The sequence below is a fragment of the Heptranchias perlo genome, unplaced genomic scaffold (genome assembly GCF_035084215.1).
Source record: "Heptranchias perlo isolate sHepPer1 unplaced genomic scaffold, sHepPer1.hap1 HAP1_SCAFFOLD_66, whole genome shotgun sequence".
Classification (NCBI taxonomy): Eukaryota; Metazoa; Chordata; class Chondrichthyes; order Hexanchiformes; family Hexanchidae; genus Heptranchias; species Heptranchias perlo.
In genome coordinates, this window is record NW_027139688.1 from 3,378,343 (window position 1) to 3,450,431 (window position 72,089).

The window sequence follows — 72,089 nt, forward strand, 5'->3', positions numbered from 1 at the left end:
GAATCCTTTCCCTGGTGATTGTAAATGTTTTAAGTTCCTCCCTCCGTGTCATCTCTTGATTCACAATTATTTCTGCCATGTTATTTGTATCCTCGACAGGTAAGACGGACGCAAAATATCTGTTCAATTCATCTGCCATTTCCTTATTCTCCATGATTAATTCCCAGACTCAGTCTCTAGTGGACCAACGCTTACTTTAGTTACTCTTTTCCTTTTTAACTACCTGTCTAAACTCTTACTGTCTGTTTTTATATGTCTAGCTAGCTTTCTCTCGTACTCTAATTTCTCCCTCCTTATTATTCTTTTTGTCATTATTTGCTGTTTTTTTTTTATATTCTGTCCAATCTTCTGACCTGCCACTTATCTTCGTTGAATTGTATGCTTTTTCTGTCAATTTGATGCTATATATAACTTCCTTAGATATCCACGGATGGTACTTCCTTTCCCTAGAGTCTTTCTTTCTCACTAGAATGTATCTTTGCTGCGTGTTATGAAATATCTCATTAAAAGTCTGCCACTGCATCTCTACTGACCTATCCCTTAAACTAATTTCCCAGTTCACTTCAGCCAGCTCTGTCTTCATGGCTTCGTATTTGCCCTGATTTAAGTTTAAAACACTAGTCTCAGACTTACTCTTCTCTCCTTCAAACTGAACCTGAAATTAAATCATATTTTGATCTCTGTTACCTACAATGAGGTTATTAATTAATCCTGTCTCATTACACATTGTCAAATCTCGAATAGCCTGCTCTGCGGTTGGCTCTGGAACGTGCTGCTACAAGAAACAACCCGAAAGCACTCAATGAACTCATATTCCTGGCTACCTTTGCAAATCAGATTCTTCCAATCTATATGCAGATAAAAATCACTCATGATTATCGCTGTTCCTTTCTCACAAGCAAAAAATATTTCTCCCTGTACACCCTGTCCTGCAGAGTGGTTACTGCTAGCGGGGCTATAAACAACACCCACATGTGACTTCTTGCCTTTGCTATTACTTATCTCCACCCAAACTGATTCTACATCTTGGTCTTTAGAACTAAGGTGATTTTTCTCAATTATACTGATGTCATCCCTAATTAACAGAGCTACCGCTCCACCTTTTACTAGCTTCCTGTCAGTCCGAAATGTCTAGTACCCTGGAATATTTAGGTTCCAGCCTTTGACATCTTGCAGTCATTGTCTGATGGTGACCTGACTCTAACATAACTGGTGGTGACACTGCTCTTACATTATTGGTGGTGACCACATTGTACCATTACTGGTGGTGAACCTATTCAAAATGACTAGTGGTGACCCTACTCTAACATTACTAGTGGTGACCCTTTTCTAAGATTACTGGTGGTGATCCTACTCTAACATTACTGGTGGTGACCCTAATCGAACTTTACTGGTGGTGTCTCTGCTCAACATTATTGGTGGTGACCCCATTCTAACATTACTAGTGGTGACCCGACTCTAACATTACTCGTGGTGACCCAACTCTATCATTACTGTTAGTGACCCTACTCTAACATTACTGGTGGTGACCCAAGTCTATCATTACTGTTAGTGACCCTACACTAACATTACTGGTGGTGAACCTACACTAATATTACTGGTGGTGATCCGACTGTAATATTACTGGTGGTGACCCTACTCTAACATTATTGGTGGAAACCGTACTCTAACATTACTGGTGGTGGACCAACTCTACCATTATTGGTGGTGACCCAATTCAAAATTAATTGTGGTGACTCAGCGCTAACATTACAGTTGGTGAACCTACTCTAAAAATGCGGCTCGCGACATGATTCAAATATTATCATCACAGGATGCTTTTCGGCCCATCCTGCATATGCTGCCTCGTTGAAAATGCTGCCCAACGAATACAACTCCTCAGCCCTTTCCCCTAAGCGGTGTAACTATTTTCCGTTCACTACGAGTACTGTTACTTTTCCTAAACATACTGTACGATTAGTGGTGATAAACCGTCAATAACTTTGTTGATGGTGACCCGACTCTCACATTACTGATGGTGACCATATTCTCACATTGCTGGTGGTGACCCGAGTGTAACATTAATGGTGGTGACCCTACTCTAACGTTACTGATGGTGAGCCTACACTAACATTATTGATGGTGACCTTACTCTAACATTACTGGTGGTGTCCCGACTCTAACATTAAAAATGATGAACCTAATCTAATATTACTGATGGTAAACCTACTATATCATTACTGGTGGTGATCCTACTCTAATATTACTGGTGGTGATCCTATTCTAACATTACTGGTGGTGATCCTACTCTAATATTATTGGTGGTGACCCAATTCAAAATTAATGGTGGTGACTCAGCGCTAACATTACTGTTGGTGACCCGACTCTAAAAATGCGGCTCTTGACATGATTCCAACATTATCATCACAGGATGCCTTACGGCCAATGCTGCAAAAGCTGCACCTTTGAAAATGCCGCCCAACGAATCCAACTCCACAGCCCATTCCCCTAAGCGGTGTAAATATTTTCCGTTCACTACGAGTAATGTTACTTTTCGGTGATGAACCGACAATAACTTTACTGGCGATGACCCTATTCTCACATTACTGGTAGTCACCCTACTCTCACATTACTGATGGTGACCCTATTCTCACATTACTAGTGGTGACCCTACTCTAATATGACTGGTGGTGATCCCATTCTCACATTACTGGTGGTGATCCTACTCTAAGATGACTGGTGGTGATCCTACTCTAATATTACTGGTGGTGACCCTACTCTAATATTACTGGTGGTGACCCTACTCTAACATTACTGGCGGTGATCCTACTCTAATATTACTGGCGGTGATCCTACTCTAACATTACTGGTGGTGATCCTACTCTAATATTACTGGCGGTGATCCTACTCTAACATTACTGGCGGTGATCCTACTCTAATATTACTGGCGGTGATCCTACTCTAATATTACTGGCGGTGATCCTACTCTAACATTACTGGCGGTGATCCTACTCTAATATTACTGGCGGTGATCCTACTCTAACATTACTGGTGGTGATCCTACTCTAATATTACTGGCGGTGATCCTACTCTAACATTACTGGCGGTGATCCTACTCTAATATTACTGGCGGTGACCCTACTCTAACATGACTGGTGGTGATCCTACTCTAATATTACTGGCGGTGATCCTACTCTAACATTACTGGCGGTGATCCTACTCTAATATTACTGGTGGAAGCCCTATTCTAACATTATTGGTGGTGACCCCATTCCAAACTACTGGTGTTGACTCAGCGCTTACATTTCTTTTGGTGATCCTACTCTAAAAATGCGGCTCGTGACATGATTCCAACATTATCATCACAGGAGGCTTTACGGCCCATCCTGCATATGCTGCCTCTTTGAAAATGCTGCCCAACGATTCCAACTCCACAGCCCTTTCCCCTAAGCGGTGTAAATATTTTCCGTTCACTACGAGTAATGTTACTTTTGCTAAACATAGTGTACGATTAGCGTTGATGAACCGACAATAACATTACTGGAGGTGACCCTATTCTCACATTACTGGTAGTGACGCTACTCTCACATTACCGATGCTGACCCTATTCTCACATGACTGGTGGTGACACTAGTCTAACATTACTGGTAGTGACCCGAGTCTAACATTACTGGTGGTGACCCTACTCTTACATTAATGGTGGATGGCCTATTCTCACATTACTGGTGGGGACCCTACTCTAACATAACTGGCCGTGACCCTACTCTAACATTACTGATGGTGATCCTATTCTCACATTATTGTTGGTGATCGGACTCTATCATTATTGTTGGTGACCCTACTCTAACATTACCGGTGGTGACCCTAGTCTCACATTACTGATGATGACCCTAGTCTCACATTACTGGTGGTGACCCTACTCCAACATTACCGGTGGTGATCCTACTCTAACATTACTGGTATAACCCGACTCTAACATTATTGTTGGTGATTCGATTCCAACATTACTGGTGGTGATCGTATTCTAACATTACTTGTGGTGATCCTAGTCTCACATTACTGGTAGTGATCCGACTCTAACATTACTGATTGTGATCCTATTCTAACATGACTGGTGGCGATCCTACTCTAACATTACTGGTGGTGATCCTACTCTAACATTACTGGTGGTGATCCTACTCTAACATTACTGGTGGTGATCCTACTCAAACATTACTGGTGGTGATCCTACTCTAACATTACTGGTGGTGATCCTACTCAAACATTACTGGTGGTGATCCTACTCTAACATTACTGGTGGTGATCCTACTCAAACATTACTAATGGTGATCCTATTCTAACATTACTGATGGTAAACCTACTACAACATAACTGGTGGTGATCCTAATCTGAAGTTACGGGTGGTGATCCTACTCTAACATTATTGATGGTGACCCTACTCTAACATTAAAAAATGGTGAACCTAATCGAACATTACTGATGGTAAACCTACTATTACATTACTGGTGGTGATCCTACTCTAATATTACTGGTGGTGATCCTACTGGAAAATTAATGGTGCTGATCCTACTCTAATATTACTGGTGGTGATCCTACTCTAACATTACTGGTGGTGATCCTACTCAAACATTACTAATGGTAATCCTATTCTAACATTACTGATGGTAAACCTACTACAACATAACTAGTGGTGATCCTAATCTGAAGTTACTGGTGGTGATCCTACTCTAACATTACTGTTAGTGACCCTACTCTAACATTACTGGTGGTGAACGTACTCTAATATTACTGGTAGTGATCCTATTCGAACATTACTGGTGGTGACCCTGGTCTAACATTGCTGGTGGTGAACCGAGCCCAACATTAATCGGGGTGACCCTACTATAACGTTAATTATGGTGAACCTACACGAACATTATTGATGGTGACCCTACTCTAACATTACAAATGGTGAACCTAATCGAACATTACTGATGGTAAACCTACTATAACATTACTGGTGGTGATCCTACTCTAATATTACTGGTGGTGATCCTACTGGAAAATTAATGGTGCTGATCCTGCTCTAATATTACTGGTGGTCACCCTGCACTAACATTATTGGTGGTGACCCTATTCTAACATTACTGGTGGTGATCCTACTCTAATATTACTGGTGGTGATCTTACTCTAATATTACTGGTGGTGATCTTACTCTAATATGACTGGTGGTGACCCTACTCAAACATTACCGGTGGTCATCCTACTCTAATATTACTGGTGGTGATCCTACTCTAATATTACTGGTGGTGATCCTACTCTAACATTACTGGTGGTGATCCTACTCTAACATTACTGGTGGTGATCCTACTCTAATATGACTGGTGGTGACCCTACTATAACCTTACTGGTGGTGATCCAACTCTAACATAACTGGGGGTGACTCCACTATAACAGTACTGATAGTGATCCTACTCTAACATTACTGGTATTACCCGACTCTAACATTATTGGTGGTGACTCTATTCCAACATTAGTGGTGGTGATCGTAGTCTAACAGTACTGGTGGGGACCCTACTCCAACATTTCTGATGTTGATCCTACTCTAACATTACTGGTGGTGACCCTATACTAACTTCACTAGTGGTGACCTATAATCACTACACTGGTGGTGAGCATATAATCAGTTCACTGGTGGTTTTTTTTTAATTGGATGCGGGCGTCGCTGGCGAGACCAGCATGAATTGCCCATCCCTAATTTTCTTTTAGAAGGTGGTGGTGAGCCGCTTTGTTAAACGGCTGCAGTCCGTTTAGTGAAGTTTCTCCCACAGTGCTGCTCGGTAGTGAGTTACAGGATTTTGACCAAGCGACGAAGAAACGGCGATATATTTCCAAGTCGGGATGGTGTGTGACTTGGAGTGGAACGTGCCCTTGTCCTTCTAGGTGGTGGAGGTCGCGGGTTTGGGAGATGCTGTCGAAGAAGCCTTGGCGAGTTGCTGCAGTGCATCCTGTGGATGGTACACACTGCAGACACATTACGGCGGTGGTGAAGCGAGTGAATGTTTCGGGTGGTCGATTGGGTGCCAATCAAGCCGGCTGCATTGTCTGGGATGGTTTCGAGCTTCTGGGGTGTTGTTGGAGCTGCACTCATCCAGTCAAGTGGACAGTATTCCAGCACACTCGTGACTTGTGCCTTGTAGATGGTGGAAAGGCTTTGCGGAGTAAGGAAGTGAGTCACTCGCCGTAGAATACCCATCCTCTGAACTGCTCATGTAGCCACAGTATTTATATGGCTGGTCCAGTTAAGCTTCCGGTCAATGGTGACCCCCAGAATTATGATGAATCATAGAATCATAGAATCACAGAAGTTTACAACATGGAAACAGGCCCTTCGGCCCAACATGTCCATGTCGCCCAATTTATACCACTAAGCTCGTCCCAATTGCCTGCACTTGGCCCATATCCCTCTATACCCATCTTACCCATGCATCTGATAGAATCATAGAATGGTTTGGGATTCGGCGATGGTAATGCCCTTGAATATCAAGGGGAGGTGGTTAGACTCTCTCTTGTTGGAGATGGTCATTGTCTGCCACTTGTCTGGCGCGAATGGTACTTGCCATTTATCATCCCAAACCTGGTTGTTGTCCAGGTCTTGCTGCATGCGGGCACGGACTGCCTCATTATCTGAGGGGTTTCGAATGGAACTGAACACTGTGAAATCAACAGCGAACATACCCATTTCTGTCCTTATGATGGAGGAAAGGCCATTGAAGAAGCAGCTGAAGATGGTTGGGCCGAGGACACTGCCCTGACGAAGTCCTGCAGCAATCTGTTGGGGGTGAGATGATCGGCCTCCAACGACCACTGCCAACTTCCTTTTTGCTAGGTATGACACCAGCCACTGCAGAGTTTTCCCCCTGATTCACATTGACGTAAATTTTACTCGGGCTCCTTGGTGAAATACTCGGTGAAATGCTGCCTTGATGTCAAGGGCAGTCACTCTCACCTCACCTCTGGAATTCAGCTCTTTTGTCCATGTTTGGACCAAGGCTGTAATGAGGTCTGGAGCCGAGTGGTCATGGCGGAACCCAAACTGAGCATCGGTGAGCAGGTTGTTGGTGAGTAAGTGCCGCTTGATAGCACTGTCGATGACGCCTTCCATCACTTTGCTGATGATTGAGAGTCGACTGCTGGGACGATAATTGGCCGGATTTGATTTGTCTTGCTTTACGTGGACAGGACATACCTGGGCAATTTTCCACATTGTCGAGTAGATGCCAGTGTTGTAGCTGTACTTGAACAGTTTGGCGAGAGGTGCGGCTAGTTCTGGAGCACAAGCCTTCAGCACTACAGCCGGGATGTTGTCGGGGCCCAGAGCCTTTGCTGCATCCAGTGCACTCAGGCGCTTTTAGATCTGAGGTGCAGTTAATTGAATTTGCTGAAGATTGGCTTCTGTGATGGTTGGGACATCGGGAGGAGGCCCAGATGGATCATCCACTCGGCACTTCTGGCTGAAGATGGTTGCAAACGCTTCAGCCTTATCTGTTGCGCTCACGTGCTGGACTCTGCCATCGTTGAGAATTGGGATGTTTACAGAACCTCCTCCTCCCGTTAGTTGTTTAATTGTCCACCACCATTCACGACTGGATGTTGCAGGACTGCAGAGCTTTTATCTGATCCGTTGGTTGTGGAATCGCTTAGCTCTGTCCATAGCATGTTGCTTCCTCTGTTTAGCACCCATGTAGTCCCGAGTTGTAGCTTCACCAGGTTGGCACCTCAATTTAATTACGGCTGTTGCTGCTCCGGGCATGCTCTTCTGCACTCGTCATTGAACCAGGGTTGATCCCCTGGCTTGTTGGTCACCGTAGAGTGAGGAATATGCCGGGCCATGAGGTTACAGATTGTGCTGGAATACAATTCTGCTGCTGCTGATGGCCCACAGCGCCTCGTGTGTGCCCATTTTTAGCTGCGAGAACTGTTCTGCATCTATCCCTTTTCGCACGGTGATAGTGCCACACAACACGTTGGATGGTGTGTGTTCTCTGTGCTAAGATGGAACCTCGTCTCCACGAGGACTGTGCGGTGGTCACTCCTCCCAATACTGTCATGGACAGATGCATCTGAGACAGGTAGATTGGTTAGGATGAGTTCAAGTCGGTTTTTCCCTCGTGCTGGTTCGCTCACCACCTCCCGTAGGCCCAGTCTGGCAGCTATGTCCTTCAGGGCTCGGCCACCTTGGTCAGTAGTGGTGCTACCAAGCAACTTTTAGTGATGGGCATTGAAGTCCCCCACCCAGAATACATTCTGTGCCCTTGCTTCCCGCAGTGCTTCCTCCAAGTGGTGCTCAATCATGGTGGAGGACTGATTCATCAGCTGAGGGAGGCGGTAGGTGGTAATCAGCAGGAGGTTTCCTTGCCCATGTTTGACCTGATGCCATGAGATTTCATGGGTTCCGGACTCAATGTTGAGGACTCCCAGGGCCATTCCCTCCTGACTGTATATCACAGTACCGCCACCTCTGCTCTGTCTGTCCTGCCCGTGCGACATGACATACCAGGGATGGTGATGGAAGATTCTGGGACGTTGGCTGAAATGTGTGATTCTGTGAGTATGGCTATGCCAGGCTGTTGCTTGACTAGTCTGAGGGACAGCTCTCCAAATTTTAGCTCAATTTCCCAGATGTTAGTGAGGGGGACTTTGCAGGGTCGACTGGGCCAGGTTTGCCGTCGTCATGTACCGGTGCCTCGTGGTCCGATGCCAGGTGGTCCGTCCGGTTTTATTCTTATTATGACTTTTCGTAGCGAGATTTTACAACTGATTGGCTTGTTCGGCCATTTCAGAGGGCAATTAAGAATCAATCGCATTGCTGTTGGCTTGGAGTCACATCTCGGCCAGACCGGGTAAGGACGGCAGGTTTCCTTCCCTAAAGGGCATTCGTGAACCAGATGGGTTTTTACGACAATCCGGGAGTTTCATGGCCACCATTACTGATACTAGCATTTGAATTCCAGATTTTATTTTAATTAATTGAATTTTAATTAATTGAATTTAAATTCCCCAGCTGGCGTGGCAGAGATTTGAACTCGTGACTCCGGATTATTAGTCCAGGCTTCAGGATTACTGTTCCAGTAACACAACCACTATGCTACCGTCTGTTGGCCTTCATTCCAAGAGGATTTGAGTACAGGATCAGGGATGTCTGAGTGCAGTTATACAGGGCCTTGTTGAGATCACATCTGGAGTATTGTGTGCAGTTTTCGTCTCCTTATCTGAGGAAGGATGTCCTTGCCATGGATGGAGTGCAACGACAGTTTACCAGATTGTTTCCTGGGATGGCAGGACTGTCGTATGAGGAGAGATTGCGTCGACTCGGCCGATATTCACTCGAGTTTGGAAGAATGAGAGGTAATCTCATCGAAACATATACAATTCGAACAGGACTAGACAGACTGTATGCAGGGAGGATGTTCCCGATGACTGGGAAGTTCAGAACCAGGGGTCACTGCCTCAGGATAGGGGGTATGCCATTTAGAACTGATAAGAGGAAAAATTTCTTCACTCAGAGAGTGGTGAACCTGTGGATTTTTCTACCACAGAAGGCAGTGGAGGCCAAGTCATTAGATGTATTCAAGAAGGAGCTAGATATATTTCTTAATGCTCAAGGGATCAAGTGATATGGGGAAAAAGCGGTCACAGGATACTGATTGAGACGATCAGCCATCGTCATTTTGAATGGCGGAGCAGTCCCGAAGGGCCGAATGGCCGATTCTTTGTCCTATTTTCTCTGTTTCTCGGGAACTATCCCCAACTTCGCACTTACTGATTTGACAGCTGTTTTTATTTCTCACCCAATTTAAATATTCTGGTAAAACACTATTTATTCATTTATTTATTTATTTTTAAATCAGTTACTTCGTTCATCGTTTCCTTCACATTAGACCGAATTGGAGTTTCTGCGACCAGCAGTTTAAAACGAGGTATTGCATCGAGAGCAGTGCGGCCCGGGTATAAAAACGTTCTCTGGTCCGATTTTTTTAAAAGGGCATCCCCATTTTGTTTGTATACGAACCTCAGCAAATCATTAACAAAGTGAATTGGGGCGAGATCGGTCAGTTTTATACTATTGAGGCTGGCAGCTGTCGTCAGTTTTGCAACTACGAGACTGACAAACACCAATTATTACCGAGGCGACCGCACAAACCCAGGATATATCGCCACTGAAGCATTTGAGTTCCGGTCCAAACACATGTTTACCATTGGCAGCTACCAAGAGAAAATTCGGAGAAGAGCTGAAGAAGCTGCTGAAATCACCCTGGACACTGATTCTAAGGTTGGTTAAAAATGAACGAAATGCGAACTAGAGCTCCCTTTGGGACATTAGATTTCACTTTCAGCCCCTATTCCAGTTTAGACTGAGGTTCCCTCTCCTTACCGCTACATAAAGATGGTTCTTGTAAAAACTCACAGGTCGGCGACGATATTTCATGCCCTTTGTGGCATTTAACGCCAACATTGACCGTGGGTTTCGACAGTTTCGAAAGTTCATTGGCCGAGTGACTCCTGACAAATAAGGACATTCCCCCTTAAGTAAGAAACGTGTCAGTGATGAAGTGAACTTTAATATTGGAATAGAATATTTGATCAACGAGTTTAATATCACTGTGCGAGGGCGGGAATTCAATTATACCGTGTAATTGACAGGAAAATCCACCCGTTTTAGGGAAAGATTCGATCGTGTAGGACTCCTGGTCAATTTACTTTTTCCTCGGAGATTTGATGAACACGATGATTATTCTCCAGGGTTTCACCATCTTTGAGTGTTAACTGTCGTTGCGTCGTTTTACCTGCTTTTTCTGATATCTCGTTAATGAGAAATAGCTGCAGGCTGCTCAGCAACTTTAAATCAAGCTGTTCTTTGTTGTCACAGAATGCATCACGGGGAATCTGACTGCTCGTAATCTGAATCAGCGACCGGTAAAACTGGTAAGAATTTATAATAACCTTAATATTCGGGATATTGCTGGCCAGGACCTGCAATCAACACTCTCAGATATTGAGATTGAATAATCCGCTCTGTGTTTTTGTGTACAGACAGTAACATGCAATAACCTCTGCCCTTTTCCCAACTGTTATTTTTACGGGGCATCCGCAGTGCGAGGCTGTGTATCGGAGCTCCGTCTGGTACCACTGGAGACCTGGGTTTGAGAACGTTGCTCGGTGCAAAGGCATCAGGTGAAAACTTGAGATAATTTAATAAAACTTTGTCACCTGCCAGTTGCTGTACCTCGGATCAAATTCGTTCCCAATTTATCCTGCAGTGTATGGTTACAGATTGGAAGATGTTGAGGGGAGGCTGCTCCCGGGACGGGTCAAATCCGCTGTTCACACTGCAGCATGTGTAATATCATCAGATATCTTTGAATGTGTCCACTTTACTCTTCACAACACCGTGTTACACCTAGAATACAGACAGCGTTAAGTCCGCTCGATCTGGACACGCTTTCTGTGATTGATGAGCACCACAGATATTGATTGTTCTGTTGGTTTAAATTTATTCTACATTTATTGGCTTGCAATGAGTTTTATTTTGAACAGCAGGATTGTATTTTTATCGCAGTGCCTTGCATCTATCGGATGTATGTAGGAGTCCAACCAGTAGCTTTAACGGGAAATTGAAAGGTAAGGGCCCGTGAAGAGTAGAGATCCAAGTGTAAATGGATAACCCCTCTGCTGAAAGGTGGCTCATCGAATCATCACTCCAGAGGCTAAAAGCTGCGCCCCAGGGATGGAAGGAGGTTGAATCTATGACGCCGTTGGTAAAGACAAGGTCCTGTAAGCTCTGAATGTAATTATTCACACGTGGTCTTGAGCTTTATAGTAAACGGGTTATTCAAAGTTATTAACTTTAACTATCTTAGGAAGTACTCTTAAACTAATCACACCAATTTATAACCACAGACTCTGGTCGATGTTGTAGTCAATGCTCATCATCCTTTGGTGTTGATTTACTGCGATACATGGAAATGCTTTTTCAACCGTTGCTACTTAACCTTGTTATGTAACTCTGCCCGTAGTTATTTGCTACTCAATTGCTACATAACTCTGATGACATGTGTTTATGTCTATTAATCGTCCATGTGCCCAAATTTTACTGTAAGTTGTGATTTGTGACAGTGAAATAGTGTTTAGTGTATGACTTTGACCTGGCTTCTTCCTTGATGGTTTGGGAAGAAAGAGTTTGAGGATAACCTAATCGAGGGTTAGTAAATTACATTTATTTTGATCCAAACTGGGTTAAACGCAAGACAGTTCGATAACCGAATCAGGCAACATTCACCCTGTGATATTGTTCCCTTGCTCATTAGTATAGTGGACAAGTGCAATAGCTACAATGGTGTGTGTATTTATATCTCTTTATATATAGAGAGAGATAGATATATGGATAGATATAGATATGATTTTGTGTAGTTAAATCCTTTGGTGCTGAATGTTTAAATAGAGCAGGACGGATATCAGGGCAGTAAGCTCTTAAAACCATGAACTTGCAGGAGAGGCAGCCTTAGAATTCGACCTTCTGACCGGATTGTATGAAAAAGCTAAAAGATGAAAGACCAAACAATCTTGACTTAGTTAGGGATGGGACTCTTATCCGATGCTGGGACGTCGGAAAACAATGAAACCTCACAGGCTGGTCCAGGACACCTGGCCTGGAATTTGGAGGAGTCAAAGAAGGTCTGGGGGACCATGGATTCCCAGCTTTGACGCAAAGGCAGGATCAGATAAGATGAGGCAAAACAGTCTTAAGCCCCCGTGTAAGGTGATGTTTGGTTAAGGCCAGAGGTGGGACACAATTTGTTTGTGCAGACCCCTGAAAGGTGGAAGATAGTGGGCAAGCAAATAACTCGAGGCACCATTGGACACCTTGACTTTTATGATAGACTACAATAGGACAAGGGCCCATGGAAATAGCTAACATTGTGTCCACCCCCAAAAAGGGATATAAAAAGAGCACCCTGCCTTGATATCAGATTGTAGAGACTTAGTAGGAGTAACGTAACTTTGACAAACGATCCGGATGAATAGAAGAGGCTCCAGGCGGAGCAGGACTGAAGAAGAGGTATCCAAGAGGTCACCCCAGGCGGGGCAGAAGACGTGTGAATCGACGAAGATACCCCAGGCAGGTTTGGAAAGCGCGCTTTCTTCAAGACTCCTGGGCAGACACGACTCGACGCATTGAGGAATTGGTGACATCGCTTGCTCTGAGTTCTAAACCACTGCGTGTGTTGGTCCTTTCATGAATTTAAATAAAGCACCTTTTTACTAAATTGGAGTCATGTCAATTACCGACAACTGGACATAAAATCTTAGACCTTCCACATTGTCCCATCAAACACTCCCAGGGCAGGTACATGGTTAGATGCAGAGTAAAGCTCCCTCTACACTGTCCCATAAAACACTCCCAGGGCAGGTACACTACGGGTTAGATACAGAGTAAAGCTCCCTCGTCACTGTCCCATCAAACACTCCCAGGGCAGGTACAGGGTTAGATAGAGAGTAAAGCTCCCTCTGCACTTCCACATCCAGCACTCCCAGCTCAGCTACAGCACGTGTCAAATATATTTCAGAGCTCTCTCGACATTCTCCTTACAATGCCTCTCCACATTATAGCTTCCGAATTAAGCACAGTAAGTTTAAATGCAGACTGAAACCAATAACCATTTCGTGCATGAATCCCAATATCTGACCAGCACCCCTTAATATAAAAGTCTAATCTCTCCGTACCCACTGGACACTGAGCGGATCGATACTTCACCAAAAGCGTTTGCGATGAGTGCCTTTGAAACAGAACACAAAGTTAAATTATTTCGCTATTCACCCACGACGTGTTGGGAGCCAAGGTCGGTTAAGGATTTTTTTGCTCTAATCATAAACTGACCTTTGACGGCGAGTCTTGTTTGGAGAGACCAAGGGGCCGATTTTCTTGTTATTGTAAACCAGGCAGTCTGTGCGCTGCGCACACAGAGGAAAATCGGGCGGTGAGAACCACACATTCATTTCAGAGTCCGCCCGATTTTTATCCTGCAGATCATCCAATCCACCCAGTCTTATTAGAAAAAAACCAGCCCGGTTATCACTCCTCCCAGAGCACATCTAAGTAGAAGTTATCGGTGTTTTTATATAAGTTTGTTACAAAGGCACTGATTAAAGTGAACATTTACCTCGCCTACATTGATAAACGTACATCTGCTGAAATAAAGCTGCTGACTAAATCGCTATTCATGTGGTTTCAATAGGAATACGAGCTACACATGTGACCTTGCAATGTAAAATGTCCCTGTTCCCAAAAGCTGGATAACGCAATATCCTCTGCCAGTAAACAGGCTCGTCCCTCATTCCCTTGTCTTCATCGTTATCATTAGGTACAGTACAATCGAACTCCATTGTTAAAGTTCATTGCAAGACCATGGTTTGCTCACTTCATAGATCCCCATTCCATAGACACTATTTACATATAACCCATAAGAATTCAAACTAATCTCACCTCCCTGCTCGCTCCCAAAAGTCCTAGTTCTTTCTCTGCTTCAAATGTTTACCAACTCTTTTCTTAAAATATACAATGGTATTTGCCTCAGATATTTCTTGTGAAACAGCATTCACTGCTTGACATGTTCACAGAGGAGGTCACTTCATAGCAGATACAGCGATGGAGAAGAAGGACTGGACACGGCAGACCTGCTATAAAGGTGGGGGAGGAGCAGCAAAAACGTGCAGGCGCCCGGGGACATTTTCTTAGCAAATCCGTTTTATAAAAGACTACTTGTTCCAAGAATGATGAATCGGACAGGGCAGCCACGAAATACCCTGGCAGGGGGATTACACAAGCTGGGCGAGAGCTATGAGCAAGATATCAGAAGGGGTGGGCGATTTAATAACGAGAAGATTGGACAGACTGATTCAAAACCATGAAAGGCAACCCTTGAATAGTGTGTTTTCTCCCAGGTGTCACTGTGATGGGCAAAATGGACCAAATGCAGAAGGTCTTAGAAAGGAACGGTGTTCATGTCAGAAGTGACATAGGGAGGAATAGTATTCACCTCCTGTAAAATGGGGTCCATAAATTATATCAACACATTGGACCTTAAAGGGAGGAAGTTTCGTAAACCAGCTTTAATTCTGTGATCCATATCTGCATCTTGAAGATGGCAGAACGTTTTTGTGGAGATACCTGTCAGATCCGGGGAAGGAAGCATTTTTGGCAAAGCAGATCAGTTTCAGTTTCTGGACGAGTATCAGAAACTTACCCAGGTAACACTGTGTGAAGATAACACCGAGACTGGAAGGAGCTAAAACTCACGTTAGGCAAAAATGTGAAGTGCAGAAACCGAGGGATCTGGAGTAAGAGAGATAGAAAAGAGCATTCATTGCTTCACATGTCCATAAGCACTTACCGTCATGCGTGCAAAATCGCCAATAATCTGAATATAAGGGATATAGTAACGATTGTGAAAGTGACAATAATAAATTTACTGCAGTACAAAGGGATCTTGGGGTCCTAGTGCCAGAAAATCAAAAAGTTAGTATGCAGGAGCAGCAGGTGATCAAGAAGGCCAACGGAATGTTGGCTTTTATTGCTAGGGGGATAAAATATAATAACAGGGAGGTATTGCTGCAGTTATATAAGGTATTGGTGAGACCGCACCTGGAATACTGCATACAGTTTTGGTGTTCATAATTAAGAGATACTTGCTCTCGAGGCAGTGCAAAAAAGGTTCACTCGGTTAATCCCGGGGATGAGGGGGCGGACGTATGAGGAGAGGTTGAGTAGATTGGGACTCTACTCATTGGAGTTCAGAAGAATGAAAGGCGATCTTATTGAAACATATAAGATTGTGAAGGGGTTTGATCGGGTGGATGCAGTAATGATGTTCCCAAGGATGGGTGAAACTAGAATTGGGGGCATAATCTTAGAATAAGGGGCTGCTCTTTCAAAACTGAGATGAGGAGAAACTTCTTCACTCAGAGGGTAGTTGGTCTGTGGAATTTGCTGCCCCAGGAAGCTGTGGAAGCTACATCATTAAATAAATTTAAAACAGAAATCGACAGTTTCCTAGAAGTAAAGGGAATTAGGGTTTACGGGAAGCGGGCAGGAAATTGAACATGAATTTAGATTTGAGGTTAGGATCAGATCAGCCATGATGTTAATGAATGGCGGAGCAGGCTCGAGGGGCCGATTGGCCTACTCCTGCTCCTATTTCTTATGTTCTTATGTTCTTATGTAAAATTTACAACAATTTTGATACATTTTGATTAATTCAGTTAAATATTAAGAACACGGAAATGGCACATTGGTGTTCAACTTTCAAACATTCATGTTTATTCGATATTATAAATTTGTTCCGTGTTAATTTTATTCGACTGTTTCAGCTGTACAATTTTGGATATCACTGAGAATTAATTGACATTTTCAGTCAGTTATTAATTGCTGTGCTGATATGTCCTCTGTTGTTTCTGATCAGTCCATACATGTGACTTACAGTTAATAATCAAACATTGAGATTCGGCCTAAGGAACAAACTCTTTGAAATTCAGAGCAAGAGGAGAGGTGGGACCGATTAAGAACCAAATTGGAGACCTACTCATGAAGGCAGAGAGCATGGCTGAGGTACTAAATGAGTTCTTTGCACCTGTCTTTACCAAGGAAGAAGATACTGCCAAATTCACAGTAAAAGAGGAGGTAGTTGAGGTACTGGATAGGCTAAAAATTGATAAAGTGGACGTACGAGAAAGGCTAGCTGTACTTAAAGTAGATAAATCACCCGGTCCGAATGGGATGCATCTTAGATTGCTGAGGGAATTAAGGGTAGAAATTGTGGAGGTACTGGCCATAATCTTCCAAACAAACATACATAAGGGGGTGGTGCCGGAGGACTGGAGAATTACAAATGTTACGCACTTGTTCAAAAAAGGGTGTAACGATAAACCGAGCAACTACAGGGCAGTCAGTTTCACCTCGGTGGTTGGGAAACTTTTAGAAACAATACTCCGCAACAAAATTAACAGTGACTTGGACAAGTGGGGATTAATTAAGGAAAATCAGCACGGATTTGGTAAAGTCAAATCGTGTTGAACTAAGTTGATTGAGATTTTTGACGAGGTAACAGAGAGGGCAACACGGTTGATGCGGTGCATATGGACTTCGAAAAGGTGTTTGATAAAGTGCCTCATAATAGGCTAGTCAGCAAAGTTGAAGCCCACGGAATAAAATGGACAGTGGCAGCATGGATACAGAATTGGCCAAGTGACAGGAAACAGAGTGTAATGGTGAACTGTTATTTTTCATATTTGAGGAAGGTACAGAGTAGTGTTTCCCAGGGGTCAGAACTAGGACCACTGCTTTTCTTGATATGTATTAAGGATTTGGACTTGGGTGTACAGGGCACAATTACTAAATTTGCAGATGAAACAAAACTTGGAGATGCAGAGAACAGTGAGGCGGATAATAGCAGACTTCAAGAGGATATAGACATGCTGGTGGAATGGGTGGACACGTGGCAGATGAAATTTAACGCAGAGAAGTGTGAACTGATGCATTTTGGTATGAAGAATGAGGAGGGGCAATATAAACTAAAGGGCACAACTCTAAAGGCGTACAGGAACAATGGGACCAGGGGTATATGTGCACAAATCTTTGAAGGTTGCAGGGCAAGTTGAGAAAACGGTTAAGAAAGCATTCGGAATGATGGGTTTTATCAATAGAGGCATCGAGTACAAAGGCAAGGAGGTTATGTTGAACCTTTATAAAACACTGGTTCAGCCCCAACTGTCTATTGTGTCCAATTCTGGGCACCGCACTTTTGGAAGGATGTCAAGATCTCAGAGACTTTAGTTACGTGGATAGACTGGAGAAGAAGGAGTTGTTCTCCTTCGAGCAGAGAAGTTTGAGAGGAGATTTCATAGAGGTGTTCAAAATCATGAAGGGTTCAGACAGAGTCGCTGGAGAAAAACTGTTCCCATTGGCGGAAGGGTCAAGATCCAGATGATACAGGTTTAAGGTGATTGGGAAAAGAACCAAAGGCGGCATGAGGAAAAACTTTTTTACACAGCGAATTGTTATGATCTGGAATGCACTGTCCGCGGGGGTGGTGGTGGCAGATTCAATCGTGGCTTTCGAAATATAATTGGATAAAGACTTAAAAAAAAATAATTGCAGGGCGGAGGAGTGGGACAAGCAGGTTTGCTCTTGCAGAGAGCCGGCACGGACTCAAAGGGCCGAATGGCCTCCTTCTGTGCTGTGACCATTGTAGAATTATTCGTTGCGGGCTGAAGCGACAGTTATTCATCAACAAACCATTTTACCCTTTGTTACGAAAGTTTAGTGCAAGTTACAGCGAGGTGCAGGAATTTACTAACATTTTACACCGAGATGGAAACCAGCGCTGCCAGAATCCACAATCCCCCTAATGCTGAAATACGAGCCCCCCCCCGCACCCCACTCCGCACCAACACTAGCTTCCCATCTTCGCCCATTTCCACCTTAACATTGGTTCCCTGCAACCCGTCCCCCGTGAGTTCAATCTTCGTGCCATGTTCCATTTGAGATATCCTTCCGACTCGAAACACCTCGTAAGGTAGAATCAGAATCTCATTTTCATGAGGTTCACTCGAGCAGTTATAGATTGGGGTACCGTAATCTGTGGTTATCTCAAATATCGTGTTAATGTTTTTGCTCTTGTCAATGAAGCCAAGAGCAACCTGTTCATCAAGAGAAGAAGAAGCAAAGTATCCAAATCGGACCGTTGCTCCCTTTATAGACTTAACCAGCTTGCTAATCCCTCTGTAAGTGTGATATGTTGTATTGCCGGAAACGACTCTTAGTTTTTGGAGGGCAGTGGATAGAAGATAATGAAAACTTTTGAAGTTGAAACTCTTATCGTAGATTGAGTCGGTAGCTCCGTACCGCCTAACGGCTTCATTGAACATGCTGTGGAACCCGTTTCCCTTCGGGTCCTGCAGAGTATAGGCATAAACCGCTAACATGTGCTCTCTTTTCAGTCCACTCGGTACTTTGCATTTCATGTGTTTTTCTGCAATCTTCCAAACTTCATCAAACTTTTGACTTCTATTTCTCTCTGCCTGGATGTAGTTAATGGCGATTTCATCCGATTCCGGACTCTGGGTGAATATGTAAGCTGCAGAGTTTGGTGCCATGTCCAGATGGATGACATTTTTCTCGTTCTTTCCGCTGACGCTGACAGCACGATTGTCCTGGCCTGTAAAACAAAGCAGGAATGTGACCAATCTACATCAACACTTTATAGAGACATTTAGAATATGACCCAAACTGCGGGACACCGTCCAAGTTACAAAGAGAAAGGAAGAACGTGAGATAAATGGGAACCAAACAACAAGGTTTGGTCGTATAAACCTTAAGATATTTGCGAGAAGAAAAGATGATGTTGGTCAGGGGGAAATTTCTGGATTTTCTGCCTGGGCGGAGAGCAGACAGTGAATTTTAGCAGTGAGAATAAGGCGCTGGTTATGGAACCTTCCCGATTTTCCTTCCATTAAATTAAAGGGAAGGTCAATCAGCTGGGCTCTTTTCCCTGCCTGGATTCGCCCGCCAGATTATCGGTCCGTTTTCCGTTCTCGAGGAATTTTGAAGAATGCGAGGTGATCTTATTGAAACATATAAGATCCTGAGGGGACTAGATGTGGTGGATGCTGAGTGGATGTTTTCCCTGGTGGGAGAGACTAGAACTAGGGGTCTCCCAATGAAGAAGGAGATGAGGAGAAACCATTTCTATCAGAGGATCGTGAGTCTGTGGAACTCCCTTCACCAGAGAGCGGTGGAGGCAGGGTCATTGAATATTTTTAAGGCTAAGTTAGACAGATTCCTGATTTACAAGGGAGTCAAAGGTTACAGTCGGTAGACGGAAAAGTAGGGTTGAGGTCACAATCAGATCATCCAAGATCTTATCAAATGGCAGAGCAGGCTCGAGGGGCCGAATAGCCCTCTCTTAATTCGTATGTTCGTATGTTAAAGCCCTGACGGTGAAGGCAGACATCTATACCCAGATGTTCCACAGATGTGAGTTCCACGAAAAGGTTGTCCAGTTACATCAGTGCGGTGCGTTTTCCTTCCAATAAAATGAGGATTGTTGGTATCCATCCCTCAAGGTTTGAAAAACAAGGATATTTGATGAAAAGAAAATCAACAGAATAAAGAGCATTGGATACAAACATCGAGATTTTTAATCTGCTTTAACGAAGGATGTAGATACTTACAATTAGAACACAGGACAATAAGCAGAGTAAGAACGAAAGAGTGCATTGTTTCTGCCTTCCGTTCCCCGTACGTCCAGGTGAACTCACTCCTGTCCCTCTGATCAGTGTCTCTTCAGGATCTGGCCTTTTATTCTGAAGAAGTGCAGCAGAATTTGTAAAGTTAACATGTGGCCCAGTAACACTGAAACTGAAACGAGTTGTCCTTGGTTCGATATGAGTGGGATCGAATTTACTTATTAATATGCCTATTCGGTAAATAATTTCGCGAATACTGCGTCCGACCTTCAGATTGCTAGATTTATAGCTGATGCATTAAAGTCCGTCAACAAACTGTGACTTCTATATCTAATAAAACAATAGAATTCACTTAGAATTGGCCTTGTGCACATCTTAGGCCGTTTAATCCGAGACCCCACGCCGCCAGCAGGGTCTCGCAGGAAGCGATTGCTTTCTTGGAAAATTATGAAAGAACATTCGATCACATTCGGTGTGTTCAAATCATTGGGCAGAAAACAGGAACATCTCACCCGCGATTTTCTGTCAAGCCGCCTTTTGGGCGAGAAGCACCGTTGGTAACGCGATTGGTTAAGAGATATTAAGATAGGGTGGGGGCAAGGCCATGTCGGATTTGAAGAGCGGCGTGAGGATTGTAAGTCCAACGCATGCAGGACTTATATTACCACAGGAAGTGATAGCTGCCTGAAAATGTAAATTAATCATCATTAATATCCACAAGTGTACAGGTGAAACAATGGAATAAAATTAACAATGAACAAATTCATAATATCATCTCTTGCACAAAGCCGACTCAGTCATTTCATTATCTATGGCAGAACTTTAACACTTCCAATCATGGAATCATAGAAAGGGTACGGGATGGAGGGAGGCCATTTGGCCCATCGAGTCCACGCCGGCTCGATGAAAGAGCAACCCAGCAGGTCCCACTCCCTTGCCCTAAGCAGGTAGACCTGCACTTTTTTTTTCTTTCAAGTTTTTATCCAGTTCCCTTTTGAAGGCCATGATTGAATCAGCCTCCACCACCCCCTCGGGCAGTGCATTCCAGATCCTAACCACTCGCTGTGGAAAAAAGTTTTCTTCATGTCATCTTTGGTTCTTTTGCCAATCACCTTAAATCAATGTCCTCTGGTTCTTGACCCTTCCGCCAATTGGAACAGTTTCTCTCTGTCTATTATGTATGGACCCTTCATGATTTTGAATAACTCTATCAAATCTCCACGCAAGCGTCCCTGTTCCAAGGAGAACAACCCCAGCTTCTCCAGTCTATCCCTGCAACTAATGTCCCTCATCTCTGGAATCATTCTGGTGAATCTGTTCTGCACCCTCTCTAAGGCCTTCACATCTTCCCTAAAGTGACACAATACTCCAGTTGTGGCCAAGCCAATGTTTTATAAAGGTTCATCGTGGCTTCCATACTTCTGTATTCTATGCCTCTAATTATGAAGCCCAGGATCCCGTATGCTTTTTTAAACGCGTTCTCAATCTGTCCTGCCACCTTCAATGTTTTGTGAACATATACCACCAGATCTCTCTTTTCCTATACACCTTTTAGAATTCTGCACTCTCATTTATATTGCCTTTCCTCGTTCATCCTGCCGAAATGTATCAATTCGTATTATTCTGCGTTAAATTTCATCTGCCACGTGTCCGCCCATGCCACCAGCCTGTCTATATCTTCTTGAAGTCTGTCACAATCCTCCTCATTGTTCACTACCCTTCCAAGTTTTGTGACATCTGCAAATGTTGAATTTCAAGTCATTGATGTATATCAAGAAAAACAGTGGTCCTCGTAGTGACCACTGGGGGACACCACTGTACATCTCCCTTCAGTCCGAAAATCTATCATTCACCTCTACTCACTGTTTCCTGTCCCTTAGCCAATTATGTATCCATGTTGTTACTACCCCTTTTATTCCATGGGCCGCGATCTTGATGATAAGCCTACAGTGCGGCAATTTATCAAACGCCGTTTGAAAGTCCACATACACCACGTCAACTGCATTGCCCTCATCGATCCTCTCTTTTACCTCATCAAATAACTCTATCAGGTAGGGGGATTTTCCATTTCAGCGCTCCAGGCGCTGGCCCATAGCACATGTCAGGAAATTGCGCTTTCTGGGTCCACGATTTTCCACTCACAAATTTCAATGAGAAAACAATCACATGCGGCCAGTGGACGATAGCGCCCCTGCCGGTGCAGACCCGTTGCTGCAGCGCCCATGATGTGAATTCATCCTTTTTCAAGGTTCATCGTGGCTTCCATGCACATGGATGTGTATAGCACAGAAGGAAACCATCATGCCACCGTGTCTGTACCGGCTGTTTGCGAGGAAAATCTAAACTAATCCCATTCTCCCGCGTTCTCCCATTGCCCTGCATTCGAGAGAAACTATTTCATGCATCGGCTTTTCACCTGACGCATTGCTATTTGAATGTTCCGTCCCCTTGTTCTGTTTTGCTCGAACGGAATGAAGATTCGTTTCTTGCCCGTTAAACACAAAGAAAGGAATTGATCGGGTAAAACAGAGAAAGAATTTTCACTCTGGCCAAATCAGTACAAGCAGGCAGAATATTAAATTAGCCCACCAATTTAACACAAGAATTATAACTAAAGTTAATCCTGTAGTTCATTGCAGCTCACTCCCTTCATCTCACGTATCACGTGTCTCAATTAACACTGGAACCCTTCCAGAGCCTTTTTTTTTCTTCCTCGGTCAGGTATCCAAAGCTGAACACACTGAGTTTTAAATGGAGAACTTAACTATTGTAGCGCTATTTCCGTTTACTGTATTCTACAACTCCCAATGTCTCATCCGGGCTTTCACTGTTTTATTCAGAGTTGAGAATCATAGAACCTCACAACTCAAAAGGAGGCCATTCCGTCCATCGTGCCTGTGCTGTCTCTTGGTTAGGGCTATCCAATTAGTCCCACTCTAGTGGTCTCCCCCAAAACCCTGTAATAATTGCTTTTCATGAATCTGCTTCCAGCACCGTTTCAAGTCGTGCATTCCAGATCATAATAAGTCGATGCGTAAAAAAAATTCCTTAAATAGCCACGGGATATTTTACCAATTATCTTAAATATGTGTCCTCTGGTTACCGACCCTCCTTCCAGTGGAAACAGCTTCTCCTTATTTACTCTATCAAAACCTTTTATGGTTTTGAAAACCTCGATTAAATCTCCCCTTGACCTTCTCTGCTGTAAAGGTGGAAATACATGCATCTATAACTTGAATCTAATTTTTCATCAATTCTGTTATGACCATCTCGCATAATTTTCTATTCACTCTGTATTCCCATCTGTAGCTCTTAAATGCAAAGGGTACTTTCTCACATTGTGTTAAACTGCTTCTCCAATCCCACCTCGGTCTGCCTGAGCTGCCGAGGTTGGATGAACACTCTGGGGTGCGTGTTCCCCCTCCCTCCCGCTGGAACCCTCTTAAAATGAATAGGATGGTGTCGAACAGGAGCGGGCTGAGCTGGGAGTCCCCGGTGTTCAGACCGCTCTCCGTCACTTTCCGAGCGCACACTTAGAGAATAGTAATTGCCGCGAGGAACATGATGCTCACAGAGACCCGTGGAACATAATCTCACCGGGAGAATTCGGCTTTAAATAGGAAGAGTAAGGAGACACAGGACACAGGATTAGAAGGTACATTAACCTTACCTTGATCCGGCGGGATTTTCCGTCTCAGTTCCCGTGTCGAGTCGACACTTTCTGACTTTGGAAGTTCAGTGTAGCCAATTCCTGTTTTTTTTAGAGGAAATCAGTTTGATTATTTGATCTGATCCTACTTGTCTGAGATTGATACCCGAGTTTCATCCTCTGGGGAAAGAGACTTTCTGCTCTGAGGTTGTTTTTCCATCTGATCCTTGTTGTATGTGATTCATACCCTAGTTTTACCGTCCAGGGAAAGACGCTTTCTGCTCTGAGCCTATTTTTCATCTGAAGAACTTTTATTTTTCGAAAAAGGAGATGCGTTTTCTGGTTAAAAAAACGAACAGAAACGGTGTGAAAGGTCCTCAACGCGTTCAACGGTGAACAATGTTAGTTGGAACCTTTACCTTTCCATTATCACTTCCTGGTCAGTAAGTTCAGTGAAATAGACACATCATTAGTCACGAAATTTCAACCTTAAAATTTCATTTCTTAATGCCCCACCTGAGAGCGCTTTCATTACCTGAGATGCAAAGTATCGAATGGGAGGATGGACGGGGATAAACTCGGCGGGTCAACATCGCCAGAGGTCACGTTCCTGGTCCCCCGGGCCTTCACAAATTAAAGCGTCCCCTACAGAGGAAGTGACTGAACACACTGCGTATTATGGTGAATATGCATAGAGAGGGAGAATGGTCCAATGGCTGTCTGAGCTGCCTAGGATTGGATAACACTCTGATTCATCTCCGTTTATCCCTCTTATAAATGAGAAGAATGGTGCTGAACAGGAGCGGGTTGAGCCGACTCCCCCGGTGTTAAACAGACCGCCATCGGTCACTGTCTGAACGGACACTTAGAGAATGATTATAGTCGCGAGGGAAATGATCGCAAGAGCGGACCGTGGAGCCTAATTTTACCGGGAGAAATCGGCATTAAATAGGAAGACTAAAGACAGACACCGTACACAGGCTCGGAAACGACACTAACCTTCCCTTGATCCTGCAGATTCTCCGTTTACTCGTGGAGGCTGCAAGTTCCGCCTTTATAAACTCATTCCCACCAATCAAGCGATTGTTCCTTTTTTTATCAGCAAATCACAGTTTGGTAATTGGAGCTGATTCTTATTATGTAAGAATTGTTACATATCTCCGCCCTCAGACTGGAAGTTGGTGTTTAACGGATAACTTAAAAATGGAGGTTTAAACGTGGGCTAAAAGAGGTCTAAAAAGGCTAGAAACTGGTTTCAAATGGGTTTAAAAAGGGATTTTAAGGGGGGTCAAATGACCGTTAAAAGGGAAGTTTCAAGGAGGTTTGAAAATGAGGTTTTCAAAGGAAGTTAAAATGGGTGTAAAAGAGGTTTAGAAAGCGGATTTTAACAAGCGTGTTAAATGGGTATAAAATGAGGGATTACGTAGGGGTTTAAAGGGAGGTTCTAAAATATTTAAAGAGGGATTTTAAATGGGGATTGAAAAAGGGATTTAACATATCTATAAAAAGGTGCTTGAAGGGGTTAAATGCAGATACAATTGTTTTAAATGAGGGTTTCAAAACGGTTTAAAACGGGTAGAAAAAGATGGGTAAAAGGGGGCTTGAAGTCGGAGATTTAAAATAATTAAAGTGAGATTAAAAGGGATGTAAACGGAGTTGAAAATGTGTGTTAAATTGGGTTTTAAGAGATAAAATGGGTACAAAAAGACGTTGAAAATTTTGAAAAAGATTTGTAAAAGAATTTTAAAAGAGTTTCGTAAAATTGACGTTTAAAATGCGGGGAGGGAGCGAGGATCGGGAAGAGCCGATGGGCTCAATGCGTCTCACCGGAAGTAACATCAATGCGCAGAGATTGCCGCCAACGTCGCCAGCGCTGGCCCAGCTGCCCCTCCCTCTCCGCTGCCTGCCCAGGGTCACGTGGCGCACTCTCCCAGATCGATTGGTCCTATTCCCCGCCGCGTTGCATTGTGGGCTGAAGGCTCTGTCATGGTTGGACCGGAATTTATTGTCATTCCCGTCACAGATCAACAACATTTCCCTGAATAATTTGGGAAAGGTGGATCACCTTCCATTGGGATTAGGAATAAAGTGAAGCAAAATGTCCCTGAATAACAGAGAGACCTGGCGGTTTAGAGGCACAAATCTTGACAGGTGGCAGGACAGATTGATCGGGCTCAGAAACAAGCAGACGGGATCCTGGGACTTGGAAGAATGAGGAGATGTAACACAAACATAATATAAATGATACAATTTTCTCGTGGGGTGCAGGAACAGAGAGACCTGGGGGATCACAGACACACATTTTGAAGATGGAAGGGCAGGTTGTGGAAGCGGTTAAAAAAGCAGACCCTATCCTGGGATATATAAATAGAGAAAAGAGAATGAAAGCAAATAATTTAAGCTGAACCTTCATAAATCACTGGTTATGCCTCAGCAGGAGCAATGTGTCTACTTCTGGGCACCAAACTTTAGGAAGGACATCAAAGACTTGGAGAAGGGGCGCAGGATATTTACGATAATGGTACCAGTGAGGAGGGATTTCCTTTATGTGGAGACACGAGAAAAGCTAGGATTGTTCTGAGTAGAGCAGAGAAGGTTAAGGAGAGATTTAATACAGCTGTTCAAAATTATGAATAATAGAATAATAGATTCATAGATTCATAAAATCATCGAGTCATTGAGTAATATGACAATACAGCATGAATGAGGCAAGTCAGCCCATCGTGCCTGTTCCGGATTTTTGGAAGAACTTTCCAATTAGTCCCACTCACCCGCTTGATTGACACCCCATCGACCACCCTGAACATTCACTCCCTCCACCATTGGCGCACCTAACAGAACTGTGGGAGAACCATCACCATACGGACTGCAGCGGTGAAAGAAGGCGTCTCACCACCACCTCCTCAAGGGCAATTACGGATGGGCCACAAATGCTGGCCTTGCCAGCGACGCCCATGTCCCATGAACGAATTAAAAAAAAACCCAGCCCTTTCCCCATTGTCCCGCAAATCTTTCCTTTTCAAGAATAAGTCACATTCCCTACTGAAAGTTATTATTGAATCTGCTACCACCACTCTTTTCAGGCAGTGAATTCCAGATCATAAGAATAAATGGTTCTATTTTAATAGAGGTGCAGAATCAAAGAGAGCTGGGGATTCACGTTCACAAATATTAGATGGTGATACGACACGTTCATGAAGCTGTTAAATAAACGCATTGAATTATGCTTGGCTTTATAGAAAAAGATGCAGAGAATACAACAGCGCGGAGGTTATGCTATATCCTTATAAAACACTGGTAAGGCCTCAGCGAGCTTATTGTGTCCAATTCTGGGCACCACATGTTAGGGAGGTCTTGGAGAGAGTGCGGTTGGAGATTGAGCAGAATGGTAAGAGGGAGGGAGGATTTCAATTATTTGGACAGACTATAAAAACAGGTATTGATCTCCTTCGAGCAGGGAAGGTTTAGGGGAGTTTTATTAAAGGTGTTCAAAATGATGAGGGATTTTGAAAGAGTATGTCGGGAGAAAATGTTTCAACCGACATGAGGATCGGTGACGAGCAGACACAGATTGAAGATAATTGATTAAAAAAAAGCCAGGGGGAGATGAGGAGATTTTTTTTTTACGCAGCGAGTTGTTATGATCTGGAACACATCGCCTGAAAGGGTGGAGGAAGCAGATTCCATAATAATTTTCAAAAGGCAATTGGAGATATACTTGAAAAGGAGAAATGTTGCAGGGCTATGGGGGAAAGGGCAGGTGAGTGTGACTAATTGTCTAGCTCTGTCAGAGCAGTGTACAGATACGATGGGCCGAATGGCCTCCCTCTGTGTTGTATGTTGTTATGATTTAAATCAATGGGGGAGGGTGTAGTGTAAATCAAATAATTTACATCGTTTGAACTTTTAATCGAAAACTTAACTCGTATCAAAACCACGTGAATCAGTTACTGGGAAGAGTGAAATAAACTCGAGGTCTCGTGTTTTTGGAAAACCAAATATAAGTGAAGTGAAAAATATTTCCAAACACTTTTTTTTGTGTTTGTCGGCTGTACTTTGTCAGCAAACTCTCATAACGGAAACGACAACAGCTGCATCGCAAGCCTCTGCTGACTGCAGTTTGCAACATGGAGACTGTAAAGTCAAGTAGATCTGTTCCCTTTCTACTGTCACAGACACGATTCTGGGTGGAAAGCAGACGGCGAGCAAAATTAAAGGTGAAACTTAACGAGGGCAATCAAACCCAGTGTCATTTGAATCAAAATATTGTGAGTTTGACTGAATGTTCTTGTAAAAAACAACTAAAGGAGAAACTGAGTGGTTCTCAATATTAATGCGCCGCAGCTGCACAAAGTCAAACTAAAATGGTCAAACTTGTAGAGACAGAAGCAAACAGTTTCCGCACGTGGGCAGCACACTTCCTCTAACATTGGATCGATATCAGTAAGATCTTTGTGCACTTCGCACGTTGGCAGCAATTGCTGTGTTTTATTCAAAGTCTGGTATGGATACGCGTCTTCTGGCAATTTAACTTGTTAAATACCAGTTTGAATAGGATTTTGGAATTTGTCGATGGTTAATGATTAGATTTCACCATCTTTCCTCTTCTCCACCATAGAAAAAACACAAACATACTCACTCAGTCAGTTACAGACATACAGACACATCATCTCTCTCTCTGTCTCTCTCTCACATACACGCACACTCTCAGAGACACTCTGATATACAGAGGCATCCTCTCTCTCTCTCGCACACGTATATACACACATTCAGATTCAGTCACTGATAAACGCACACATTCACCTATTATCTCTCTAACCTGAAGGAAGCAGATCCCTAGTCATTTTCAAAAGGCAATTGGATATATACTTGAAACGGAGAAATGGAGGAAAGGGCAGGTGAGTGTGACCAATTGGATAGCTCTTTCAAAGAGCAGGGTAAAGGCACGATGGGCCGAATGGCCTCCTTCTGTGCTGTATGTTGTCATGATTCAAATCTGGGGAGGGTGAGTATTTTAAATCGAAGCACTTACATCATTTGAGCTTTTAATAAAAAAATTAACTTGCATCAAAACCGCTCCTTTCTAATTGAGAGTTACTGACTGATCGACACACGCATTCTGTCTCTGCGTCCCTGTCTCTCTCACAAAGACACTCAGAGCCACTTACTGCTACGTACACGCATCTCCAATCTGCCGTTCTCTCTCACATACACACACCCAGTCACTCACGGATACATACACGCATCCTTTGCCTCTCCCTCCTTGTCTCTGTGTCTCACTCTCACACACACAAACACGCACACTCACTTAGAGTCACTCACTGATAAACACACGCATTGTCCGTCTCGGTGTGCCTCTCTCTCGGACACAGTTAGTCAATGGCACATATACGCAAACTCTGTCTCTCACTCACATGGTACACTGCCATCCTATGGGGTCAGTGACCTCGAGTGTCCGCCACAACCTCTTGTACCAGATACGGTAAGCTGCTGAACTGTGGTGAAATGGTGCCATCCCCGCCCTCTTGTGCCAGGCAAGGTACACTGCATTCCTGTGGTGACATGGTGACCTCCACACCCCCTTTTGCCAGGCACGCTACATTGCCGTTCTGTCGTGGCACAGTGCCGTCCCCGCCCCCTTGTAGCAGACACAGTACACTAACCTCTTGTGGTGACACAGTGCCCTTCCTTACCCTTGTGCGACACATGGTACAATGCCATCCTGTGTTAACACGGTGTCCTGCACGCTTCCTTGTGCCAGACATGGTACACTGCTCTTCTGTGGGGACACGGTGCCCACCATGTCCCCTTGTAGCAGACACGGTACAGTGCCATCCTATGGTGACACGGTGCCCTCCCCGCCCCCTTGTGCCCGGCACGGTACAATGCCCTCCTGTTGTGGCCCAGTGTCCTCCACTCCCCTTGTACCAGATACAGTACACTAACCGCTTGTGGTGCCACAGTGCAATTCCCGCCCCCTTATGCGAGACATGGTACAATGCTATCCTGTGGTAACACGGTGCCCTGCACGCTTCCGAATGCCAGACATGGTGCACTGCCCTCCCATGGTAAGACGGTGCCATCAACGACCCCTTGTCGCAGACACGGTACTGTGCCATCCTGTGGTGACACGGTACACTCCACGCTACCTTATGCAGACACGGTACAGTGCCATCCTGTGGTGACACCGTGCAATATGCTAATGACCAAAAACGAATATAATAAGGAATAATTAGTCTCCACCTTTTCAAAATTTATTTTTTTTATTTTGTGGCAGCCATTAATACCTATCGTACTATTAAAACTTCGTTTAGACCTGGTATTTATGAGTGCACCTGTTTTGTCCTGATATTAATTAATTTCCAGCTGGGCAGATGAGCAAGTTGGTACTTTTTCAATGATTTCACTGATTACAGCTGACGTTATACCTTGAATTAGAAGCTGTCTTTGCGCAGGCCAACCAGTAGGAACAAGTTACGGATTTTAGCGATTCATTGCTCATGTGCGAACGACGAAACTTGCTCCTCCATTTCACCACGAACAACGGTGATCGCTGCTGACCTCACCGTGATTGAGCAAACAATTTCTACCCCATTATCGTGGAGATGTTCTGTTTCAATCTCGCAGATTAGAAAAATGGCCACCTCAATCACTGGCCTTTCTATCCACCGAAATTAATGGATTACAAGTGAGATCATTATATACTCACGTCACAGATATGTGCTCCATAAAAATATACATATATATATATATATATATTTTGATTATGGATATATGTATGTACATGTAGAAACAAATTGATTCTACACGCACCCGTCCAAAAGACCCTCACCAATCTCTTTCCCCTTAGTCCCTCAGCATCGGTGCCTGATGTCGTCAACTGATCTCTAATTATCGCACAACAACCGCTGGACCACGTTTCTACACCGCTATTCGGCTGCACTTGAATATGGATTTCACCTTCTCTCTGTTCCTCCAATCGAGCTCCCCCTCAACAAAACAGCACTCTGTTACCGGAATAATCAATGAAGAACAAAACCGGATGCACTGAAAACGGGCGGGCGATTCGCCATCGAGCGCTTTGCTCTAACGCCCGAGAAAGATTTATACTAACAGAGGGAAACAAAGAATCTTCGAATCATCGAGTCATAGAATCATCACGTCATAGAATCATAGAGTCATAGAATCACAGAGTCATAGAATCATCGTGTCATTGAATCATAGATTGGTAACATCATAGAATCATAGAGTCATAGACTGATAGAATCAAAGAATCATAGAGTCACAGAATCATAGAATCATAGAGTTAGAGTGTCATAGAATCATAGAGTGATAAAATCATAGAATCAAAGAGTCACAGAATCATAGAATCATAGAATCATAGAGTGATATAATCATAGTGTCATAGAATCATAAAGTGATCGAATCATAGAATCATAGAGTCTGAGAAATATATTGTAATTGAGACATAGAATAATAGAATTATAGAATCATAGAATCATAGAAACATACACTCAGAGAATCATAAAGTCACAGAATTACAGAGTGACAGAATCACAGAGTCATAGAATCATAGAATTATAGAATCATAATATCATAGAGTACAGAGAATATGAGTGTCATAGAGTAAAGAACCATAGAATTGTAGAGTCATAGAATCATAGCGTGACAGAATCACAGAGTCTTCGATTCACACAATCAGTGAATTGTCAAATCATGAAGTGAAAGAATCACAGAGTCAGAGAGTCATAGAATCATAAAGTCATAGATTCAAAGAATTATAGAATCATAGAATCATAGAATCATCATTTCAAAGAATCATAAAATTTGAGAATCACAGAATCATAGACCCATCGAGGCATAGAGTGACAGAATCACACAGTCACAGAGTCATAAAATTGTATAGTCATAGAATCCTGAAATCATAGAATCATAGAGTCATAGATTCACAGAGTCATAGAATCATATAATTATAAAATCATAGAACTATAGAGTCATTGAATCATAGAGACATAGAATCTCAGAGAGACAAAATCACAGAGTCATCGAGTCATAGAATCACAGAGTCATAGAGTCACAGAATCATAAAGTGATAGTATCATAGAATCATATAGTCATAGAATCATAGAATTATATAATCATAGAATCATAGAGTCATAGAATTAGGGAATCATAGAATCACAGATTCATAGCGTCATAGAGTGAGAGAATTACAGAGTCATAGAATCAAAGAGTCATGGAATCATAGAATCATAGAGTCAAAGAGTCATGGAATCATAGAATTGTAGAATGATAGAATCATAGTATCATAGAATCAGAACGTGATAGAATCATAGAATCACATAGTCATAGAATAATAGAATTGTGGAATCATAGAATCATCGAGTCATAGAATCATAATGTCATAGAATCATGGAGTGACAGAATCACAGAGTCATAGAGTCTTAGAATCATAGAATCATAGAATTATAGAGTCATAGAATCACATTCATAGAGTCATAGAATCAAAGAATCATAGAGTCATAGAATCATAGAATTATGGAGTCAATGAAGTCATCGAATCATAGAATTAAAGAATGATAGAATTATAGAGACAAAGAATCATAGAGTCATAGAATCGTAGAATCAAATAATTATATAATCATAGAAGCATACTCTCAGATAATCATCGAATCGTAAAGTCACAGAATTATAGAGTGACAGAATCAAAGAATCATAGAGTCATTGAATCATAGAATCATAGAATTATAGATTCACAGAATCATATAGAATCATAGAGTCATAGAGTAAAGAATCATAGTATTGTAGAGGCATATAAGCACAGAATGACAGAATCACAGTCACATAGATTCATAGAATTATAGAATCATAGAGTCAGTAAATCACAGAGTAATCGAGTCAGAGAATTATAGAATTGCAGAATCATAGAGTGACAGAATCACAGATTCAAAGAATCATGGAAACATAGAATTGTAGAATCCTGCAAGGTGAATTTAAGGAGATATGAGATGAATTAAAAAGCAGGACTTTAAAGGTAGTGATCTCAGGATTACTACCGGTGCCACGTGCTAGTGAGTAAAGGAACAGGAGAACAGACAGGATGAATGCATGGCTGCAGTGATGGTGTTGGAGGGAGGGATTTAGATTCCTGGGACATTGGGACCGGTTCTGCGGAAGGTGGGACCTGTACAAGCATGACGGGTTACACACGAGCAGGACCGGGAAAAATGTCCTCGCGGGGGTGTTTGCTAGTGCTGTTGGGGAAGGTTTAAACGAGAGTGGCAGGGGGATGGGAACCTGAGCGGGGAGTCAGAAGGGAATAAATTTGAGAGTAGCAAGAGAGGGCAAGACCAAGGGGAAATCTACAATACAAATAGTACAAACAGTTGTTCAAGAACAAGTGAAAGGAAAAAGCATAGAGCAGCGGAAAGGAAGTACTTGAGGTACTTGAGGCACGGCAGATTAAAAGGAAAACTAGAAGGCGTAAGGCGATTAACCCAGCAGCAAAGCTGTGGCAGGGGGTTGGGAAACTGAGCAGGGAGATAGAGGAAAGCGTATCAGGAAGGGACAGAAGGTATGGAGTAAAAGGTAAAGTGTTAAAAAAGGAAAAAGCAGGAACTAAGTGTCACAAAACATATTTGAAAGTTCTTTATCTGAATGCACGTAGCATTGGTAACAAAATGGATGATTTAATGGCACAAATAACGATGTATGGGTATGATCTTGTGGCCATTACAGAAACATGGCTGCAGGGTGACAACGACTGGGAATTAAATATGCTAGGGTATTTAACAATCAGGAAGGACAGGAAGGAAGGAAGGGGAGGTGGGGTGGCTGTGTTAATAAGGGAAGGAATCACTGTAATACAGAGAAAAGATATTGGGACAAAGGAACAGGATAATGAAACAGTTTGGGTAGAGATAAGGAATAATAAGGGGCAAAAATCACTTGTGGGCGTAGTATATAGGCCTCCTAATAGTTGCAACTCTGCTGGAAGAAGTATTAATCAGGAAATAGTCGGGGCATGTAATAAGGGAACAACTATAATGATGGGGGATTTTAACTAACATTCTAAATGAATTTTTTGCATCTGTTTTCACTATGGAGAAGGACGATGTAGACATAGAAATACGGCAGGGGGACTGTGATATACTCGAACATATTAACATCGAGCGGGAGGAGGTATTGGCGGTTTTAGCAGGCCGAAAAATGGATAAATCCCCAGGTCCGGACGAAATGTATCCCAGGCTACTGTGTGAGGCAAAGGAGGAGATTGCGGGGGCTCTGACACATATATTCAGAACCTCTCTGGCCACAGGGGATGTGCCAGAGGACTGGAGAACCGCTAATGTAATACCATTATTCAAGAAGGGGAGTAGGGAAAAACCGGGGAACTACAGGCCAGTGAGCCGAACATCAGTGGTAGGAAAATTATTGGAAAAAATTCTGAAGGACAAAATTAGTCTCCACTTGGAGAAGCAAGGATTAATCAGGGATAGTCAACATGGCTTTGTCAAGGGAAGATCATGTCTGACTAATTTGATTGAATTTTTTGAGAGGGTGACTAGGCGTGTGGATGAGGGTAACGCAGTGGATGTGGTATACGTGGATTTCAGTAAGGCCTTCGATAAAGTCCCCCACAGGAGACTGGTCAAGAAGGTACGAGCCCATGGAATCCAGGGTGCCTTGGCACTTTGGATACAAAACTGGCTTAGTGGCAGAAGGCAGAGGGTGATGGTCGAAGGTTGTTTTTGTGACTGGAAGCCTGTGGCCAGTGGGATACCAAAGGGATCGGTGCTGGGTCCCTTGCTGTTTGTGGTCTACATTAATGACTTGGATATGAATGTAAAAGGTATGATCAGTAAGTTCGCTGATGATACAAAGATTGGTAGGGTGGTAAATAGTGAGGAGGATAGCCTCAGTCTGCAGGACGATATAGATGGGTTGGTCAGATGGACGGAACAGTGGCAAATGGAATTTAACCCGGAAAAGTGCGAGGTGATGCACTTTGGAGGGACTAACAACGCAAGGGAATACACAATGAATGGGAGGACCCTAGGCAAGACAAAGGGTCAGAGGGATCTTGGTGTGCAAGTTCACAGATCCCTGAAGGCGGCGGAACAGGTAGATAAGGTGGTAAAGAAGGCATATGGGATACTTGCCTTTATTAGCCGAGGCATAGAATATAAGAGCAAGGAGGTTATGATGGAGCTGTATAAAACACTGGTTAGGCCACAGCTGGAGTACTGTGTGCAGTTCTGGTCGCCACACTACAGGAAGGATGTGATCGCTTTGGAGAGGGTGCAGAGGAGATTCACCAGGATGTTACCAGGGCTGGAGCGCTTCAGCCATGAAGAGAGACTGGGAAGATTGGGTTTGTTTTCCTTGGAGCAGAGGAGGCTGAGGGGGGACATGATTGAGGTGTACAAAATTATGAGGGGCACAGATAGGATGGATACTAAGGAGCTTTTTCCCTTCGTTGAGGGTTCTATAACAAGGGGACATAGATTCAAGGTAAAATGCGGGAGGTTTAGAGGGGATTTGAGAAAGAACTTTTTCACCCAGAGGGTGGTTGGAGTCTGGAACTCATTGCCTGAAAGGCTTGTGGAGGCAGGAACCCTCACAACATTCAAGAAGCATTTGGATGAGCACTTGAAATGCCATAGCATACAAGGCTACGGACCAAATGCTGGAATATGGGATTAGAGTAGACAGGGCTGATGGCCGGCGCGGACACGATGGGCCGAAGGACCTCTATCCGTGCTGTATGACTCTATGATTCTATGACTCTATAACTGGACAAATCAAATTGGGCAGGGTAGCCTTGAGGAAGAGTTTATTGAGTGAAAGAGGGATAGATTTCTTGAGCAGTATGTAACTGAACCAACAAGGGGGCAAGCAACCTTGGACCTGGTCCTGTGTAATGAGCCAGGGTTAATTAATAATGTCCTAGTTAAGGATCCCCTTGGAATGAGTGACCATAACATGGTTACATTCCATATCCAATTATAGGGTGAGAAGTTTGGTTCTCAAACAAGTGTACGGAGCTTGAATAAAGGAGACTATGATGGTATGAGAGCGGAATTGATTAAAGTGGACTGGGAAAATAGATTAAAGGGTAAGTCGGTACATGAGCAGTGGTGTTCATTTAAGGAGTTATTTTACAACTTTCAAAAAATATATATTCCACTGAGGAAAAAAGGGTGTAAAAGAAATGACAGCCATCCGTGGCTAAGTAAAGAAATTAAGGATATTATCCGACGAAAAACAAGGACATATAAGGTAGCCAAACTTAGTAGGAGGATAGAAGATTGGGAAGTCCTCAAAAGACAGCAAAAAGTAACGAAAGGATTGATTAAGAAAGGGAAGATAGATTATGAAAATAAATTAGCAAAAAATATAAAAACAGATAGCAAGAGTTTCTACAGTTACATAAAAAGAAAAAGGGTGGCTAAGGCAAACGTCGATCCTTTAGAGGATGAGACCGGGAAATTAATGGTGGGAAACATGGAGATGGCAAAAATGCTGAACAAGTATTTTGTTTCAGTCTTTACGGTAGAGGACACTAAGAATATGCCAACACTGGACAAACAGGGGCCTCGAGGGGGAGGAGCTAAATACGATTAAAATCACAATGGAATTGGTACTCAGTAAATTAATGGGACTCAAGACGGATAAATGCCCTGGACCTGATGGCTTACATGCGAGGGTCTTGAGGGAAGTGGCAGTAGGGATTGTGGATTCTTTGGTAATAATTTTCCAAAATTCTCTGGACTCGGCAAAGGTCCCGGCAGATTGGAAAACTGCCAATGTAACACCCTTATTTAAAAAGGGCAGTAGGCAGAAGGCTGGAAATTATAGACCAGTTAGCTTAACATCTGCGGTGGGTAAAATTGTGGAGTCTATTATTAAGGAGACAGTAGCAGAACATTTGGATAAACATAATTTAATAGGATAAAGTCAGCATGGCTTTACTAAGGGGAAGTCATGTCTGACAAATTTGCTGGAGTTCTTTGAGGATATAACGTATGTTATATCCTCATAATGTGAGGTTATGCACTCTGGCAGGAAAAATCGGAGAGCAAGTTATTATCTGAATGGCGAGCAACTGGAAAGTACTGCAGTCCAAAGGGATCTGGGGGTCGTCGTGCAAGAAAATCAAAAAGTTAGTTTACAGGTGCAGCAGGTGATCAAGAAGGCCAACGGAATGTTGGCTTTTATTGCTAGGGGGATAGAATATAAAAACAGGGAGGTATTGATGCAGTTATATAAGGTATTGGTGAGACCGCACCTGGAATACTGCATACAGTTTTGGTCTCCATACTTAAGAAAATACATACTTGCTCTCGAGGCAGTACAAAGAAGGTTCACTCGGTTAATCCCGGGGATGAGGGGGTGGACATTCGAGGAGAGTTTGAGTAGATTGGGACTCTACTCATTGGAGTTCAGAAGAATGAGAGGCGATCTTATTGAAACATATAAGATTGTGAAGGGGCTTGATCGGGTGGATGCGGTAAGGATGTTCCCAAGGATGGGTGAAACTAGAAATAGGGGGCATAATCTTAGAATAAGGGGCTGCTCTTTCAAAACTGAGATGAGGAGAAACTTCTTCACTCAGACGGTAGTAGGACTGTGGAATTTGCTGCCACAGGAAGCTGTGGAAGCTACATCATTAAATAAATTTAAAACAGAAATGGACAGTGTCCTAGAAGTAAAGGGAATTAAGGGTTACGGGGAGCGGGCAGGAAATTGGACATGAATTTAGATTTGAGGCTAGCATCAGGTCATCAATGATCTTCTTGAATTGCGGAGCAGGCTCGAGGGGCCGATTGGCCTACTCCTGCTCCTATTTCTTATTTTCTTATGTTCTTATAGCGTCATAGAATCATAGAGTGACAGAATTACAGAGTCATAGAGTCAAAGAATCATAGAATTATAGAATGATAGAATCATAGAGTGACAGAATCACAGAGTCAAAGAGTCTTAGAATCATAGTCATAGAATGATAGAATGACCGAATCACAGTCATACATTCGTAGAATCAAAGAATCATAGAGACATCGAATTATGGAGTCATAGAATCATAGAATTATAGAATCATAGTATTATAGAGACATAGAATCTTAGACATAGAATCGTAGAGTGACAGAATCATAGAGTCATCGAGTCATAGAATCACAGAATCATAGAGTCATAGAATCACAGAATCATAGAATCATGGAATTATAGAATCATAGAATTGTAGAGTCAAATAATCATAGATTCATGGAATTAAAGAATCATAGAATCATAGAGATATAGAATCGTAGAGTGACAGAATTACAGAGACGTAGAGTCATAGATTCATAGAATCAAAGAATGATAGAATCATAGAAACATAGAATCATATAGTGACAGAAACACTGTGACATCGAGTCATAGAATCAAAGAATCATAGAGTCCGAGAATCACAGAATCATAGAGTCATAGAATCATGGAATTGTAGAATCATAGAGTGAGAGAATGACAGTCTTGGAGTCATATAATCAGAGTAACAGAGTCATTGGATCATAGAATCATAGAGTCTGAGAATCACAGAGTCATAGAGTCAGAGAACCATAGAATTGTAGAATCATAGAGTCATAGAATCATGGAAATGTAGATTCATAGAATCATAGAATCATAGAATCACAGAATAATAGAGTCAGAGAATCACAGAGTCATAGAATCATCGAATTATAGAATAATATAATCATCGATTCAAAGAATCATATAATTAGAGAATCATAGAATCACACAGTCAATGAATGACAGAATCACAGAGTCATAGAATCATAGAATTGTCGATTCCTAGAGTCATAGAATCATAGAATCATAGAATTATGGAATCAGAATTATAGAGTCATAGAATCATAGATTCATAGAATTAAAGAATCATAGAGACATAGAACCGTAGAGAAACAGAATCACAGAGTCTTCGAGTCACAGAATCACAGAATAATAGTGTCATAGAATCAGAGAATCATAGAGTCAGAGAATCACAGAATATTAGAATCATAGAATCATAGAATTGTAGAACCATAGAATCATATCATCAAAGAATCACAGAGTCAAAGAGTCATAGATTCATAGAATCAAAGAATCACAGAGTCGTAGATTCATCGAATCAAAGAATTATAGAATCAAAGAATCACAGAATCAAAGAGTGAAAGAATCAATGAGACAATGAGTCATAGAATCAAAGAATCATAGAGTTTGAGAATCACAGAGTCATTGATTCAGAGAACCATAGAATTGTAGAATCATAGAGTCATAGAATCACTGTAATCGAATAATAGAATCATAGAGTCATAGAATCAAAGAATGAAAGAATCACAGAGACATCGAGTCATAGAATCAAAGAATCAGAGAGTCCGACAATCGCAGAGTCAAAGAGACATAGAATCATTGAATCACAGAGTCACAAAATCATCGCATCATGGAATCACAGAGTAATAGAATCGTAGAATCATAGAATTGTCGAATCACAGAATCACAGAGTAAAAGAGTAATAAAATCATAGAATCTTAGGGTCACAGAATCGTAGAATCATACAGACATTGAATTAAAGAATAATAGAATCACAGAATCACAGAGTCATAGAGTCATAGAATTAAATAATAATAGAATCACAGAATCATGGAATCAAAGAGTCATAGAATCAAAGAGTCATAGAATCAAAGAGTCATATAATCATAGATTCAGAGTCATGGAATCATAGAATTGTAGAATCATAGAATCATAGAGTCATAGAGTCATAGAATCATAGAATCATAAAGTCATAGAATTATAGAATCATTGAATCATACAAGGCTACGGACCAAATGCTGGAATATGGGATTAGAGTAGACAGAGCTGATGGCCGGCGCGGACACGATGGGCCGAAGGGCCTCTATCCGTGCTGTATGACTCTATGACTCTGGAGTCATATAATAGTACAATCACAGTCAAAGAGTGACAGAATCATAGAATCATGGAGACATAGAATCGTAGAGAGACAGAATCACAGAGTCATCGAGTCATAGAATCGCAGAATCATAGAGTCAGAGAAACACAGAGTCATAGAATCATCGAATTATAGAATCATAGAATCATAGATTCAAAGAATCATAGAATTAGAGAATCAGAGAATCACAGAGTCATTGAGTGACAGAATGACAGTGTCATAGAATCATAGAATTGTCGAGACATAGAGACATAGAATCATAGAGTCATAGAGTCCTGGAATCACACTCATAGAATCATAGAATTATAGAATCATAGAATTATATAGTCATAGAATCATAGGTTCATAGAATTTAAGAATCATAGAATCATAGGGACATAGAATCGTAGAGTGACTGAAACACAGAGTCATCGAGTCATAGAATCAGAGAATAATCGAGTCAGTGAATCATAGAATCATAGAGTCAGAGAATCACAGAGTCATAGAATCATTGAATTATAGAATCATCGATTCAAAGAATCATAGAATTATAGAATCATAGAATCACAGAGTCATTGAGTGACAGAATGACAGTGTCATAGAATCATAGAATTGTCGATTCATAGAGTCATAGAATTTGCTAAATTCCATGTAGACCACGTGTACTGCACAGCCCACATCTATCTTCTTGGTTACCCCTTCAAAAAACTCAATTAAATTCGTGAGACATGATTTTCCTCTCACAAAACCATGCTGACTGATCCTAATCAGTCCCTGCCTCGCCAAATGCCTGTAGATCCTGTCTCTCAGAATACCCTTTAACAACTTACCCACTACAGATGTCAGGCTCACCGGTCTGTATTTCCCAGGCATTTCCCTGCCGCCCTTCTTCAACAACGGCACAACATTTGCTACCCTCCAATCTTCAGGCTGTCGATGATTCAAATATCTCTGCAAGGGGACCCGCAATTTCCTCCCTGACCTCCCACAACGTCCTGGGATACATTTCATCAGGTCCCAGAGATTTATCTACCTTGATGCGCGTTAAGACTTCCAGCACCTCCCTCTCTGTAATATTTACACTCCTCAAGACATCACTATTTATTTCCCCAAGTTCCCTAACATCCATGCCTTTCTCAACCGTAAATACCGATGTGAAATATTCATTTAGGATCTCACCCATCTCTTGTGGTTCCGCACATAGATGACCTTGTTTAGCCTTAAGAGGCCATACTCTCTCCCTAGTTACTCTGTTGCCCTTTATGTATTTGTAGAAGCTCTTTGGATTCTCCTTTGCCTTATCTGCCAAATCAATCTCATGCCCCTTTTTTGCCCTCCTGATTTCTCTCTTAACTCTACTCCGGCAATCTCTATACTCTTCAAGGGATCCATTTGATGCCAGCTGCCTATGCATGTCATATGCCTCCTTCTTCTTTTTGACAAGTGCCTCAATCTCCCGAGTCATCCAAGGTTCCCTACTTCTACCAGCCTTGCCCTTCACTTTATAAGGAATGTGCTTACCCTGAACGCTGGTTAACACACTTTTGAAAGCCTCCCACTTACCAGACGTCCCTTTGCCTGCCAACAGACTCTCCCAAACAAATTCTGAAAGTTCCTGTCTAATACCAACAAAATTGGCCTTTCCCCAATTTAGAATTTAAACTTTTGGGCCAGACCTATCCTTCTCCATAACTATCTTAAAACTAATGAAATTATGATCACTGGTCCCAAAGTGTTCCCTCACTGACACTTCTGTCACCTGCCCTTCCTTATTTCCCAAGAGGAGGTCAAGTTTTGCCCCCTCTCTAGTCGGGCCATCCACATACTGAATGAGAAATTCCTCCTGGATACACTCAACAAATTTCTCTCCATCAAAGCCCCTAATGCTATGGCTGTCCCAGTCAATGTTGGGAAACATGATGTGGAGATGCCGGTGATGGACTGGGGTTGACAATTGTAAACAATTTTACAACACCAAGTTATAGTCCAGCAATTTTATTTTAAATTCACAAGCTTTCGGAGATTTTCTCCTTCCTCAGGCAAATGTTTCAAGAGCTCCTTGAAGCCTACGCATTTATACATATTGAACAATACATGGTGTTTACAGACTGCCCCTGCAACTGCCCGTTGCCAAGGCAATCACCGTGTTCAGACAGAGAGGTGTCACCTGCAGAACCCCCGAATACACATTCAACAAAAAAACAAACAGGGAAAAAAAACAGAGAAAAAAAACAGAGAGAGAGGCAGAAACATCCGGAAGGCAGAGAGAGCCAGCAAATGACCCATTATATTAAAAACAGATAACATTTGTTCGCTGGTGGGGTAACGTGTAGCGTGACATGAACCCAAGATCCCGGTTGAGGTCGTCCTCATGGGTGCGGAACTTGGCTATCAATTTCTGCTCGACGATTTTGCGTTGTCGTGTGTCTCGAAGGCCGCCTTGGAGTACGCTTACCCGAAGGTCGGTGGATGAATGTCCACGGAGCTCTTGAAACATTTGCCTGAGGAAGGAGAAAATCTCCGAAAGCTTGTGAATTTAAAATAAAATTGCTGGACTATAACTTGGTGTTGTAAAATTGTTTACAAATGTTGGGAAAGTTAATGTAATGAACCCGTATATTTCCCCGCCCCCACCCCCCTTATGGTGACCCAGGACACTGCCATCCTGTGGTGGCACGGTTCCATGTCCTATCCCTGCTTGCGAGCTCTTCACCCCTTCTGTGGGTTTCCTCCATAAAAGGAGTCAACTTGTGTCATCATCCCTGAGCAGAGACATGCGCCGTTGCCGGGCTCACGCTGCGTCCATTCAACGGCCGAGCGGGTTCAACTTCGGAGCCACGTGACTACGAGCTGACCCGCGATCGTTCAAAGAAAGGTGCGGACCCCCAATTGGTGGGCGGACCGTTCACCTGATTCCAACCTGTAGAAGGGGCGGAGTTGGTGAAAGGCAGTAATTTATCGCGAGATGACGCTCTGAGGCCCCAGTGCGCATGCCCTGCACCACCCACTCCCCCGCCTCCTCCATCGCGCGCTGTTTCCCAGTAAAATTGTGTTGAAGAGCGAACGGCCCCGGTGGCTGAAATGGGCGAGTTACCGGGGCTGGGCCTTTGGTCACCGGACTAATGAGCGCGGCGGCTGAAGCCGGGAGACGGAGGAGGCCGGCGGACGTCCTCGAAGCCGGATTAGAGCACGATCCGCTGCATAGAACAACTTTTGTAAATTTGGTTCAATCTTTCTTTGAAGTCTTCAGAAGATTGCTTGGAAGAATCTGAGCCGATTCAGTGAAAGACCCGTCTTTTCAGGCCGTTAATTTACTTCTAAATTCATGCCGCCATGTCGCGCTGAGGAAGCATCTGCTTATTTACACAGATCCTCCATATTTCCTGAATCTGCTCGGTATCGGGTTAATGTTGGCTTTTACTGAGGAGAGATGGCCAGCCCCCAAATTACATACTCAACTTTAAACACTCAAACGCTCCAATGGCTCCAGTCCTGTTCAAGCGGTCGGCATCAATGTTAGGTTTTTGCCTCCCTAATCCAATAGGCTAAATCTACAGTGGGTTTTTACAGGATAATCCGTAAACATAGGCCGAAAACCAGGAAACAATGGGACGTCGATTTAATTCTTTTTAAATATGAGATAACCCACCACATACAATGACCATGAGATCACTGGTACAGCAGATACTAACAGGAGGACCCATCAGGGCGGGTTTTAAGCGCCTAGTTCCAATCTGCTTCCGCTGGTCGAAGCTGGGAGTTCAAGTCCCCCTCAGCTTTTGTGTTGTGTACCTATTCTAGTCTTAGTAACGTCTTGCTAATGTGGTGATAATTTGTCAATACGTTCTAATAATGTCTAATAAAAACATTTTAACCCATGCAGTCGTCCTGTAAATGATACAATCCTCTTCAGTTTGTCCACACGACACCATCATTGCTTTTCTCACGGTTTCTACCGCACTATCTCATCATGTACTCGTAGTATTAATACCGTTCTTTATATTAAATGCACCTCCCGACCATTTGGCTCGATGCCCAGAACATACCACGGCCGGGATTGCAGATTTGTCGTCCATTAATGTTTGTTCATAGGTTCTAATCTTGTCCTGAGTATGGCCAATTAGAACCTGCTTCGGTTGCAGATTTTAATTTCACTTTGTGTAAGTGTGTCTGGCCTATCTTTGCCTATGCTGGGACTTAATGCAGGGGATGATCCAGGATATAAATTCCAGGGAATGCACTGAACCGGATCATAATACATTGGGAAGGTCCACGATATTAAATCCAGAGGAATTTATTTTTTGGCCGCTTTTATTGCCCATCCTCATTTGCCCTGGAGAAGGTGGTGGTGAGTTGCCGTCTTGAACCGCTGCAGTCCGTGTGGTGAAAGTTCTCCCACAGTGCTGTTAGGAAGGGAGTTCCAGGATTTTGACCCAGAGACGATGAAGGAACGGCGATATATTTCCAAGTTGGGATGGTGTGTGACTTGGAGGGGAACGTGCAGGTGGTGTTGTTCCCATGTGCCTGCTGCTCTTGTCCTTCTGGGTGGTAGAGGTCGCAGGTTTGTGAGGTGCTGTTGATGAAGCCTTATCGAGTTGCTGCTGTGCATCCAGTAGATTGAACACGCTGTAGCCACAGTGCGCCGATGGTGAAGGGAGTGAATATTTATGGTAGTGGATGGTGTGCCAATCAAGCGCGCTGCTTTGTCCTGGATGGTGTCGAGCTTCTTGATTATTGTTGGAGCTGCACTTATCAACGCAAGTGGAGAGTATTCCATCACACCCCTGACTTGTGTCTTGTAGATGCTGGCAAGGCTTTGGAGCGTCAGGGGATGAGTCACTCGTCAGCAGTGAGCCAATGCCCAGCCTCTGACCTGCTCTTCTAGCCACAATATTTATGTGGCTGGTCCAGTTAAGTGTCTGGTCAATGGTAACCCCCAGGATGTTGATGGTGTGTGAATCGGCGATGGTAATGCTGTTGAATGTGAAGGGGAGGAGGTTATATTCTCTCTTGTTGGAGATGGACCTTTTCTGGCGCGAATGTTACTTGCCACTTATCAGCCCAAGCCTGGATGTTGTCCAGCTCTTGCTGCATGCGGGCACGGACTGCTTCAATGTCTGAGGGGTTGCGGTTCCAACTGAACCTGTGCAATCTTCAGAGAACATCCCCATTTCTAACCTTATGATGGAGGAAAGGTCATTGATGAAGCAGCTGAAGATGTTTGGGCCTAGGAGACTGCCCTGAGGAGCTCTTGCAGCAATGCCCTGGGGCTGAGATAATTGGCCTCCAACAACCACTACCATCTTCCTTTGTGCTTGGTATGATTCCAGCCACTGGAGAGTTTTCTCCCTGATTCCCATTGACTTCAATTTTACAAGGGCTCCTTGATGCCACACTCGGTCAAATGCTGCCTCGATGACAAGGGCAGTCACTCTCAGCAAACCTCTGGAATTCAGCTCTTTTGTCCATGTTTGGACCAGGCTGTAATGAGCTTTGGAGCCGAGTTGTTCTCGCCGAACCCGAACTGAGCATCGGTGAGCAGGTTATCGTGAGTAAGTGCCGCTTGATAGCACTGTCAACGACATCTTCCATCACTTTGCTGATGATTGAGAGTGGAGAGATGAGGCGGTAATTGGCGAGATTGGATTTGTCCTGCTTTTTGACGACAGGAAATAACTGGGTAATTTTCCACATTGTCGGGTAGATGCCAGTATTGTAGCTGGACTGGAACAGTTTGGCTCGAGGTGCGGCTCGTTCTGGAGCGGGCAAGTCTTCAGCACTACAGCCGGGATCCTTTCGGGCCCATAGCCTTTGCTGTGTCCAGTGCACTCAGCCGTTTCTTGATATCAAGTGTAGTCAATCGAATTGGCTGAAGCCTGGCTTCTGTAATGGTGGGGATATCCGGTGGAGGCCGAGATGAATCATCCACTCTGCACTTCTGGCTGATGATGGTTGCAAACGCTCCAGCCTTGACTTTTACACTCACGTGCTGGACTCTGCCATCATTGAGGATGGGGATGTTCACGGAGCCTCCTCCTCCAGTTAATTATTTATATGTCCATCACCTTTCACAACTGGATGTGGCAGGACTGCAGAGCTTTGGTCTGATCCGTTGGTTGTGGATTCGCTTAGCTCTGTCTTTGGCTTGTTGCTTCCGCTATTTTGCATGCATGTAATGCCTGCGTTGTCGCGTCACCAGGTTGACACCTCATTTTTAGGTGCTCCGGGTGCTGCTGCTGACATGGTGCTCTGCAGTCCTCATTGGGCCAGGGTTGATCCCCTGGCTTTATGGCAATGGTGGAGTCAGGGATATTCCGGGCCATGAGGTTACAGTTTGTGCTGGAATACAATTCTGCTGCTGCTGATGGCTGACAGCGCCTCATGGATGCTCAATTTTGTGCTGCAAGCTCTGTTCTGAATCCATCCAATTATGTAAGGAGATGGTGCCACAAAACACGTTGCACGGAGTCCTCAGTGCGAAAACGTGAATTCGTCTCCACAAGGACTGTGTGGTGGTCACTCCTACCAATACTGTTATGAGCGGATGCATCTGCGTCAGATCGATTGCTGAGGACGAGGTCAAGTCCGGTTTTCCCTCGTCTTGTTTCGCTCGCCATGCATAATTGCAGGTTACGGGGTCGGCCATTCAAGACTGGAATAAGGAGGAATTTCTTCACGCAGCTGTTTGTGAACCTTTGTAATTCTCAACTCGCATTGTCTGTGGGCGCAGAGTCACTGAGTACATTCAAGACTGAGTTGGATAGATTGTTGGACTCTTTTAGAATCAAGGTGTATGGGGATTGGACGGGAAATTGGAGTTGCGGTGGAAGGTCAGCCATGATCTGATTGAATGGCGGACCCGTCTCGAGTTGCCGTATGGCCTAGCCCTGCTCCTATTTCTTATGAATGTTCTTAACTGCTGCAGGCCCAGTCTGGCAGTTATGTCCTTCAGGACTCGGGCAGCTCGGTCAGCAATGGTGCTGCTCGACACCGGACACGGCAGCGGCAAATCAAGCCCATTCCGTCCTGCAAATTCCACCTCACTAACATGTGGGGACTTGTGCCAAAATTGGGAGAGTTGTATGTGTACAATTTGTACCAGAGGAGATCGGTCACCACCCGTGTAAGTGTAGGGTACCATGAGCACCGGAAGAGAATGTTCACCTCTATTGTAAGTGTAGAGGTACCACTAGTACCGGAGGAGCACTGTTACCCGTCGTGCAAGTGTAGGGCACCAGTGGTACTGGAGGAGGAGTGTGACCTCCCGTGTAAGTGAAGGGTATCACTAATACCGGAGGAGCACGGTTACATCTGGTATACGTGTAGATGTACCACTAGTACTGGAAGGGCAGGATCACCCCTCGTTTAAGTCCACGGGTACCACAAGTACCGGAGAACCAAGGTCAACCACAGTGTAATTGTAGGTGTACCACTAATGCCGGAGGAGCGCGGTCACCTCTAGCTTAAATGGAGGGACAAGACAAGTCGAGAGCGAGTATGGTGACCAAAGTGTAAGTGTAAAGATGCAACTGGTAGGAGAAGAGCACGTCACATCTAGTGTGAGCGGAGGGATACCACCAGTACCAGAGGAGCGTGGTCACCATTAATGTAAATGTCGGGGCACCACTTGCAGAGGAGGAACACAATCACACCTAGTTTAAGTGTAGGGTTACCACAAGTACCGGAGGAGCACGGTCACCTCTAGTATATGTGTAGGGTTACAAGTACCGGAGGAGCACGGTCACCTCTAGTATATGTGTAGGGTTACAAGTACCGGAGGAGCACGGTCACCTCTAGTATATGTGTACGGTTACAAGTACCGGAGGAGCACGGTCACCTCTCGTGTATGTGTACGGTTACAAGTACCGGAGGAGCACGGTCACCTCTAGTATATGTGTACAGTTACAAGTACCGGAGGAGCACGGTCACCTCTCGTGTATGTGTACGGTTACAAGTACCGGAGGAGCACGGTCACCTCTAGTATATGTGTACGGTTACAAGTACCGGAGGAGCACGGTCACCTCTAGTATATGTGTACGGTTACAAGTACCGGAGGAGCACGGTCACCTCTCGTGTATGTGAAACGGTTACCACCAGTACCAGGGGAACACGGTCACCCCTAGTGTATGTTTGGGTTACCACAAGCACCAGAGGAGCACGGTCACCCAGAGTGTATGTTCAGGGTAACCACAAGTACAGAAGGAGCACTGTCACCTCTCGTGTATATAAAAGGGTTACTCCAAGTACCGGAGGAGCATGGTTACCCCTAGTGTATGTGCAGGTTTACCACAAGTACAGAAGGAGTATGGTCACCTCGAGTTAATGTGTAGGATTACAACAAGTACCAGAGGAGCACGGTCACCGCTAGTGTAAGAGTATGAAACCACTGGTCCCATAGCAGCAACTTACCTCGAGTGTAAGAGCACGGTATCACTAGGACCGGGGGAGCACGGTCACCTCCAGTTTAAGTATTGGGCGCTGCTAGAACTGGAGAACCATCGTCACCAGTATTGTCAGTGTAGGGATAACACAAGTATCAGAGGAGCATGGTCACATCTAGTGTAAGTGTAGGTGTACCACTCGTACATGAGGGGCACGGTCATATCTAGTGTAAGTATAGGGTTCTCGCAGTCGTGGAAGAGCACGATCAGCTCTTTTGTAAGTGTACGTACGTTCAATATCAGAGGTGAACGGTAACCTGAAAGGTAAGTGCAGGTCCCACTAGTACCAGAGGAGCACGATCAACTCTGGTGTAAATGTAGGTACGACTAATATCGGAAGAGCACTGTCTCCATTAGTGCAAGTGTGGGTGCCGCTAATGTCGGAGGAACACGTTCACTTCTAATGCTGCATGACTGCGGTCATCACCAATGCGGCAGGATTAAGTTCAGCGCTTCTACTGGATGAGTTGGGGCATTGGGAGTGAATCAAGAGCAGGGTCAGGGCGATTACTTCAATGGTAGCTGCTGACACCAGTCATGTGGCAATAGGGTCAGGAGCAGGACTGGGAGATTCCACATTCCATTTGTAAAGAATGTTTTAATTGTTTTTTTTAAACTGCCCAATACAAATTTTACTTTGTCTTTTAATCTGATGTATCAAACAAGAAAACAACTTACCTGAGTCTATTTGTTCAATGACTGCAACTATTGTTCATTGTGATGTAACCTGATTGACTCCCTGGATGATTGATGTGTGTGTAAATATAGGGATCCCTTCTCCCGCCTCAGCCGTGCGCTCGTCAGAGTCTTGCAGCTCCGACAGAATTCATCCATTCTCACAGAAAATGGGGCAAGTAACTATTCTACAGATAAAAGAAATTTACTACCCGATTCTCGCAGCCGTCAGTATCCCCGGTGAGCAATTGTAACATATTTCCTGTTAATCCATGTTAACTGTCTCACTGTTCTTACTGCATGTTTGATAAGGTAAGGACCAAATTATGAAAAGTTGGTCCGCCCTTTCTGCGTTCCTCTTAATCTGATCATTTTGCAATGTTCTTTCCAGCTCTAACATACAGTTTTTAGTCGATTTCCGGACCGCCTTGTCACCCCGTGCAGAGTGAGCGCTGCAACAGTTCATGAACATGTGTCAGTAGCTTTCCCTGGTAATCGCTCCAATATTAATCCTGTTCTCACCCTGAACCGTGTTAACAATCTCACTGAATGGAGTAAAATGGTCTCAATGGTTATCTCCATATACTGCATGCTGTAATTCAATCAGACACAGGCATATTATTTCTCTCCTCTCTTTCTTACAGCGAACTTGATGACAATTGTGATTCTCTCACGAGGAAACTGCGGCCTTTCCAAGTGTATCTCTGTCTATATGGTGGCGATGGCAACAGCTGATCTGCTGGTCATGATCATCAATATAATCGTGTATTTTATTTTCAGTTATCACTTCCCACTTTCATTCCTCTCCCACACTCCCGTGTGTAGGCTCATTCTATACATGACAGTTGTCACCCTCGATTTGTCTGTTTGGTTCACCGTCTCCTTCACATTTGACCGTTTTGTCGCTCTCTGCTGCCAGAAGTTTAAAACCAAGTATTGCATCGAGAGAACTGCGGCCGCGGTTATAACAACTGTTTGTGTTCTTACCTTTTTAAAGAACTTTCCCCTTTTGTTTCTATATGCACCCGAACGAATAATTAACAAAGTGCAGTGGGGCTGCTGGGTAAGTGAGGCTATTCTCTCCTCACCTCTAATTATAGCGTACAGCTGGTTTCACGGCATCTGGCGGGTTTGGCTTCCTTTTACTTTCATTGCCTTGTTTAATTCTTTGACGATCAGACGGATTTTAGTGACCAGTCGAGCTCGCAGGGGACTCCGGGGTCACAGCTGTGAGAATCAGTGTGATCCAGAGATGGAGAAACGAAGGAAATCCATCATTTTACTCTTCACTATATCGGGCACTTTTATACTATTGTGGCTGACAGATGGCGTGAGTTTTCTGACGAACAGACTGACAAACATCAATCAATACCGAGGCGACCGCACAAACCCAGCATATATCGCCACCGAAACCGGAGCGATGCTGAAGTTTTTGAGTTCCTGCCCAAACACGTGTATTTATGCAGCTACACAAAGGAAATTCAGAGAAGAGCTGAAGAAGATGCTGAAATCTCCCTGGACACTGATTCTAAGATTGTTTAAAAATGAAAGAAATACGAGCATTAATATGAAGTTTTAGCAACAATTCCATCTTAGACTGGGGATCTCTCTCCTTACAGCTACTTAAAGATGGTTCTTGTAAAAACTCACAGGTAGGCGATTATGTTTATTCCACTTTGTAACATTTAACGCATCATTGACCGTGGGTTTCCACAGTTCGTTGTCTGAGTGACTGCTGCCAAATAACAACATTCCCTTTAACTATGAAAAGTGATGAAGTGAACTTTAATAGTGGAATAGAATATTTGATCAACGTGTTTAATATCCCTGTGCGAGGACGGAAATTCAATTCTACCGTGTAATTGATAGGAAGATCCACAAGTTTTAGGGAAAGATTCGATCGTTTAGAACTCCTGTTGAATTTACATTTTCTCGGAGGTTTGATGAACACGGTGCTTGGACTGAAGTCAGCTGCACCGGCCGCTTCATCCCTTCTCCAGGGAATAAGGAGCGGAGCCGCTGTCTCATTCGTAGTCTTGCGAGGTTTCACCATTTTTGAATGTTAATTGTTGTTGCGTTGTTTTACCTGCTTTTTCTGAGATCTCGATTAATGAGAAATAGCTGCAGGCTGCCCAGCAACATTAAAATAAAGTTTCACTAAATGTGAACTTGGGAAATCTGAGTGTTATTAACCTGAATCATCAACCCGGTAAAACTGGTAAAAAAGTGCAAGAATTAACAATTCATAATAACCTTAATAATCGGGACATTCCAGGCCAGGATCTCAATCAATACTCTCAGATATTGAGATGGAATAATCCGCTCTGTGTGTTGGTGCTCAGACAGTAACATGCAATACCCCCTGCCCGTTCACTAACTGATGTTGTACTGGCTTCCCCAGGGCAAGGCTTTGTAATTGGAGTTCCGTCCTGTACCACTTCAGACCTGGGTTTGAGAGCGTTGCTCGATACTAAGGCATCAGGTGAAGAATTGAGCCAATTAATTAACATTTTGTCCACTCGCCAGTTCCTGTGCCTCGGATGAAACTGTTTCCCAATATATGGGATGTCCCATATCCCAGTGTATTGGTTGCAAATTGGAAGATGTCGATGAGAGACTGCCACTGGGACTGGCTAAATCCATCGTGCACACTGCAGGATGTGTGAGAACATCAGAGGAGATGTCTCTGACTGTTTCCACTGTTCTATTCAGTATACCCGGTTACACATGGAATACAGCCAGCGCTGTGTCCGCTCGCTCCTTACACACTCTGTGATTGATGGGCACCACAGATATTGATTGCTGTGCTGGTTTTAATTTATTTTATATTTATTATCTTCCAAGTGTTTTATTTTGGACAGCCGTTTTCTATTTTTATGGCGGTGCCTTCCATCTAACGAATGTCTGTAGTTCTCCTGATGACATTGTTTTCCGCCCAGTGCTGGAATTTCCAAACCAGAACACAAGGGGAGAAGGGGCGGTGGTAGTTCAGGTTACAGCTCTTACATTGCCTGTCTATGATGGGTCAGGGTCAATGAGAAGAACAGTAATCGAGCTCGGTGTTTGATAAAGAGTTCCCAACAGTTGCACGTTTCGGCCTTTGATGGTATCTCTAATCTTCCCATGTCCTGGTCAGTATTTATCCCTCAATAAACAGAATTATAACAGATTATTAGGGGTGAAATTGGACACGGGCGGAGACACAAAACAGGTGGAATCTCATTCGCCGGCGGTTGAAGGAGACGCACGATATTCTGTTCTATTGAAGTCAATGGACTGAATATCAGACGGATCGTATGAAATGCGACCGATGGGATCCCGCCCATTTCATGTTCGCGCTAATGCCCAATTTCAGCCTATTTGGCCATTTATCACTTTGCTGTTTGTGGGACCGTGCTGCGCGCAGATTGATTTCCACATTTCCTGACATTACAACAGTGACAACACTTCAAAAGCCGTTCATTTTCTGCGAGAAGGCGCTTTATCATTGGAGGGGGTAGAAATTCATCTCGGGCAGTAATTTCACATCGCCGCCTGTTATCGGCAAGGCCCAATACTCTGTCCCATCGCCGCCTATTACAGGCACCGCCCCATATTCGTTTCCATCCACGCCAGTTAAAGGCCCGGCTCAGAATTCGGTTTCATCGCCACCTGTCACAGACACGGCCCAACATTCGGTCCTATTGAAATAAAACTGGTAGAGAGATGAAACTTTCCCAGAACATCAGGATTTGTCTGTGAGAAATGTCTCCGGTAATTTGAACGCTAACTTTGTTTCTCCGTCTGGAGCCGGGACTGATATTCGGCAGCAATTTTACAATCAAGATTCTCAGCCAAGGAGCAGACTCCCAGAATGCACCAGTAAAGTTTGAGTCTCTCTCACGCAGCAACACAACTCCCGGAATGTAGCAGTGCCTCATTACAATTCATTGCGTTTGACTATCAATTCAGTAATACAGCATAACCCCACTCCGCTCTGCTGTTGAGTCCAGTAAAGTACTGGGCAGGGAAGGCGTGTCTGACAAACATCAAACTGTGCCGCCCTCTGTGAGTGACCATGCTGTTAATCAGAATAATATTAATTGTTGTAAAGGCACATTCCAATTTTCCGTGTGCAGAAACATCAAACATTAATTTTAATATGAGGAAAATCTTCCAGGCTCTCTCACCGGCGTCAGATGCACCCGCTAAATTGTCCGGACTGCACTGAGCTCAGGCGAGGTTTAATGGTCAGGTGATAAATGCAAAATAATTCACCTCCATTTTTAAACTTTTCACTGGTGAGGGAGGGTAGACTGCCCACCATATCTTCAGAACATTAAAATCATAGCATCGTAGTATCCTTGCATGCTACAGAACAGGCGGAGGCCATTCGGTCCACCTTGCCTGTCCCGGCTCTTTGAAAGAGGGATCCATTTGGTCCCATTCCCCTCCTCCTTCCCCTTTACCCCTGCTAATTTTTGCCCTGCAAGTATTTTTCCAATTTCCTTATGAAAGTTACTATTGAATCTGTTTCCACCGTCCTTTCAGGCAGTGCATTCCAGATCATCACAATTCTCGGCGTAAATCTTTTATCTCGTGTCGCCTCTGGATCTTTTTCCAATCTCCTCAAATCTGTGTCCTCTGGTTACCGACCCTTCTGCCTCTGGAAACAGTTTCTCCTTATTTATTTCAACAAATCCTTTCATGATTTTGAACACTTCCATCAAACCTCCTCTTAATCTTCTCTTTTCTACGGAGAGCAACTCCAGTCTCTCCAAATTACACTCACCCCTGGTAACATTCTAATTAACCTCTTCTGGACAGCATCTAAGACCTTTACATTTTTCACAAATTGCGGTGGTCAGAATACTCCAGCTGAGGCCTAACTAATGATTTATAAAAGTTTAGTATAACTTCCTTGCTTTTGTACTTTATGCCTCCATTAATAAAGCAAACTTTGAAATTGTACTCTGCATACCCAAATCCAGGTCAATAATGTATACCAAAAAGCAGTGGTCCTAATACTGTGCACTTGGGAACACCACTGTAAACTTCCCTCCAGTCTGAAAAACCAACGTTCACCACTACTCTCCGCTTTTTTGTATCCACGCTGCGACTGTCCCTTTAATCCCATGGGCTTTATTCTTGCTGAAAATTCTATTTTGTGGTAATGTATCCAATTCCTTTTGAAAGTCCATGTACAAATCACCAACCGCACTAACCTCATCAATCATCTCCGTTACTTTATCAAATAACTCGATCAGGTTAGTCTAACACGATGTTCCTTTCAGAAATCCCTGATGACTTTCATTTATTATCCAAGTGCCAATTAATTTTGTCCCGGATGAGTGTCTCTAAAAGTTTCCCCATCACAAATGTTAGGCCGACTGCCCTGTTCATCACTTACAACTTTTTTGAACAGGGGTGTGCATTTGCAATCATCCAGTCCTCTGGCACCGTCCCCATATCTAAGGAGAATTGGAGGATTGTGGCCAGAGCCTCTGCAATTTCCACCCTTCCTTCCCTCAGTAACTCAGGATGCTTTCCATCTGCATCGGGTGATGTTTATACTTTGAGAACTGCCACTCTTTTAAGGATCTCCTATTTATCTATTTTCAACCTATCCAATATCACTACTACATCCTCCTTTGCTGCTACAATGGCAGCATACTCTTCTCTGGTCAAAACCAATGTGAAATATTCATTTCGGACCTCGGCCATTCCCTCCGCCTTCACAAGAAGATCTCCATTTTTGTCTTTTATCGTTCCCACCCTTCATCTGACTACCCCTTTACTAATTATATGTTCATGTTCTCCCTTTCCCACTCGTATTCCCTTTTATGAATTTCCGCTGTACTTTCTATATTCAGCCATGTTTTCTACAGTATTATGTACCTTAAATTTGTCAGAAGCCTCCTTTGTCTGTTTCATTGTAATTTCTATATCCTTAGTCATCCAGGGAACTCTAACTTTGGATACCCTTCCTTTCCCCCTCTTGGGAATGTGTGCAGTCTGTACCGGAACCTCCTCCTTCTTGAAGGCCTCCCATTGCGCAGTTATTGTTTTGCTACCAATTTTTAATTCCAATCCATCCGGAAAATCCACTTAGTATTCGTAAAAAACTTCCCTCTCGCTCCCAGATAACAGTACGGAGCAATTATTATAACTGCCTGAAGTCATCTCTCTTAGTAGAATATCTGTGGTGCAGCTCGATGCTTGTGTTGCCAAAAGAGTGTGGGTGATTATGAGATGCTGGTATGTGAATGTCTCCATGACTCGGATTTACACAGTCGGTTTCATTCAATACATTCAGCATGGTCCTGGCACACGTTGCTGGGGCTGAAAGGCGCGCGAAAAGGCCAACAAACGGCTTTAATGTGAAATCCAAAGGTAAGAGCCCGCAGGGAGTAGAGATCCAAGTGTAAATGGATAACGCAGCTACTGAAATGGGGCTCCTCGACTCATCGCTCCATAAGTTAACACCTGTTTCCCAGGGAAGGAAGGAGTTTGAATCAATGACACCGTTGGAAATGACGAGGTTGTGCAATCAATTAATGCAGTTTTTCACACGTGGTCTTGACCTTTATAGCAAACTGGTTATTCAAAGTTGTTAACTTTTAGCTATCTTAGGAAGTAGTCTTCAACTAATCACATCAATTTATAACCTCAGATTCTTGTCGATGTTGTCGTTAACACTCAGCATTCTTTGGTGTTGATTTACTGTGATACATGGAATTGCCTGTGCAGCCGTTGCTACTTCACCTTATTATATCACTCTGCCCGTAGTTATTTGCTACTCAATTGCTACATAACTCTGATAAAATGTGTTTATGTCTATTAAGCGTCCGTCTGCCCAATTTTTACTATAAATTGCGATTTATAACTGTTAAATAGTGTTTAGTGCATGACGTTAACCTGACTTCTTCCTTGATGGTTTGACAAGAAATAGTTTGAGGATAACCTAATCGAGGGTTAGTAAATTAAATTTATTTTGATCCGAACTGAGTTAAATCGAGAACCGAATGAAACATCATTCAGCCCGACAGATACACGGAGAGGGAAAACCCCAGACAATTCCTTAGTGAGCATTTAAAAGAGGAAACCAAAGACTCGCCTGGTTCCTCGGCATATTTTTGTCAGTGTATCAAAACCCAGTTTCCTAGAACAGAACCTCCACGACTTTGGAAAATGCATGAATTCAAAGCACAGGAGATTCTGTGCGTCTGTTGCTGTGTGCGGGCCACTTCAACACAACACAATGAGAAGACCTCTGTTCGCACTTCAGTTCAGCGCATCTAACTGGGTGGCCAGCTTTTGATTTGTTAAAATAGGGACAGGCACCACAGAACATGGCATTAAAATAACTACTTGGACAAATCATATAATCATCGAAATTTACGGCATTGAAGGACCATTCGGCCCAACCGAAAAAGAGCTATCATGCCTAATCCCACTTGTCAGCACTTGGTCCGTAGCCTTGTAGGTTATGGGATGTATTGGCAGGGCGGGTAAAGTTATTGGAACTATTTGCTCGGATGGAGGTTAATCATTGGCTAGGACTGATTAGGTCGAATGGTCTGTTCCCCTGTTAAAACATTCCAACATTTGACGATCAGTTAAGATATTAAGAAAATGTCTGTAAACAAAGATGCCTATCGTTACATTGACGAGTAAAGTTCTTACTGTCTGTTATTAGATCACTTATCAGGAGACAGGGGCCCCGTTGTATGAGGAGCCGCGTCTGATGTGGAAACCATCGCTTGAAACATTCACACGAAGGTGACAGAAGAATTATGGTTTTAATTACATATTTGTTAAGCGTCCAAGTTTCATTTGAGTTGATATTTACCAACTGCATTCTCATGGTCACAAAAGGAAATCAGAAATTTGACAAACGCATGCAATGCAGATTGATCAATTCCGGGCTCTCCAGAAGACTCACAGTTCATTTTCTGTTCATTATTACAAGTGATCATGATTTTCGGGACCGTGTCAATGGTGGTGGTCGCACTGGAAATACCATATCAAGTCCCACCTTATAAATTGCATCCCTATGCACATTACAATCCTCCCTCGGGAAAGAATCGGGCTTTGCCCCTTAGCGAACTCCCTAAGTGACCTTTTGAACGAATTCAAATTGACAACACAGGTGAGCAGCCTCAGATGGCAAAGGCAAATAACTATCCTTCAGTAATTGTTGGATCTTTCACGACGTGGGTCTGTGCTATTCCTACTCGTCGCTGTACTGCTTTGGCTACAGTGAAAATACTTTTGGAGCCTTTGGACCGAACCTGCAAACAAAGGTTGACTCAAATAAAACTGTGAACTGTGCGACTAGATGGACAGCAGGCTAATTGCCCCAAAATACTGGAAGGACCTGTAAACGGACTTGAAGTGATGCTTGGGATAGTGAATTTCAATTCCCGATTACAGTTACTCTGTTAAGTGTGTCTTATGTAACTGTGACTTCCGATTTGTGCAATCAAGCGTATTTAGACTTTTAACATATAATGTTTAGAGAAATGGTACACGATTATATGAAGCTCAATTATGGAAGATATTTAGATTGACTAATAAAGAGACAAATTCCGAAAATGAAGAAACAGTGCTAAAAGTAATAAATAGGCAGAGAGGGAATGCTATATCAGAACAAGGAGAGTCCATGGTTTGAATACAAGAACAGGCAGAAGGGTTGGGGATGAAGTTAATATGGTAATCATTCAGAACAACAAAGATTATAAGGAACGGCTGATCACAAAAGCCATCACTGGCGTATTTATGGAGGGTATATGCTGAAACAGGTTCAAAAGGAGTTAACATTTATAGAAAATAATAGGATCACAAATTTTATATCAGACAAACAACTGAAAATTTGGAAATCAGGTGCGGAGATTTGAATCGGCGTATTACACCAGGAAGCCTGTAAGCAGAATGACATTATTTGGGGACCGATCCCTGTTATAGTGGTAATACCATTCTTAGCTCTCGTCACAGTCGACGACACAAAAAGCATACCGGAAATAGTGGGGAACCAAGGGGCCAATGAGAGTGAGGAACTTGAAGCAATTATTATCAGTTGCGAAAAAGCACTTGAGAAACGAAATGGACTAAAAGCCAACAAATCTCCTGGACCTGATGGCAGACATCGAAGGGTTCGAAAAGAAATGGCTGCAGAGATAGTGGATTAATTGGTTATGATCTTCCAAAATTTCCTAGATTCTGGAACGGTCCCAGTGGATTAGAAGTCAGGAAATTTAACCCCGCTATTCAAGAAAGGAGGGAGAGAGATAAAAAGGAAGCACAGACCAGTTAGCCTGACATCAGTCGGGAAAATGCTGGAATCCATTGTTAAGGAAGAGGTAACAGGGCACTTAGAACATCATAATATGATTAGGTAGAGTCAACATGGTTTTATGAAAGGGAAATCGTGATTGATAAATTTATTAGAGTTTTTTGAGGATTAACTAGCAGGGTAGATAAAGGGGAACCAGTGGATGTAGTATGTTTGGATTTTCAAAAGGCATCCGATAAGGTGCCACATAAAAGGTGTTTACGAAAGATAAGGGCTCATAGGATTGGCGGCAGCATATTAACATGGATAGAGGATTGGTTAAAGGACAGATAGTGGAGTAGCGAGAAACGGGTCATTTTCATGTTGGGAGGCTGTAACTAGTGAGTTACCGCAAGGAACGGTGCTTGGGCCTCAGCTATTTGCAATCCATATTAATGACTCGGATGAGGGACCGAGTGTAATGTATCCAAGTTTGCTAATAATAGAAATCTAGGTGGGAAAGTAAGCTGTGAGGTTGACACAAAGAGTCTGCAGAGGGAGAGAGACACGTTAAGTGAGTGGGCAAGAAGTTGGCAGATGGAATACAATTTGGTGAAATGTGAGGTTATTCACTTTGCTAGGAAGAATAGAAAAACAGAACATTTTTTAAATTGTGAGAAACGATTAAATGCTGGTGTCCAGAGAGACTTGGGTGTCCTGGAACAAGAAACTCAAAAAGTTAGCATGCAGGTACAACAGGCAATTCGGAAAGCAAATGGAAAGTTGGCCTTTATTGCAAGGGGGTTGGAATGCAAGAGTAAGGAAATATTACTGTAATTGTAGAGGGCTTTGATGAGACCTCACCTGGAGTAGTGCGTACAGTTTTCGTCTCCTTATCCACGGAAATATATACTTGCCTTAGAGGCGGTGCAACGAAGGTACACTAGATTAATTCCCGGGAAGAGAGTGTTGTCCTGTGAGGGGAGGTTGAGAGGTGATCTCATTGGAACTTGCAAGGTTCTGAGGGGGATTGATCGGTTAGAGGCTGAGAGGTTGATTCACCTGGCCAGGGGGCATAGTGTCAGGATAAGGGACCGGCCATTTAAGACTGAAATGAGTGCTGGGACTGCTCGTATTGCCCATATGTAGAAATGTACGGTGAGTGGTGCTCCACAGTGCTGTGTGCTGGGATTGCTCGTATTGCCCATATGCAGAAATGATCTGGATGTCTGAATCAGGGGAACAATATCACAATTTGCTGATGACACAAAATTTAGCAATAAGTAAAATTGTTCTGAGAACTGTGAAAAACTGCAGGCAGAAGTAGATAGTCAGGAAGGATGGGTTGGGAGGTGGCAGATACAGTTTAATGCAGAAAAATGTAAAATATTGGCAATCGGGGGAGGGCAAGCCCAGCTCAAGGGAGGTCCAAGATTTCCTTTTGCGCACGGAGGAAGACTTCTGCTCCTCTTGGCCGACAAAGAAACCAAAACAAACATTAATAATCTTACATTGGGCCTCTTCCGGCCCTTGATCCAGCTGCCAGCACGTTTGGCCTTGCAGGGAATCTACCATTGTTCCTCCGCTCAGGCCGTCGGTTGAAATAGCAGACCGGGCTCCGGTGACGTTATCAGAGCCCGTTCCGCATGTTTAAGTGGACTCCACCATTTTGGAATGTTTGTCCTGGCGGCCTGCAATTTCAAATTATAGGCGATCAGATCGGGCAGTAAAGGAGTCGTTAAGTCCCCCACTCTAGTTAACTGTCCCCTGCCTGGTTTCCGCCAGGTGGGTGGGGAGTTATAATCGAGGTCCGTGTTTCTCTAATTTTATATTATGTGGTTCTATGATTCTACAATTCCATTATAGAATGACTCACTAATTCTGTGCTTGTATGAATCTCTGGTTGTATGTTTCTAATTGCACTCAACCATCTTTGCACTAATATGGCACTAATACTCATTAGATAATAGAAAGAAAGACTTGCATTGATAGAGCACCTTTCTCTGCTGCCCATAGCACTTTAGAGCCAATGACGTATTTTTGAATTGTCGCTGTAATGTAGTGCACAGCAAAGCCCCACAAACAGTATGTGACCAGATAATCTGTTCAGTGATGTTGGTTGAGGGATGAATATTGTCCAGGATAACGGGGAGAATTCCAATGCTCGTTCTCTCAATAGTGCCAAGGGATGTTTTACGTTCACCTGAGAGTGCAGAAGAGGCCTCGGTTTAACTTCTCACCCGAGAGGCGGCACGTCCGACTGTGCAGCACTCCCACAATACTGCACTGAAGTGTCAGCCTGGATTGTGTGCTCATGTTTCTGGACCGAGATTTCATCTCACAACCTTCTGAATCACAGGCGAGAGCGCTACCCACTGAACCACAGCAAACATCTGCAGTTATGCACTTCCTAATGTATTAATGCACCTTATTCTGTTTCCGTTGTTGCAAAGTTCATCTGACAGTTATGGTGTTGGACTTGTAACTCAGAAACAATAAGTTCAGATCCCTCTGCAACATTTTGGGAAATTGTTGAATTCACTCAATCTGGTAAATTGTAGGATTGCCCAGAAAAATAACAATACAAGTTGCAGTTAAAAAGAAGTAAATAAAACTTGAAATTATAAAACTCGTATCAGGTGGCCATGAAACTTCCGGATTGTCGTAAAAATCCATCTGGTTCACTAATGTCCTTTCGTGAAGGAATCCTGCCGTCCTTACCCGGTCTGGCCTACATGTGACTCCAGACCACAGCAACGTGGTCGATTCTTAACTGACCTCTGAAATGGCCTAGCAAGCCACTCAGTTGTAAAATCTGGCTGAAAAAGTCATAATAAGAATAAAACCGGACGGATCACTAGGCACCAGATACGACAAAGGCAAACCAAGCCCAGTGGACCCTGCAACGTCCACCTCAATAACATCTGGGGAATTGTGCCAAAATTGGGAAAGCTGTCCCACAGACTAGTCAAGCAACAGGCTGACATAGCCATACTCACAAATTCATAACTTTCAGCCAACGACCCAGATTCTTCCATCAGCATCCCTGGTTATGTGCTGTCCCATCGGCAGGACAGAACCACCAGAGATGGCGGTACAGTGATGTACAGTCAGGAGGGAGTGGCCCTGGGTGTTCTCAACGTTGACTCTGGACCGCATGAAATCTCATAGTATCAGGTCAAACACGGGCAATGAAAGCTTCTGCTGATTATAACCTACTGCCCTCCAGCAGTTGATGAATCAGTCCGCTTCCATGCTGAGCACCACTTGGAGGAAGCACTGAGGGTAGCAAGGGCACAGAATTTACTCTGGGTGGGGGACTTCAATGTCCATCACCAACAGTGGCTCGGCAGCACCACTACTGACAGAGCTGGCCGAGTCCTGAAGGACATAGCTACCAGACTGGGCCTGAGGCAGGTGGTGAGCGAAGCAACACGAGGGAAATACTTACTTGACATCGTCCTCACAAATCTACCTGTCGCAAATGCATCTGTCCGTGACAGTGTTGTTAGGAGTGACCACCGCACAGTCCTCGTGGAGACAGAGTTCCATCTTCGCAACGAGGATACCATCCAACGTGTTGTGTGGTACTACCTCCGTGCTAAATGGAATGGATTCAGAACAGATCTAGCAGCGTAAAACTGGGCATCCATGAGGTGCTGTGGGCCATCAGCAGCAGCAGAATTGTATTCCATCACAAATTGTAACCTCATGGCACGGTTTCTACCTCACTCCACCATTACCAACAAGCCAATGACCAACCTAGATCAATGAGGAGTGTGGAAGAACATGCCAGGAGCAGCACCAGGCGTACGTCAAAATGAGGTACCAACCTGGTGAAGCTAAATCTAAGGACGACATGCATGCTAAACAGCGGAAGCAACATGCTATTGACAAAGCTAAGCGATTCCGCAACCAACGGATCAGATCAAAGCTCTGCAGTCCTGCCACATCCAGTCGTCAATGCTAGTGGACAATTAAACAACTAACGGGAGGAGGAGGCTCTGTAAACATCTTCATCCTCAATGATGGCGGAGTCCAGCACGGGAGCGCAAAAGACAAGGCTGAAACGTTAGCAACCATCTTCAGCCAGAAGTGCCGAGTAGATGATCCATCTCGGCCGCCACCCGATATCCCGACCATCACAGAAGCCAGTCTTCAGCCAATTCGATTCACTCCACGTGATGTCAAGAAACGGCTGCGCGCACCCGATACAGCAAAGGCGATGGGACCCGACAACATCACGAATGTAGTGCTGAAGACTTGCGCTCCAGAACTAGCTGCGTCGCCAGCCAAGCTGTTCCAGTACAGCTACAAAACTGGCATCTAGCCGAGAATGTGGAAAATTGCCCAAATATGTCCTGTCCACAAAAAGGAGGACAAATACAATCCGGCCAATTAACGCCCAATCAGCCGACTCTCAATCATCAGCAAAATGATGGAAGGTGTCATCGACAGTGCTATCACGCGGCACTGACTCGCCAATAACCTGCTCACTGATGCTCAGTTTGGGTTCCGCCAGGACTACTCTGCTCCAGCCCTCATTACAGCCTTGGTCAAAAGATGGACAAAAGAGCTGAATTCCAGAGGTGAGGTGAGAGTCACTGCACTTCATATCAAGGCAGCATCAGCTGCTTCATCAATGACCTTCCCTCCATCATAAGGTCAGAAATGGGGATGTTCGCTGATGACTGCACAGTGTTCAGTTCCATTCGCAACCCCTCAGATAATGAAGCAGTCCGAGCCTGCATGCAGCAAGACCTGGACAACATCCAGGCTTGGGCTGATAAGTGTCAAGTAACATTCGCGCCAGATAAGTGCCAGGCAATTACCATCTCCAACAAGAGAGAGTCTAACCACCTCCCCTTGACATTCGACGGCATTACCATCGCCGAATCCCCCACCATCAACATCCTGGGGGTCACCATTGACCAGAAACTTAACTGGACCAGCCATATAAACACTGTGGCTACGAGAGCAGGTCAGAGGCTGGGTATTCTGCGGCGAGTGACTCCCCTCCTGACTCCCCAAAGCCTTTCCACCATCTACAAGGCACAAGTCAGGAGTGTGATGGAATACTCTCCACTTGCCTGGATGAGTGCAGCTCCAACAACACTCAAGAAGCTCGACACCATCCAAGATAAAGCAGCCCGCTTGATTGGCACCCCATCCACCACCCTAAACATTCACTTCCTTCACCACCGGCGCACTGTGGCTGCAGTGTGCACCATCCACAGGATGCACTGCAGCAACTTGCCAAGGCTTCTTCGACAGCACCTCCCAAACCCGCGACCTCTACCACCTAGAAGGACAAGGGCAGCAGGCGCATGGGAACAACACCACCTGCACGTTCCCCTCCAAGTCACACACCATCCCGACTTGGAAATATATCGCCGTTCCTTCATTGTCGCTGGGTCAAAATCCTGGAACTCCCTTCCGAACAGCACTGTGGGAGAACCGTCACCACACGGACTGCAGCGGTTCAAGAAGGCGGCTCACCACCACCTTCTCGAGGGCAATTAGGGATGGGCAATAAATGCCGGCCTTGCCAGCGATGCCCACATCCCGTGAACGAATAAAAAAAAAAGCATTTGACCGAGTGTGGCACCAAGGAGCCCGAGTAAAATTGAAGTCAATGGGAATCAGGGGGAAAAATCTTCAGAGGCTGGAGTCATGCCAAGCACAATGGAAGATGGCAGTGTTTGTTGGAGGCCAATCATCTCAGCATCAGTACATTGCTGCAGGAGTTGCTCAGGGCCGTGTCCTAGGACCAATCATCTTAAGCTGCTTCATCAATGACCTTCCCTCCATCATAAGGTCAGAATTGGGGATGCTCGCTGATAGTTGCACTTTGTTCAGTTCCATTCACCACCCCTCAAATACTCAAGCAGTCAGAGACCTCATGCAGCATGAACTGGACAACATTCAGGCTTGGGCTGATAAGTGGCATGTAACATTCGCGCCAGACAAGTGCCAGGCAATGACCATCTCCAACAAGAGAGATTCTCACCATCTGCCCTTGACATTCAACGGTATTATCATCGCCGAATCCCCCACAATCAGCATCCTGAGTGTTAGCATTGACCAGAAACTGAACTGGACCAGCCGTACAAATACTGTGGCTACAAGAGCAGGTCAGAGGATGGGTATTCTGCGGCGAGTGACTCACCTCTTGATTCCCCTAAGCGTTTCCAACATCCACAATGCATAAGTCAGCAGTGTAGGAGTTTGATGGAATACTCTCCACTTGCCTGAATGAGTGGAGCCTCAACAACAGTCAAGAAGCTCGACACCATCCAGGACAAAGCAGCCCGCTTGATTGGTAGCCCATCCACCAGCCTAAACATTCAATCCCTTCACCACCGGCGCACTGTGGCTGCAGTGTGCACCATCCACAGGATGCACTGCAGAAACTCGCCAAGGCTTCTTCGACAGCACCTCCCAAACCCGGGACTTCTCCCACCTAGAAGGACAAGAGCAGCAGGCACATAGGAACAAGACCACTTGCACTTTGCCCTCCAAGTCACACACAATCCCGACTTGCAACTATATCGCCGTTCCTTTATCGTCGCTGACTCAAAATCCTGGAACTACCTATCTCACAGCACTGTGGGAGAACCTTCACCGCACGGACTGCAGCGGTTCAAGATGGCGGCTCACCACCACCTTCTCTAGTGCAATTCGGGATGGGCAATGAATGCTGGCCTCGCCAGCGACGCCCAGATCCAATGAACGAATAAAAGGAAAACCTCTAGTTATGTTCGAGTAGGATCACAACTCGTAATGTTAGAGTAGAATCACCTCTAATAATGTTAGAGTAGGATCACCTCTAGTAAAGTTAGGGTAGGATCACCACCAGTAATGTTAGTGTAGGATCACCACCAATAATGTCAGACTAGGATCACCACCAGTAAAGTTAGTGTAGGATCACCACCTGGAATGTGAGAAGATTATCACCACCAGTAATGTTAGTGTAGAATCACCACCAATAATGTCAGACTAGGATCAACACCAGTAATGTTAGTGTAGAATCACCACCAGTAATGTGAGAACATTATCATCACCAGCAATGTTAGTGTAGGATCACCACCAATAATGTCAGACTAGGATCAACACCAGTAATGTTAGTGTAGAATCACCACCAGGAATGTGAGAACATTATCATCACCAGCAATGTTAGTGTAGGATCACCACCAATAATGTCAGACTAGGATCACCACCAGTAATGTTAGTGTAGGATCACCACCAGGAATGTGAGAACATTATCACCACCAGTAATGTTAGTGTAGAATCACCACCAGGAATGTGAGAACATTATCACCACCAGTAATGTTAGTGTAGAATCACCACCAGGAATGTGAGAACATTATCACCACCAGTAATGTTAGTGTAGAATCACCACCAGGAATGTGAGAACATTATCACCACCAGTAATGTTAGTGTAGGATCACCACCAGGAATGTGAGAACATTATCACCACCAGTAATGTTAGTGTAGGATCACCACCAGGAATGTGAGAACATTATCATCACCAGTAATGTTAGTGTAGGATCACCACCAGGAATGTGAGAACATTATCACCACCAGTAATGTTAGTGTAGAATCACCACCATTAATGTCAGACGAGGATCATCACCAGCAATGTTAGTGTAGGATCACCACCAATAATGTCAGACTAGGATCATCACCAGCAATGTTAGTGTAGGATCACCACCAATAATGTCAGACTAGGATCTCCACCAGTAATGTTAGTGTAGGATCACCACCAATAATGTCAGACTAGGATCATCACCAGCAATGTTAGTGTAGGATCACCACCAGTAATGTCAGACTAGGATCACCACCAGTAATGTTGGTGTCGGATCACCACCAGGAATGTGAGAACATTATCACCTCCAGTAATGTTAGAGGAGGATCACCACTAGTAATGTTCGAGTATGATGAACTCTAGCAATGTTAGAGTTGGATGAAAAACCACTAATGTTAGAGTAGAATCACCTCCAGTAATGTTAGAGTAAGATCACCTCTAGTAATGTTGGAGTAGGATCTCATCTTGTAATGTTAGAGTAGGATCTCCTCTACTAAAGATAGAGTAAAATCATCACTAGTACTGTTAGACTCGGGGTCACCTCTCGTAATGTTAGAGTCGGAACACCACCAGTAATGTTACAGTCGGATAATCTCCGGGAATGTTAGAGTCGGATCACCTCCATCAATGTTACAGTAGGATCAGCTCTAGTAATGTTAGAGTAGGATCACCTTTGGTAATGTTAAAGTAGAATCTCCTCTACAAATGTTAGAGTAGGATCATCACCAGTAGCGATAGACTCGGGTCACCTCTGTTAATGTTAGTGTAGGATCACATCTAGTGATGTTAGAGTCGGATCACAACCAGTAATGTTCGAGTAGGATCACCACCAGTCATGTTAGATTAGGATCCCCACCAATAATGTTGGAGTAGGATCACCTCTTGTAATGATAGAGTAGGATCACCACAAATAGTGTTGGATTAGGGTCACCACAAGTAATGTTAGTATCGGATCACCTCTATTATGTTAGAATAGGATCACCACCAGTAATGTTAGAGCAGGATCACCTCTGGTAATGTTAGAGTAGGATTGCCAACAGTAATGTAAGAGTAGGGTCACCACCAGTAATGTTACAGTGGGATCACCTCCAGTCATGGAACAATAGGATCATCTCTGGTAATGTTGGAGTCGGATCACCACCAATATTGTTAGAGTGGGACCACCTCTCGTAATGTTACAGTCGGATCACCACCAGTAATGTTAGAGTCGGATCACCACCAGTAATTTTAGAGTAGATTAACCTCTAATAATGTAATGAAGATTTCACCGAATTAATATGAGGCCCCAAGATCCGAAAGCATTTTCCGGGAGGGGCGCTCCCTTCAGAGATATCAGCGGGTGCGCAAAGCGCATTCCCTCTGGGAATTCTTTCAATTCATCGATTTAAATGGAAAAAGTTTCATGGACTGAACTGTACATTCCCCCATTGGTGTTGCGTGCGCACTGCAGCATAAAATATCGCTTTGTTTGTTAAGTGACCGTAACGAACGCCAATTATTGTGTAACCTGATTTTCTCACCGGGACACCGATTGATCTATAAAGGGCGAGGATTTGCAGATCTCAAAATCACTCCAGTCGGAACCCTAAAGCCGGACAGAATTCATACATTCTTCTTAACAATAGAACGGCCAACAATTCTACAGATCAAGGCCATCTACTACCCTGTTCTCGCATCCTTTGGTCTACCCGGTAATTCAGTTTATCCTGTTATTTAATAGCTTTTGACTATCTCATTGTTAATGATAATGCAACAGATTCCAAGAATGTCCTCATTACAGAGTCAATGACGGAGTCAAAGGATATTGGGAAAGGGCAGAAAAGTGGAGTGGAGGTAAAAATTGGGTCAGCCACGATCTCATTAAATTGCGGAGCAGGCTCGAGGGGCCAAATGGCCAACTCCTGCTCCGATCTCTTATGGTCTTATGGTCTTATCCATCTGGATAATTCGGCGAATATCAGCGGGAATCTGACCAGTCCTCACGAACAATGAGCGTGGGCACCGGCCGATCAACTTTCTTCCCTACTCCGAGGGAGGGCGAGGCTGGTTCTCCGGCCCCTCCAACAATACACAGCTCACTAACGAACGTGTTGGTTGATGTCCATGGTCATCATCTGATTTCTACCGCTGTTCCCTGTCCACTTTCAGTTGATAATTCCTTGGTTTGCAGCCACCTCCACCCAGCAGGGGGTTTAAAAGATATTTGTGGAAATAATTGCCGCTCAGGGAGGAGCTCCCGTCCCCTGGGCTGCAAAGAACCTTCGCGTTTCTCGCATCTCCCGCTTTGTCACCGAGCAGCTCCCTGGTGGCAATTATCAATAGAAAAATGGCAGCGTTTTGACCGGAATTGAATGATTTTGATACAGCTCATTGTTTGATTTGAATTGATATCTTTCCAGCAATTGCTGCGAAATTACGTTTAATATTTCACGACGTCTGACTGAAGGATGCTGAAGGACGGCGGATTTTCACTCCCTCTATATTGAGGGTTTAATGTTTTCATTCTTTGAAAATAAAATGTCGTCAACGCTCGCCTGTACAATAAAAAAAAATAATCCGTTTGCATAACACGAATTAGCAACACATCTGAACATATCCTCACAATAAGCTGTGAGATTTATCTGAGTGTCCCTCTTGTCCCCCTTTCTCCCAGCGAACCTGGTGACTATCGTGATTCTCTCCAGATGAAATTGTGGCCTTTCCAAGTGTGTCTCTCTCTGCATGGTGGCCATGGCAACAGCAGATCTCCTGGTCATCATCTTCAATGGAATAGTATATCAAATTTTCAGTAAACTCTGTCCAAATCCATTCCTATCTTACACTGCCGTTTGTAAGTTCATTGCGTACATGCAATGTAACACCCTGGGTTTTTCGGTGTGGTTCACAGCCTCGTTCACCGTTGACCGATTTGTATCTAAATGTTGTCAGGAATTTACAACAAAATATTGCACAGTGAGAACTGCGTCTGCGGTTATAACAACGGTCTCTGTCCTGATCTGTTTACAGGACATCCCCATTTGTTTTGCATTTGAACATAAACTAATAATTAACAATAATTTAAGCCCCAGACTGGACTTTATTTCATCGCCTGCTGGTGCAGCGTACTCCTGGTTACAAAATATTTAATTGAAATGGATTCCTTTTGTTCTGATACTACTGTTTAATTGTTTGACAGTTTGACAGTCAGACGCATTTAAGTGGCCATCAGAGCCCGCAGGGGACTCCGGGGTCACAGCAGTGAGAATCATTGTGATCCAGAGATGGAGAACCGAAGGAAATCCATCATTTTACTGTTCATTGTATCGGGCAGTTTCATACTGTTGAGCCTGACAGGTACTGTGAGTGAATTAGCGAGCAGTCTGGCCGTGCACTCCCGACCCGATTGTACAGCTCCTGCGTACATCGCCATTGAAACCGGATATATGCTTATGTATTTGAGCTCCTGTACAAACACGTGTATTTATGCAGCTACCCAAACTAAATTCAGGGAAGAGCTGAAGCAGATGATGAAATCTCCTTGGACAATTATTCTGGCATTGTTTAAAGAAATGAAAAAAGTCACAGTTTCCTCTCCTAGCTAGAGCTGAATTACAGTCCCTGTTCCATTTTAGAATGACCGTCTTTCTGTTATTGCCGAAATGGATTGTTCTTGTGAAAATGAACAAGGATCAGAAAACTTTCTTCCATTCTTCCATTGTTTGCCTTGTGTTTGATGTTTTCTCCTTTCCCCGGGTGAACAGCATCGTTTCCTGTAAAACAGCGCACTTCGCGCCCAAGATTCAAAGCGAAAAGTCATGATTGAGATTCAGCAGTGGAGTAGAACATGTGGCGTCAGCGTTAACTGTTTAATACCGAAGGTACTGGAATGAGACGCGCTAGTTTAATTATAACAACCTTCAGATAAAGTTTTCTTCAGTGTAGAAACAATGAAGGGTGTTATAATCATGGTTATTTGTAATTATTCTGTAATCTTTGTGTGAATGTTGCTGCCGCTGGTCTCCCCATCAGACACCGCTCCCCATTGTCTCCTGGCCAATAGGACGTGATCCTGTCTCCTGATAAGTGAGCTGATGATGGAGAGAGTAGGAACTTGACTCACCATTTGACGTTAGGCATCTTTGTTTATAGATATTTACTTAAAATCTCAACTGCTCATCAAAATGTTGGAATGTTATAACATCGGAACAGACCATTCGAAGCACAGTCCTTGGCGGCGTTCACCCTCCACCCGAGGAAATAGTTCCATTCACTTTACCCGCCCCGTCTCAACATCCCTTCAACCTATAGTTATTCATCGATCTATCCAATTGAATCTTGAATATAGACGTCATTTCTGCCTCTGTGTATTCTGCAGCCTTTCAACTCTCCATGTAAAGAGGTTTCTCTCACCTTCTTTTCTAAATCTCTTAAATTTATTTTTTACCTGTGGCCGTTAGTTCTTGATCCCTCAACCAATGGAAGCAGTCTGTTTCTATCTATCCTGTACAGTCCCTTCTTAACTTAAATCCCCTTTGCTCGACTCGCCAAAATATATCAATCTGGTATCAATAAACAATTTCATCAAAGTCAGGAAAGTGTAGTTAAGATAGTTAATTGATATCTTTCTCTTGGCGATGGTTGTGTCCTTGCTTATACTGAACAAAGAGAAGAATGTATTTGATGCTTGGCCACTATCCGAAGCTTAGGGACCGTGCAGGGGGAGATTCTAATCTAACACTCCAGAGCCCAAGATCTATTGATAGATCAGCAAAACGGGCAGGATGGCTTGTTTTGGATCTCTCCTGCTGCATGATCTTGGGATATCGCAGTGTTTACAGAAATGACGTGCTGTACGTGAAGCATCCTGCGTCCGATATGGATGACTAAGGTGCACTGAAGAAGAATCATCACAGAAGGAGGTCTTTCGGCCCGTCGCGCCTGTGCCGGCTCTTTGAAAAATCTGTCCAATTTAGTCCCACACCCCAGCTTCTTCCCCATAATTCTGCAAATTAGTCCACGCAAGTACATGTCCAATTGACTTTTGAAAGTTCTTAGGGAATTTGATTCCACCAACATTTTAGGTAATTTCCAGATCTTAACCACGCTCTGTGTGAAAAAAAAAATATTAATTTCCCCTCTAGTTATTTTACAAATTAATTTATTTCTCTGACCATTCATTACACACCCACTTGCCTCAGGAAACAATTTCTCCATCCGTGCTCAAAGGCCCATATAATTTTCAATACTTCTATTAGGTCTCCCCTTAACAGTCTCTGCTCTGAGGAGAATAACCCCAGCTTCTCCAGTTTATCCACACAACTGAACTCCTTCATCCCTGGTATCATCCTGGCAAACTTCCTTTGTACCCTCTCCAAAACCTTGACATCATTCCCAATGTGAGGTGCCCTGAATTGTACAAATTACTCCAGCTGAGGACTAACCAGTGATTTGTAAAGGTTTACCATGACTTCCATGTCATTGTATTCAATGCCGTTATTTAGAAAGCCAAGAATACAATAGGCCTTTCTTAACCGCATTATCAACTTGATCTGCCAAATTTAAAGATTGGTGAATATGCACCCACCGATCCCTCTGCTCTTGCACCCTCTCAAAATAGTACCTCTGAGATTATACTGCCTCTCCATTTTGTTCCTCCCAAAGCACATCACTTCACAATTATGCGCGTTAAATTGCACCTGCTATGTGTCTGCCCATATCACCAGTCTGTCTCCATCCTCATGAATTCTGCTATTATCCTGTTCATTATTTACGACGTTGCCAAGTTTTGTATCATCCACAAACTTCAAAATTGTACTCCCTATACCAAAATCCTGCTCATTTGCATATAACAAGAAAATCAATGGTCCTAATTCTGACCCCTGGTGGACCTGTCGAGTCAGAAAAACAGAAGTCCATCAGAAATAGGGGCAGGAGTGGGCCATACGGGCCCTCGAGCCTGCTCCACCATTCAATAAGATCATGGCTGATCTTCGACCTCAACTTCGACCCTTGATTCCCTTAGAGTCCAAAAATCTATCTATTTCAGCTTTGGACATATTCAACGAATCAGCATCCACATTCCCCTGGGGTAGAGAATTCCAAATATTCACAACCCTCTGAGTGGAAAAATTCCCTCATCTCAGTCTTAAATGGCCGATCTCTTATCCTGAGACTATGACCACTAGTTGTCGACTGTCCAAACAAAGGAAACAACCTCTCACCATCTACCGTGTCAAACCTCCTCAGAATCTCGTATGTTTCAATGAGTTCACCTCTAATTCTTCTGAACTCCAAATAGT

At 43.8% G+C, this 72,089-nt stretch overlaps 2 protein-coding genes across 2 annotated transcripts; one reads left to right on the forward strand and one right to left on the reverse strand.

The window, feature by feature from the left end:
• Nucleotides 1-16,320: 16,320 nt before the first annotated feature.
• Nucleotides 16,321-24,949, reverse strand: LOC137318192 (ecto-ADP-ribosyltransferase 5-like). The gene is made up of 4 exons (XM_067981148.1): nucleotides 24,911-24,949; nucleotides 23,933-24,013; nucleotides 20,248-20,379; nucleotides 16,321-19,232 (listed from the first exon to the last, which is right to left on the reverse strand). Exons 3-4 carry the CDS (start codon nucleotides 20,291-20,293, stop codon nucleotides 18,376-18,378), a joined length of 903 nt encoding a protein of 300 aa, XP_067837249.1. The 5' UTR covers nucleotides 20,294-20,379; nucleotides 23,933-24,013; nucleotides 24,911-24,949; the 3' UTR covers nucleotides 16,321-18,375.
• Nucleotides 24,950-49,140: 24,191 nt separating this feature from the next.
• On the forward strand, nucleotides 49,141-50,549 carry LOC137318179 (probable G-protein coupled receptor 139). The gene is made up of 2 exons (XM_067981137.1): nucleotides 49,141-49,210; nucleotides 49,615-50,549. Exons 1-2 carry the CDS (start codon nucleotides 49,141-49,143, stop codon nucleotides 50,547-50,549), a joined length of 1,005 nt encoding a protein of 334 aa, XP_067837238.1.
• Nucleotides 50,550-72,089: the final 21,540 nt, after the last annotated feature.

Excerpts from the sequence above, each read along its gene's own strand:
- LOC137318179 (XM_067981137.1), top strand. The coding sequence starts at position 49,141 with ATGGGGCAAGTAACTATTCTACAGATAAAAGAAATTTACTACCCGATT. Across the intron at positions 49,211-49,614 it reads CGCAGCCGTCAGTATCCCCG|CGAACTTGATGACAATTGTG; the intron begins GTGAGCAATTGT and ends TCTTTCTTACAG.
- LOC137318192 (XM_067981148.1), bottom strand. The coding sequence starts at position 20,293 with ATGCACTCTTTCGTTCTTACTCTGCTTATTGTCCTGTGTTCTAATT. Across the intron at positions 19,233-20,247 it reads TATTGTCCTGTGTTCTAATT|GCCAGGACAATCGTGCTGTC; the intron begins GTAAGTATCTAC and ends TTTGTTTTACAG.